This window comes from Chinchilla lanigera, unplaced genomic scaffold (assembly GCF_000276665.1).
Source record: "Chinchilla lanigera isolate Chin_1 unplaced genomic scaffold, ChiLan1.0 scaffold00075, whole genome shotgun sequence".
In the NCBI taxonomy this organism is placed as follows: Eukaryota; Metazoa; Chordata; class Mammalia; order Rodentia; family Chinchillidae; genus Chinchilla; species Chinchilla lanigera.
The window spans coordinates 2,811,553-2,883,641 of NW_004955476.1; the positions used below are offsets into that span (position 1 = coordinate 2,811,553).

Genomic DNA, 72,089 nt, shown 5'->3' on the forward strand with positions numbered 1-72,089 from the left:
TAAATTTAATCAACTGAGTCACTAAAATTTGAAAAACCCCCACATGAGTCAAATTCTGAGTAACTTGAGTGTGTATTTATTGATTATTTTCAAGGAGGTAGATTACAAAGCTTTCTTTCTTTCTCTCCATGATTGACTTCCCTGTGGAAGTAATTAGTATTTTGAAAAATTCCAGACTTTTTAAAAATTGGATTTACTGATTTATTACAGACATATATGTTATACATATTTATACAAATAAGAGAAATATACCTCTAATATCTTATTTTTTACCACACTTTACAGTGCTGTGTGATTTGACAATTAACATACTTAGAAGTAGCAAATGGTTTTACCTACTTGTGAAATGTTTCTCAGCTATCTGTTCAGCAAATCATATCCATTCTATCATGTGAACTAGTCAGGCAATAGTCTTACATGATTCTGTATTTAGACCTGAGATTTAGTCCTATGGTTTCTAAGTAAAATCTACTCCCCCTGTTAGCTTAAATAACAGCCACACTTTTGACCTTGAGAATGTGGTTCAAGGCCAGTCTGTTTTATAAGCATTTGCTTGAATTTTACGTCAGAGGTCTGTGATTCATATGCACAGTATTAATAATTCACATTGATTTAGCACAAATATCTTGCTTTGCTAAATTAAATGAATTCATTGATCTTGCATCTCTCTATGTATATAAAATAAAAAATCTGACATGACCATCTTTCAAAAATTCTTAGGAATGCCTTAGGAGAAAGCAGAAAGGAAAAAATAAAATTTCAGTGGAAAAAAATGTTAAAGTAAATCTTGAAAACATCATCAATTAATACTTTGTTGACAAGCACAAGCTGTAGCCACAAATTTCATCAGTATATCGATATTTTGGTAGAGCTGTAAATTAGTTAAGTAAAATTCTAAAGAATTTACTTTGAATTTACATTGCATTTAAGTGAGAGTTCTGTGCTTGTGTGCTTTCTCTCCTCTCCCTTTCTTCCATCTTTCTTCCTTTCTCTTTCTAACTACCTGCCTGCCTTCTTTCTCTTAGCAGGAGTTGAAATAAACAAATATGCGATTTAATTATGCATGGTGTGTACCTATAGTTTCTGTTCTAGGGAGTCCCTGGAGTTCAGAAATACCACATGCACAAGTGAAACACCTTGTCATCTTCGTTCCCCGCAATACTGTGCTCTGAGCGTAAGGTAGCAAACTGGAAGAAACTTGTCAATTTTTAATAAAGTCCTCCTCCCCAGCAGAGCCCAGTACAGCCTTCTTCCAGCAAACTCGGGAGATGATGACATCTTCTCACTTGGTCTCCATAGCATCCGTTCCTGAAGAGCCCCGCAATAGTCCTCGGTCGGGGCGGTCAGCCCAGCTCCCTTCGAAAGCTGGCCACCTGGCCAGCGGTGAGAAGCCTCCCCTCATCCTGAAACGTGCTCTGTCCGTGGTGCTGAACCCTTCTGCTGAGACCCGCCCAGGCGGGCGTTGCCAGCCATTCTGAAAAATTTCTCCCTGATGCTCCCCAAATCAGAACTGTGCATCCGTTATTTACTCACGTCCTCAAAGAGCAGCAGCGCTTCTCCATCTTAATTCGACTCTCCCGCAGAGCAGAGTTACGCCGGCGCGATGGGAGGAGACCATGGGAAGGGAGGAAAAACTAACAGCGGCGTTGCTCACCTGAGACCTCAGATGCTCCCGTGAGTTCTGAGAGTGCTCTCAGCTCCTTGCGGCAAAGGCACCATTTTACGAAGTAGTATTCTTTTGATACTGACCTTCCACAAGTGTTCTGTCATATTTCTGCCCCCTCCTTTGAAAGCCAGCAAATTTGATTGCAGTGAACCCTGGAAATCGGGAATTAACATCTTTTTCAGTGAACTGACTACCAGGACAAGAACTCATCTGCACCCGCCCAAATACCATGGCACTGCGTGCGCCCTTTGCCACCAGATCCTCCCCTTCCAATGAGACTTTCTGATTGTGTCTACCAACTCTCCTATTAGGAAACCCGTGGGCTGCGTGCAGCTATTCTGTTGTATTCTCCTTCTCACGCGCCCTCGCTCTCTCACTCGCGCTCTCGCTGGAGGCACACCAGTACCAGTCCGCTGAGAAGAAAAAACCCACAACTACGTTAAGCGAGCAGGAAAATATGCGCAGCCCTCGCCTTTCATAGCAATCACTACTTAAATCTGGCAAGACAAGACATCAGTCTTCCCGAGAATGGAGTCCGTAAAACAAAGGATTTTGGCCCCAGGAAAAGAGGGGCTAAAGAATTTTGCTGGAAAATCCCTCGGCCAGATCTACAGGTAAGAGAAGGCAAACCCTGTGTACCTGGGTCTTGCCGTGAAAACCGTCTGCAGGAATATTTCCGTAAACCTTGGTTGCTTAGAGAGACTGTAATATGATCGGGAAGTCTTTTTGTTGCTCATTGCTGAAGCCAAGCTGCTCAGGGAAACCTGCTTATTAATGCAGGAATGTTGCACTAAATAAACCTGTCTGCTCTCTCTCTCTCTCTCTCTCTCTCTCTGTGTGTGTGTGTGTGTGTGTGTGTGTGTGTGTTTGATTTGGTACCTGTAAATTCTCATCCTCTCTTACCCAAGATTTATCCTCTTTGTAATTCAGAAATGAGTAGCACCTGCCTTGAAAAGCCTTTCTTTTGGTGCCTTGAAAACCTCAAATTAAATTCCTTTGATGCAGGAGAATAACAAAATATAACCCTCTAAAATTAATCAGGATATTCCAAATGGTAGAAAGGTTTTTAGATCTCAGCTTCAAAACCATAGTAGAGAAACTCTCAGGGGATCTCTTTCTGTACCGAATGAAATCAAAATATATCAATAATTGATACCTGAAGTAGTTCTTTTCTCTGAACCTGAAGCAATGTATATTATATATTTTTAATTATTAGCTTTCTTCTAGCCCTCTAGTTCTTGCATGTGAAATCAGTGTGCTTGAAAGAACAACCATAGTGACAACAAGAAAATTGACTTTGAAAGTCCTAGAAAAGACTTAACATTTTTTATCTCCTTTGTAGTCATTGCACTTATGCTATGAACTAAAACATATTCAATCCTTCTAGGTATGTGTTATATATACATTTTTTGGTTAACTGTACCAGCAGAATCAACCAGGAAGGACAGACACAAAGGACAAACGATTCCATGAGAGGACTAATTTTCACATTTGGGAGACTGAAGTCTTTGTAAATTATAAAGGACATAAAGAAAGTCACCAGTGTGCCTTCTCCTTTCCCAACCTATTCAGCTCTGGAGGGCTTCGGGTAGGAGAAGCTCCTTCTTCCACCTATGCGGCAGTGAATACCGCAAGGGCCCTGCAGTCCCTCAACCACCCCGGAAAGCTGCTCTTTCCCAGCCCAGCTTAGATCAGGTGGGGATATCAGGTGCAGAGTTCAACTTTGCGTACGTAGGCATGTGAAGCCCACATAAATATACCTCCTTGGATAATTATGTTCCTCTAGAAAAAATTACAGTGTTTCCTGACACTGGGATCGGACTTCAGCAGTAGCATTCACCTCTCCTTCAACACCTTCAGGACCCGTTCTAGAGGTGACATTCCTAGATTTTGGAAATGTGATATTCTTTTTCTATTCACCTGAAATGTCTTGGCGGCAATATCTCAAGCCATTCATTCTTGAAATTGATTTGAAATTTTCCTTTACTCCACTGGTGTCTGTGAATGGAAGAAAAAAATGTGTTTGTTCATGGGTTGAAAGAATGCAGATTCAAAATAATTATGTGGAGGATTTGGAAAATATTTTGAAATTGTAAATGGAGACATGCTTTGTTTAAAGGTGGAGCCTATCCATCTCAAAGGGTGACGGAGCTGTTGTCTTGCACATTCTTCCTTTGACAAAAAAGAAATTCCACAGATAGCTTAGGGACTAGAACAACAACACCTTCAATGAAATAATTCCATCACTCCTCTTTGCCGGTCTCTTTCCCCCTTCCCCCAAGGACGAAAGCTCGAAAGGAATTGATTCAGACGGGCGAAATCTTATGCAATGCTATGCCAAAAAACCATTTTTAAGTGAGATCTCCCGCCTTGGTGTGGGAATCTTACAAAAGTTGATATGGGGGAGTTTTAACTGGTAGTCGCATTTTACATCTTTAGAAATGGGCCCGGTGATATTTTTTGGTGCTTGTAACCGATAGTAATGACGCAAGATTGTGAATAATTAATTATTCATGTTCGAGCTGTAGGAAGCTTAGGTGTCGGCCATATGCTGCCGAGGCCTTTGTTTCCCGCTCCAAGAAACAGAAAAAGGGAAATGTGTAGCAGTGCAGTAAGCAGCGAGCGGGCACCCTTGGCTCCATCGAAGGGAAGGACAGTGCTTGACAATCGCGGCTTTCTGGGTCTTTTCTCTGAGCCACACGCTGGGAGAGGCCGAGGCCTGGGGCTGGGGCTGAGCAAGGAGGAGAGGCGGGTCTCGACTTCCCCAACCCGGGTGATTGAGGAGGGGTCGCAACTGGCTGGGTCTCGGCGGGCCGGCCTGCGGAGCGCGATGTTGGATCAGAATCGTGGCCCGCCGGGATAGAGAGGGGTGCGGGCGGGATGCGGCTGGCGCCAGGGCCCGCGCAGGTGCCTAGGGCGCACCGCTCTGCTTGCCTTTCCCACCGAGCGCAGACCCGGCCGGCGATCAGGTCCCAGAGCCCCCGGGCTGGGTCCCAGGCGTGGAGTGGGTGGATCCTGAGCCCCAGATTTGACTTCTGAGACATTTAGGTGTTAGGTAGCAGCACCGCCCGCAGCTGCGGGCAAGCGTAGGGAATGCTGAAAAGGAGCCCACAGGTTCTGAGGCTCCGCGTCGCCCCATCACCCTGATCCCTAGGGAGGGGCAAGGCCAGGATGGTCCAGCCAGCCCCGAGGGGTCCGGGACAATGAGCCGGGCCTGCCCCCCAGGTGTCTAACCTGGGGCTTCCTTGCCTCTCCCGCCCTCTGACCGCAGGGTGCTGGAGAAGAAGCAGGACACCGGCGGGGAGACCATCGAGCTGACAGAGGACGGGAAGCCCCTGGAGGTGCCGGAGAGGAAGGCGCCGCTGTGCGACTGCACGTGCTTCGGCCTGCCGCGCCGCTACATCATCGCCGTCATGAGCGGCCTGGGCTTCTGCATCTCCTTCGGCATCCGCTGCAACCTGGGCGTGGCCATCGTGGACATGGTCAACAACAGCACCATCCACCGCGGCGGCAAGGTCATCAAGGAGGTGGGCAACGGCCGCCCCAGCCCAAGGGCCCGCGTTCCCACTGCAGCCTGAGCCCCCAGCCGCAGAGCAAGGCCCGGGAGGCCCAGCCCCTCACCCGCGGGCAGAGTGGGCCGCAGTCACCTCTGCGAACAGAGTGCAAAGCACAACCTCGCTCTCTACCCTTTAAGCGCGACTTAATACAAATTGAACGCTCCCTTCAAACTAACACTGCTTTCCTTTCACTTTATTTTTACGGAGAAAGAGAGTAGGATATTCGTTATTATGCCCCCATTGCCTTCAGATCCCAACCCAAACATTTTTAATAATCAAAATTAAACCAAACAGAGAACAAATCAATTAGCTGCGTGCTGAGACGCCCTAGGGAGGTTTATCTCGAGGGCTGCGTGGGAAGCTGCAGCGCAGGACCCTCGTGGGTTCAGGGGCTTCCAGTTGCTAAGCTTTACTCTGTGTGTGCTGCACAGCGACACCTACAGAAGGGAGGTCACTTCAAGGACACAGAAATCAACTGTGGCTCCTTTTGTTTAGGGTCCTGGATGGCCAGGCTGTAAACGAGGCTGAGGAGACACTGCGGGAACACTCGGGGTGTGGGGAGCTTGGGCGTCATCCCCTGGCCTCTGAGGAATCCAGGAGACCCTGCAAAAAGCGTTTGGTTTCAACATTTTATTCGCAGGGAGCAAGAGGGTGGGTACTTAGCTCCTTGGACAAGCAATCTCTTAAACTTGGGGCGCAGATATTGAGACTTCCTTGGAGTAGCACCTTGTGGGCCCGTAGCCCTGGGGAATAATGCCTTGACCGTGAGACACACCCGTCACACCCACTCCTGCGCAATCAGTGGTCCTCTCTCCACCAATTCCCCCCAGTTCAAGGGCCACTGACTCGGAAACTTTCCAGACCCATCCAGTTTGGGGAAGAAACCCTTTCCCCTAGCCGTCCAAGCTGTGCGCCTTTCTTCCCCATAATTTCCCTGTGTGGGCCAAGCGGATTGCATCCCACCCTGGAAGTCACTGCACCACTGCGTCCTCTCTGCTCGCCGCTGGCCAAAGGGATGCGGGATAACAGCCCCAACCCGGAGGCGCTGGCTAAGAGGTCTGTTCTGGAGTGGGCTAAATGTCCCAGACTGGGCTCCTAAAGATTTTTCTTTCTTTAAGGCGATCAGACCGCCTCATGGGGACCTGGCCACAAAGCCTGGGTCAGCAAGCTCGCTGTCAGTCACTTCCTGAGCGCCCTTAATTTTAGCTACAAGAGGCAATTTTGTTAGGAAACGAAAAGCAAGGCTCCGGACCCGGGGAACGCAGGAAGTGCCCGGCGTGGGGAGGGCCCTCTGGCCTGGAAGCCCCTGGAAGTGATTCTTCACCACTGACTCCACTCTTCCCTCTCATCTCTCTTCCTTCCCTCCACCCCTGTAGAAAGCGAAATTCAACTGGGACCCGGAAACGGTGGGGATGATCCACGGTTCGTTCTTTTGGGGCTACATCATCACCCAGATCCCCGGTGGATACATCGCGTCGCGCCTGGCAGCCAACAGGTAAAGCACCGGAGAGGGCCGGGACTTGGGGCTCGGGTTTGTGCCCAGGAAGGCAGCTCCGAGGGGGTGGGGAGCCCCGGACCTTTTCTGGTCCCGTGACACACCCTGTAGGGGCTGGGGCTGCTGGCATCTCCTTCCAGAGCCAGAGGGTTGAAGTTGGCCCCGGCGGGCGGACGGGCGAGATCTCGTCCCTCTGGAGTCTGAATCCTTTTCCGCGCAGAGGTCGAAGCGCCTTGTGATGGGGCGGGAGTGGAGGCCAGGCCCGACGGGAGCAGGGGTCCGGTGCGCAGAGGGCTTGAGGGCCTGTGCGCGCTTCTCATGCGTCCTGGGGCTCAGGGTTGTCCTCGGAGCTGAGCCTTGCAGGGAGAATTGAAGGTCTGCCCCCGCCCCCAGTCTTCCCAGATGGTCCTGTGGGGAGGAAGGATTTGCTTCTATGGAGACCGGGGGATTCCGAGCCCTCGGGGCGCGGCTCCACCTGTTAATGAGCTAGGCTGCTCAGGGGCGGGGTGAGCGGTGGCGCCCAGCTGCGTCCGTGGCCGGGTGGCCAGAGCCACCAGCGAGGTCCCCGCGCCAGCCCCCAGGAGCCCCCGCCACCCAGCCCCACCTGCTGAGACAGCGCAGAGCCGGTGGCTGGAGAGGAGGGGTGGGAATGTCCAGGAACGAGCCTGGCACCTGAGGCTGAGGCGCAGCCCCTTTTGTTTCACTGTGCATTTGATGAAAACAAATCACCTTAAATGCTCGGGTAGCCTGTACTGTTGAATTCCGGGAACAGACAACTCCCCCCCACCCCCCGGCCCCTCGGCCCTGCCTGCTGGAGCTGCTTAGAGACCCGAAATAAAGACCTCAGGTCTGTCTTTGGTTAGAGTCCGTATCTGTGTCGCCGCCCAACCTCCACTACCCTAGAGTTCCCTTGAAGGAGGAAGACTAGACCCGCCCCGCCCTGGTCACGCGGGCGCCTTTCTCTGTAGGCTGGCCCGTTCCTCCCTCTGCTCCCCGAGGTCTCCAGGCCCCAGCCCCTGGCTTTGTCTCCTTCAATTCCTTTCGCTACCATCTTCCCACCCTCGGTCTCCAGGCCCCGAGCAAGAATTCTTGGAGATTTATTTTAGGCTTTCTGAGCCTCCAGTGAGGCTCTTTGGCCAGTTCCACGAGATGTGGGGAGGAGCGCGGGATGAACCCGCTCGGAATCCTGCCTTTGGGGTGTCGCTGCTCCCTAACAGGGCGTAATTAGCATTCAGACCAAGCAGGAGACAAATATTCTTTTTTTTAAATGAATCAATTTCAGATGAAAATGATTAGCTATGAAGATCCCAATTGAGGGGATGTGATCAACTGCAGGAAAAAAATCGATTTTAGGCAGAATCCTTCAAAGGCAATCCTCATTCCATTTAGTAACACTGACTGAACATGTTACAGTTTGGGTTCTCAAATCTGTAATGTATCGTTTCTTCAATCTTCCTTAAATTTATTTTCTAAGACAAAACAGAGTCCTGAAATATATATATAATTAATACATAAATAGTATATATAGTAATTCAGGAGACAAAGTCTAACACACAACATAGCAAAAAGTAAAAAATAATGATACGAAAAACTCGGTATGTTGTCAAATGAAAATATAATAGCAGTGCCTTTAAGAGTTATTTCAGAGTTGAAATATTCAGCTTACCAAATGTTGAAATTGTCCTTCTGGGAAAAAATGGCAGGAATGCTCCAGGTTTCCCTCTTTGGAACACTGGGAGGCCAGGAAACAGGTTTTCCAGATTAAAATAATAATAATAATAATAATAATAATAATAATAATAATAATAATGCAGACTCATTACTTTCATTTGTTTCCTGTGCAGGAGTGAAATGGTTAATGCTGACGCAGGTGCTGGTTTGTTGGGTTTGCTTTCTTCACAGGAAAGTTTTCTGAATGTTAGAATTCTTACAGGATCCAAATTCATCTTAACTTTAAGTGCATATTCAAGAGAGAGAAACTCAGTATTTTCATATAGGACATACTGTGTTCTGTAAAAGGAGAAAATTTAATTTGTTGCCAAATATAAAAGTCTAGGATATTATATGCATATACCAGTGATAGTTTGGAAATATTTGCTTCGTTTAAAAAAATGAAACATTTCAAACATAGTTAAAACCTGTGAAAATAGGTTTTAAACACATTTGACATTTTCTTCTGTAATTATAAAAGTCTCATGAAATAAAAATTATATCAAGAAAGGATAATAAAAATCACAAATAATTTAATCGTGCAGGTACATCTACTGTTAAATATACTGAGAGATGACCACCTAATCCTACAAATGCCGCATACAATTTTATTTTGGAGAGTTTTTCATAAAAAAAATATGATGGATTTGTAAAATTGGATTGAAAAAAAAGGAATATTTCTTATTATGATTTTTTTCAAAACACAACAGCACAGCAAAACCAGTCTTCTGCCTACAAGCTCTGCTTGTCCATTTGTGTAAGCTTCTCCATTTGGCTCACTGAATAGGAGGATGAGATTTCTCTCAGGTGGAAGGCTGGGGACAGCTTATTTTTCCTCTAGGTATAAAAGCAGCTCAATCTGGAAAGTGTGTGCTCTCATAGTTCCGGGCAGAACTGGAGCAGAGGAACCATGGTGTGTGGAGCCAGCTCCCGGGGGAACAGGGTGCCTGGTTACACTGCCTGGCAAATTTCTCAATGAAAAATAAGCACAATAATTTGGCTTCTCCATTTTATTGATTAAGCAAAGGCAGACACATTCTTGCTCAGAATACAGCCTCTTGGTTTTGTATTGATCCTATTCTAAGGTTTTTGGCTTTTGAGCTTATTGGGAGGAAAAGCTAAGGGTCAAGAGGGAAGACATTCGGTCTCAGAGGAGGGTTCCTACATCACTTTTTCCATTGTCTTTCCTTAAAGAACTACACCTCATTATGAGAAAGACAATTTCATCCTCTGTGGAGGGCCTCTGTGGAAAATCAGAGGAAGATTCTCTTAAGAACTATAAGGTTTGAAGATGAGAACATAGCATCACGATAAAAACACGTTAGAGCAAATAATTTTTTTCTTTCAATAATACAGGAAATGGGACTAATTGTAATTCAGACATTTACAAATGTAAAATTGCTAAGGACTATTTTTACCCTGCATTGCTGTAAGGAATATGGGCAAGTATTTAATTAGATAAAATAAAATAAAATATAAAATAACAGATTTTTTGGGGGGGGAAAGGGGATTAACAAAGACAGCCAGTTACACCAGAAGAAGTTTTCTCAATGTTTTCTTTTTAATGTGCAACAAAGACATTATCTTTTTAATATGTCCACAAAGTTTATTCTTGCCTTTGTCTGCATAATAATATACTTAAATCCTGTTGTAAAAATGTCCCCACCAGCTCCTGTGCTCCTGATTTCTTCATGCAGCTTAAATTTTTATCACACAGCATGGGCCATTCCTTATCCTACCTCTAGTCCACTCGTTCATCCCCTTGTCTGACGTGTGCCTTGCATCAGTAACTGTGAGCTGCACGAAAGCAAGGAATTTGGTACATATTTTCCATTACTATATTGATAACACCTTCAATGAAGATTGCCTGGTCCAGCATAGATATGTATTGAATAAATGACATGAACATCACATCAAGACATTTTGGGTCAAAGCAATAAAGCACTGAGATGTAGACTCTTAGAAAAAACTGTATATGTTTGGACATCTGAATGTGTCATTTAGTTACTAGTGTTGAATCCCCATGAGCCTTAATTTTTATTTCTGTAGAAGAAGACTAAACACATTATCTATCTCATAGACATCATCAGTTAGATAAGGAAGTACTGTATCTGTAAAGTTTTTGAGGTGTTTGAAGCTGGGAAATTTTTGGATGCTCTCATTTATGACTAACTTTAATTTAAGAAAACAATTAGAGGCTCTGTTTCCATTCAGGTTATTTATGTTTATATTTGCTTTAAGTATTATAATACAAGGGGGTTGTTTCTCTTTGTGACATCAGTGCCTGCTGTTATGTTATCATGTTATGTTGCTTCTGAAAATTATTCTCCATTATGTATTATTTAGAGTTGAAATTACTGTCCACTGAAACTTCCATGAATCTTACTCCAAAGATTTAAGCAGCTAGGCAAAGTGTATCTTCAATCAAGAATTTAGAGAATGATAGTAATTTAGTGAACACAACCTTTAAATTTATGCCAGCCATAATTATGCTTATAGAAATCCTTTCATCTTAAAGTGAGGCTTCTCTGTTGTGTTTCACTTTATTCCCCCCTACTCTTACACTTTATTTGTGAAGGCTTAGCGTATAGTGCAATATTTTGTCTGTTGGGTGCTTTTTACGTTTCTAAACAAATCATGCTAAAGAAAGAACAGCTCTTTATTTAAATAAGAGCGTGAAGATGACACCTTAGCTGTAGCACACAGTGACCTGCTATGTCAGGAACCCATGTCAAAACCAGGCAAGGATTGCCTAAACCAATTCTCCCATTTCCAAACTAGGAAATAAATAGGGAATCGGGGAGGTGGTGAGTTACCTAAGGTCACAAAGAGACTGCAACTAGAATTCAGGTGTTTTGTGCTGCATGGCTGTGTGCTACTCCTAAGCTGAAATTTACCATCTCTGCCTAATCCTGTGTGCTTCCTTGAAAAGTTTGCTTTCAGCTGCACACTGAGCCATCTCCTATCTGAATGAAAAGCTCCAATCTATCATGCCCCAAATCCAACAGGAGAAAACAGGAAGTAGAGCTGGAAGCCTTTAGCAAGCCCAAGGGACCTTTAGTTTCTTTTATTTTTGGTCAGGAGAAACATTCTGGAGTTTGTGTGTGTGTGTGTGTGTGTGTGTGTGCGTGTGTACTTGCTCCAAAACTATTTGGGTACAACACGGTGTTTCTGTTCCCTTCAATGCAAAAGGCCTACTGTGCCCTTCATAATGGGTTCAACAAACAGTTTAATATTGTGCACGAGAAAATATGGATTTATAACCTTATTTCCCCAGTCAGTTTTTTGCTAGTGTGAACTCCTGGTTTCTAGCTGAGAAATCTGAGCATGATTGGATGCATTTTGGACCTTTGTCTGCAAAAGAGAAGGGGTTCCTCCTTGGCATTTTGATTAATAAAATACAACTTGTATCCTTGATATAGAAGAGATTAGTGTATGTTTAAAAATGAAGAAATAAAAAGGCATGATCTTAAAACTCTTTACTAATGGAGATTTCATTTCTAAAAATGAATTGTTTTATACTTTAAATAATCCAACTCCCCTGGTAGTGCACAAAACTCTTATTAGATTGCTTTTCATGTAGGGAGGAAGAATGGCATGTTAAGCACAGCATCTTCGCATTTTAATCCTGAAATGGAGAGCTTCTACTGGTACCTTCCTGTTTTCCTTTTCAGAAATCAAACAATAAAGACATACTTCAATTTTTCTTCAGCGTTTTCATGTAAGAAAATAATTCAGACTCTGAGCATAAAGCCTGCTGCAAGGGACCACCAACTCTCCGTGGCAGAAATGGTTCATAGGCACCCAGACTTTGAGGGCTAGAGGTCCCTCTTTGTCTCACTCACCCACTCGTCTATCAAACATGTCGCTGTCTTGCATTGTGCAGCCCATAGGCTGCAGGTTAATGTAGCTTCCTCTCTTTGGTTTTCTTTTTCCTGACAAAAGAAAATAACCTTCCCTGCAAAATGAAAAGCTGGAGTGTGCTTTGCTGACACGAGCTGGTCCCTCCCTCCACCCTCCAGTCCCTTCTTCTCCTTTGCTGCTCTGGCTTCTGCTTCTGCAGCATCTTGCTACCGCACTGCAGAGGCAGCCTCGAGGGGAAGGACATAATTTTGCAGCGGAGAACCAGGTGGGCAGCTGGTTGAGCTTTCCCCTGTTGCCGTACGCCACCACGGGGGCTGTCTAATTTCTCTGTCGTGAGTGATGAAGTCATTTTTACAACTTAATGATGTACCCAGGGACCCGGAGGGCTGGCCTGCGCTTGTGTACTTCTTTTTTTAATATGAGAATGAGGGCATCAGTTGTGACAAAGGGAGGCACCGGGCCCTGATTTGATTAGATTAAATGGATTAAACAGACTGAATTAGTCCACTCCTGCAGACCCTCCAGGAGAGGATTAGTCTCACACCTGGGGCGAGGAACACTAGTCTCCTGTTAAGCGACAAGCCACCGCCCAAATGGAAGTTGATTGATTGACTTGGGAAAAATGAATATCATCTGGAGAGGTGACAAGTCACTAGTGCTTCTGTTGGCCGCACCCCAAAATCTTTTGGGGTGCTCATGGTCCTCCAGGCTGTTTGCTGTTGTGTGTCATAGAGAGAAATGTAACGGGAGGCTTCACAGCTAACTCCGTATGAGCCTAGTTAGATACTAATCAGCAGGCAGCATGGGTGCAGGTCTTCAGCAGCTTCTCTTGCTTTTCCTAACTCTTTCATCCTCTTTGGTGATACAGAGTCTTTCACCACACATACTAGTTCTCCTAAATGGTTGCATAGAATGTGGTCATTTCATGCATTAAGAGAAAGGCGAGGGAAAGGTGTGTGTGTGTAACAAATACAGGGAAAACAAAAATTAGGCCTTAACCTGAAAATAGTCAAAGAAGAATTCATTTTTAGTATGTTATCTGAGCAGAGGAAATCAGGAGGAGGACAATTATTATAAATGGTTTTCAATGGTTTATCCTTTTGAAATCAACTTCAATCTGCAAATGGCCCTCTGCTTATTCCATAAAGATAATAATACTGTCCCTTGGAAAATTAAGATCACCAGTAAGGTTTCTAATACTTTTCTTAGGGAAAGGCCAGTAAAATTTTTCCACATTAATTTGCACTTTTTGTTCCATATTCCCTCCCAGCTAGTAACTGATGCCTACCTCTGACATATTTATAACATAAGTGCATTTTCAGCTAGTGCTTTAGGAGCACTAGTGCTTTGTAAGCACTATCAAAATGGTATATCAGTGTGGCTGAGAGTATGCGACATCTCATTCATAGCAATGCAGCTTATTTGTTTAGTGAAAGTGATTGTGTTGTTAGCTCATTGCTGAAAAAAATTGTAACTTGCTACAGTTTCTCATTGATGTTATTTACACATAGGGCAGTGATATAAATATACTGCCTGATAGTATACAAAAAGTTACTTTACAATTAAAAATCAAAACATCTAAAAATCAGAAAATTAACTATTTATTTGGGGAAATGTACCTATTTTAGAAAACGTTCCGTGTTTCCCTTCCTGTTCATTCTTCACCCCGATGTAGAAACATGGTGAGAAGAGCTGGAGTTTCTCCATTGAAGTGGATTTTAAAGCAAAACAAAAGTCACAAGAACCAGAACATAAACTCCAATTCAAAGATGAGTTTTACAAACACACCAGTGGTTAATCATCTTGAAGAATTTCCTTTGTGACCACAAATTCATTAAGACATGCTCAGGTCAACTGCATTATTATTTCGTATGTTACCACACAGAACACATAATCTGTGTAATCTGGGGAGAAATGCTGAAAGTGCGCGTGAAAGAAAAAGACCAACAATAGAACATTAGCGGACAAAGGGATTGAGAAGTCAGCCTCAAAACAGCACAAATGTTTTCTTTAGGCCCACTGAAGTAAGATGACCAGGAAGTAAGATGACTGATTAATTTATAGAATGTGTTAGTGAAGAGAATTGTCTTTTTGCACAGTTAAAAAATAAAAGTGTGTGGAAAGATAGAAAGCCAGCTCATCTGATTTGAAGCATGGAAGTGATTCTCTGTACGAAGTGAAAAGGAGCGGCTATAAAAGGAGCTTTCAGTGGGGAGTGGATTATTCAGCAATAAATTTTCTACCTCTTTCTAAAGAGTAGAGATTTGCATTAAGGGTAGGAAAAGAGAAGATGTGAATTGTAAATCATCTTCCTAATTGCTGCATTTGTTCACTGCAGATGACACCTAGAATTGGAATTGAATAGAATAATAAGCGTGGGTATCACCTAACATTTTGTGTGCAGAATCTTTCTTCCTCACAGTGATCTTATAAGACAAGCATCCTGATGCATGTTTCTTCTTCTGACAGAATTGAAAGAATTATCAAAATTACTTCTCCAACTTTCACTAGGTAGTAGGAGGTAGAACTGGGTATGAAACCCAGGATATCTTACTTTAAATAATATTCTTTACTCAACACATTTCTCCTATTAAACAACTTCATGTGTTATTTTAAAACTGATTTTAAATCCCTTGTTCACTATTACTTAATTCTGAGAGGCGCAAATCACAGAAGAGAGCATGGTTATGGAATATTTTAAGCTTTGATTTTTGAGAAGTCCTTTGACCAGAGGACAAGCTTGAAGTGTCTGCAGTGGTAGATTTTATTTTCAGGGAAGTAGTGGTGTGAAACCCAATTATATGTGTCAGAGCTAAGCTCTTACTAGGGTAAGCTCTTCCTAAAACACATACATGTTTAGTGTTTCCTGGTGTAATCTATCCCTCTCTACTGCAATATCACACACGTTCAATGCATATTTTTATTTTCAGCATCAGACCAAACAAACATGATGACTGTCAAGCAAGTAGAATACAATATACATAACTGAATTAAGTAATATAAATAGTGAAGTTTTCTAAGAGGGTGCTGCATTACCTCACTTACTCTGAGAACAAGCACTTCAAGACAGTGGTGTTAGGGATGCAGAGGATGCAAAGACGAACAGGCAGTATGAGAACAGTTGGTCTCAGGAGATTCCAGCATTGTTTGGAAGATTTAAAGATGGACCAGACTGGGTCATGTACTTGAACTCAGCAAATATCCCACGTAAGGATTTATCCACAAGAGACCCTAAATTCTAACCCATGGTTGCTAACCTACAGTTACTCTCTGAAGTCACTCAACTTCTTAGAATTGATAGGTTACCAGAAGAGCAGTTTGTCCCCATTAAAAGAACAAATAAGAACAATCAAGAACAACTAAGTGATCAAAAAGGATCAAAAAGGATATTGAGATGAAGAAGATTACAAGAAGAACAATTTGTTATCAACCATGAATGCCTCAGGAAGGGAAGTTACTATTGCTATTTATTTAATATCTTTACACTACAACAATTGGATGGGCATTTCCTAAGAGCATGCCCTAAATACAAAACTTTCTATTAGCACTATGGGAATCAAGAAAGGAAGACATTGGCTCCATTCTCCAAGAGAAACAATAGGAGGTGAGAAGAGCACATGACATCTTGGATTGAGCCTTATGACAGTGGTCTACAGAGCTTTTGGAACATCTCACAGAGGAAACCAGTTGGAAAATATATGAATAAGATGGAGAAGGAGGAGTAAGAAAGGGGAAATGTAGAAATCAAGGGAGATACTAAGACAAGTAGAAATGTAGAGAAAACTGTCAGGTGTCTCCTTACTATTATTAGTTTCCCATCAGATATTTTAGATGGTCCACGCAGGACACATTAATAGGCAAATGCATCTCAATCATTCCTGCAGAACTTTAGAATGAGAGGGAGAGAATTCTTCATGCATTTCTTTACACATTTTATGCAGCTAGAATTTCAGCATGGCATGGAACAGCACCTGCATTTGTGCACATAGAGGTAGCATCAGATACAACCACTCTGAAAGGAAATGATGAGGAATATTACTCCTCTGAAATGTCTATCAGGGGACAGGAAATTACTACGTAATGGTTGCAAATACCTATGGATCATTTACTACAAAACAGACTCTGACCCTTTCATAATTGAGCATTGAATCATCATAGTATTCCTTTGAAGTGTGGAGCCATATCATCTTAATTTTATGAATGGAGAAAGCGTGGTTTAGAAAATTTAAGTGATAACAATTTTCTCGAGCTCATATTGAGTAAGAAATAAGAGTTACAATTTAAATTCTTACAGTGTAAGTGTATAACTTGTGGTCCCACATCAGGCTGTATAAATGTCCTAAAAATATGACAGCTGTTCTGTCCATCTGGTCAGAGAAGACCGTCTACACCAGCCCAGTCTAAAAACTTTAGTTATTTTCTTTTTGTGGTATTAGTTATTGAGTCCAGGGCCTTTACACTGACCCACATTCCAAGCCTATTTGTGTGTCTGTTTATATTTTGAGACAGGGTCTTGCTAAGTCATAAGTTACCCCATCTCTCTAACTTGCCTTCATTTTGCTTCCGCCTCCTAGAGTGCTGGGGTTACAGGTGTGCATTGGCTTCATTTTGGTTCTTTAATATCAATTGGTACTTTTTAGAAACAGACATCTTACTATGCAGCAGGTGTTTCCACTCTAACTTTGCATCTCCAATGGATAGCACATGGTGGGTCTCTCATTTTACAACAGCCAGGTCTATGTATTCTATATGTCCGCCCCATGTCTGCTTCTTTCGTGATGACCTGAGAGGATACCTAGTGTAGCTAAGCCAGTGATTCTCAAAGTGGAACAAGAAAAGTCAGCTCTTCCTGGGAACTTATCATAAGTGTAATTCTGAGGCTCAGAAAAAGCTATCAAATCCAAAACTCTGATATCCAGCAACCTGGATCCTTTTTTTGTTTTGTTTTGTTTTGTTTTTGTTTTTGTTTTTGTTTTTGTTTTTGTTTTTGTTTGTTTCTGGTGCGGGGAATCAAAAGCACAAACTTGAGCTTAGCCAGGCAGGCACTATATCCCAGGGCCAGCAACCTGGATCCTATTAAGCCTCTACATTAGAATACATACTAAAGTCTAGAAACCACGTGGTAAACAATTGTGGTTTTCAGTGCTTTTCTGCAGTTGATTTTATTTCTTCCTTCATTCTTTTTCTTCTTTCATTTCTTTATTGAAATCCAGATTTTATTTATAAAAGGAGAAATCCTTTCACAAATGAGCCTTTCTGTTCAACTATGTGAGAGAAAAGTTATAGAAATCTACTCACACTCCTCTCTGCTGCGATCATCCATCTTTTAATAAGGTTTTCAGTTCTCAAAGCTTTTCATATTTACCCTCTGCTTCTGATGCTCTTTTTATTAGTATTTGTTCTGCTGCTGTTACAGTACAGGTGAGCTTAGTGGTTAGATTATACATCTAGAATCTATACTGAATAAGTATAAAGCTATAGTTCCAAGTTACTATTTCTTTGACCTGGACAGTTATTTAAATTCACTGGACTTGGTTGTGCCACTTGTGAAATAAGGATAGTGGGAGTAGTTTTGTAATGTTGCTGTTGTTAGGCTGAACTGAAAATCTAGAAGCGACTTTCACACTTTATTTAATAACTATTGACTAGTCCTGTTTCTACCTATCTAGTTCATATTTGTGGATTTTTTTTTATGTATCAGGCGCCACTCCTTCATTTAGCTTCACAGCAGTCTTAGGAGCTATGATACATTAATACTGTCATCATACTAGTTCTAGCATCCCTTAAATGCTCCGAATGTGCCAAATACTCTCTTATGTGCTTTATGTGTAATAACCCCGAGGTTCTTTTAACTTTCTCACTTTGGAGATTAGGAATGGAGCACAGAAAATTAAACCCACCGCTCAAGGTCACTTTGGTAATCAGGGACAGAAATGATCTTTGAACCCAGCCAATCTGACTCTAAGTTGAAATAACTGATTTTAATCAACACACAGTACTGCCCTTTTTGCTGGTAAGGAATCAGAAGCCTAAAGATGCTCAGTAGATTGCTGTTCACATAGTTATTGCGTGACAAAGAAAGTGTCATAGAAAAATTTCTGCCTCATGTTTATGTCAGCAGCCCTCCCAGCCACTATCAGCAACTTTATCTATTTGCTTCTCTGAAATCCAGTGAATATCTTGGTCACCTTTTACTTTATGGCTTCATAAATCATCTCCTATCCATTCCACTAAGGTTTTATACTTCCTTTGCTTTAGGGACAAAATGATCACATTGGTCAGCCTTGATAAACAACCCAAACTGCATCCTTTGCTCAAGGTTGCAAACTTGTGGGCTCTCTTCCACTTACTTGTCTTATCCAAGTTTCTTCAAACTCATTGCAGCCCCCATCCTTCCCTGGACCCTCTTCTTCTACTCACCAGAAGCACCATGTCCACCCATGTTCGTTACTGCCCTGGTTTCTGGTGCAGTCACGTGCTGCATAATGATATTTTAGTCAATGAGAGCCGCATATATCATGATGACTTTATAAGATTGTACTGCCTAGTAGTTTTGCCATCGTAATTGGGGTAAATATACTATATGATGTTTGCACAATGGTGATATCACCAAGCAATGTCTTGCTTGGAAAATATCCCCATAGTTAAGTAATCCACCACTCTACAGAAAATAGCTTTCCCCGTTTTGAGAACTTTGTTGATCCATTCCTTATTTTTAAGATTTCTTTCTTGTTGTTCATCTTCCGTGCCCCAGCCAGAAGACTCCCTGTGAAAGGTTTGCCTCTTATTTAACATCTCTGGAATGGATCTTCCCTCCTTTATTATTTTATTTGTACTTCTGTTATGGCCTTTGGCATATGTTGTTTCTTGTTTCCTAGTTTTTGTTTTTTTTCTTTCCTTCTACTACACTGAGGTAATCTCGTCTGTCTTCTTGTCTGATAGCATCACACCAATGAAAAAGCACAGTTTTATACTACGGAGCTCTGTATTCAAATTTAAGTTCTGCCTACAACTCATTTTATTCCTACCAGTCTTTCTATTTCAGTTTCCTTACTTGCAAAATGTGAAGGAAGTCTAACTCAGGAGGCTTATGTATCAGATGAGTTAACACAGATGTAGAAAGCAGAGTGAATTTCTGTAAATCTCAGACCCTTCCCCTGCTCAGTATTCTGTTCTAAATACAGTATCGCAGATGTTCAAAGTGTGGATGTGTAAATGAATGTTAAGTGGGGAGGCTGCTTCAGTTGTGGCTGTGTGGCAAGAGAACGTGCAAAACTTCCTTCGTAGGGCAAGAATTTTGTTAATTAGAATTTTAATTACTCGGATATCAATTTGGATAGCAGTTATATAAAATAAGGTCATACAAAGTTCGATTTTTGTCTTGACTAGGTGGAATAAATTCAATGAATTTTCCTAAGAAGTGGTCTCTTAGCCACTTTCTTCCTTGCTGGGACAAACACCCGACACCCACAGCTTAAAGAAAGGAGATTTGCTTTGGTTCACAGATACTCTCAGTGGTCAGCGGGCTCCAAGGCAGAAACAGCACAGCAGGGCCTGCGCAGAAGAGAGCTGCCCATGTCCCATGGCGAGGAAGCAGAGAGAGGTAGGGGAACCAGGAGGGGAGCTGCTGTATACCCTCACAGCTCTTGTCCCCGGGGTCCCCAATCTAACCATACCCTATCTTCTATCAGTGACACAGCTGCAGGAGCAGCACCCCCATAATCCATTGAGGAGCACATGAGACATCTAGATCTACAATATAACAATATGTGGAGTACTAATAAAAAAGGAGAGAGGGATTAATGAACTTGAAAACATTTAGATAACATCATGGATTCTATCATTAGAGCCACTATTCAAGGCACTTGTGTAAGGTAAACAAGGAAAGTGATCTGTTGTCATGTTATCGGAGGAATGGTAGTATGATTTCAAATGAGTTTGTTTTATGAACTTGCCATAGTATAGACATTACCAGAGGAAATTCTTAGTGACGAAACCCACTGAATTTGAAATAAGATTGAATCGTTTCTGACATAGGTCTCTCTTATTTAGACCAAGGTAAGCAACCAAATAAGTAACTTCATTTATGCAAAAATTTGTTTCTTTTTGCAAAATAAGAATATATTATTAGGACATGTGTCACTGGGTTGTAAAATGGTTGTGTGTTTATGGCATGTAGAGTATTAGCATCTTGCCTGTCCATCCAGTCAATCAAATTTCATTAAATTCAGCTCCGACCATCGTGTACATTCATCAAATAGTTCATATTGATTCAGTTCTACTGGAGACTGAATTTTGTCCCCCAGAGGACACTTGGAAATTTCTAGGGATGTTTTTAGTTGTCATATCCTGGAGATGGGAGGGAGCATGCTACTGGCACCTATTGGGTAAAGTACAGAGATGCCACTGAACATCATAACTACACCCGTTAGAACTACCCAGCCCAGAAGGAAGACTCACCCCGCCCATCATATCAGTAATGCAGAGATGGAGAGATTCTAAGATAATGAGTGAGTAAAATTCATCTCTTACCACCTTATCTCATAACAGCTCTACTGAAAATGTTTCTAAAAGGAAGAAAATTCTAACAGTGATATTCATGGAAAATAAAATTTATACATCACAGCTCTAAAAGAATTATAAAAAGGCACAGATGTTACATAAACTTAGACTAAAAAAACTTTTTCCTTAAATCTTAGTATGAAGTGTCATATTTGATTTAAAACCAAAGGTATCCATTCAGTACACATGACCGAGGGAAAAAGAAGCAGAATATTTAGGTGATGAGTGACCACCTCAGTGGAGAAAGCCCCAAAGGAAGGTGGACAGAGCCTGCACATATTTTTACACAAAAGTATTTGACTACATCTATGATTGATTTTAGAAAAAAAGAGCTGTCTTTCACAAAAACTTTTATCAAATTTCAGTATCAAATTAACACTAACCAAAGCCCATCTCAGAAGCCCAGGTCTAGAATAAAGGTATGTCATATATAGGATCCTAATAACCCCAGTGAATATAAATATTACATGAGGTCAACATGAGCTAAGGTTAATAATATCAACAAGAAAGAAAATGACAAATGGGGAATTAAAGGAGGAGAGAGGTAGGGGAAAGGGAAGAAAGAAAGAAACAAATGATAATATGTACATGTACAATACTCACTCCCCAAGACAATTGTAAACCGCTTGTTCTGCAAACATGTACCAATGGAAAAAAAATAATAACAAGGTTACCACGGAAAAAAGAATCTCAGGTTTTTAATAGTTAGATTGAAATGAGTCTGTAGGTAAACTAGAGCTTGTGTGAAGCAGTCAACTTTGAATTCACAGATCAGTTTATGATTCAATGAAACTTTATCAAAACAGATTGGTTCATTAGAGACAGTATCTCCCCAAAACATATCTTCAGGAGAGTAGTTCTAAAATTCTCACATTGAGAGGGCATTTTTTTCTTCCTTAATGGGAAAACTCTAGGAGACCTTTTAAAAAGAAAATCATGGAATGGAATAGAAAACTTACTCACTACAATTATTTCTGGAGTTGCACATGCTCACGATGTCGGAGGTGTGTCTCAAGGTACACCCCTACTCTTCTACTTCTGAAAAAGGGAAGAAAGAAAGGGGAAAGGAAAGGCAGAAACAAGAAGAAATAAAACTGAGAGAGATACGTTAAGTATAGTAATTTGTATTATGAAAACATGTTATGAGATCTAATCATGAGTTTTTCCTGGGGACATTTAGGATACAATTGTCTTTATAAAATTTCCAAGTGCATGTAGCTTGTAGAGAAGTTGCCACATTGTATAATATGACTCAGAACTCTGTTTATGCATTCATTATTTTTTTTCAACAACTCTTCAAAGAGTTCCAGCTGTGTAGTGAGCACTGCACTAAGTGCTGAGGCTACAATTAATGTGAAGAGCAGGATTTTGTCCTTAAAAAGCTTACACTGTAGTCAGAAATCTGGACAAAGCACATATATGATGATTCATTAAGTATTTTCAAACTGTAATTAGGTCTATGAAAAAAGTAAGTATGACCAGATTTGTCAGGTCCTTCCTTTACTTTTTATGTATCAGGTAATATATATAACTTTTAGATGCTTAAAATATGCATTTATAATGGCCAGCCAGTCAAGTCCAGAATATATTTTATTATTTCATAAAAGCACTACCTTAAATAGCTAGTTATTGTTGATTCCCTTACATGTTACTCTTGACACGTGAAATTTAGATCCGTGTCTATAAAATGCTGAGACAAAACAGCGTTCAATCTTTTCTATTTCAGGGTGTTTGGAGCTGCCATCCTTCTCACCTCCACCCTAAACATGCTAATCCCATCAGCAGCCAGAGTGCACTATGGATGTGTCATCTTCGTTAGGATACTGCAGGGACTCGTTGAGGTATGGAACTATAGGATGATGTCATTTCAAATTTGTGTGTTACCAAAAGCCAACAATTTATCTCTGTCTTCTATAAATAAACATCTCTAAATTATACCATTTACTGTTAGAGTAAAAAATGAAACATTGGAAGTGTTAGGCAATCATATGTTTGAGAATTGAACCCAGGACTTCATGCATGCTAGGGAAGTACTCTACACTGGTCCACAGTCTGTGGGAGTCGTATACCAAGTCCCCGATGTCCTTTAGCCATCATATGCTCCCATTGAAATATCCCACTGGGTATACTCTTTGGGCATCTATATCTACTGATTGGCTTCTGTTTGCATCATCTTGTGGATTTTGAAAGAATATCATCTGAAAAATAAGTTTGAAGTAACTATTGCCACTTTCTTTCTATGGATTATGGTGGAAATGGAAATATATATTAAGGCACTGGAAAAAACCTTCAAGAAAGAAAAAAATGATATGATCAAACTAATAGAAACCAGGGAGTTATTTTAAATGTCATAAGTTCCAGACTCTTCTTCTAAGAAATGTAAGTGCCTAAAATCTCATCCTCATCTAACCTCTGTTTTTGGAGGAAAATCACTGTTTAGTGCCTCACAGAAAGGTCTTCCAAATTTTCCAATCTACTGAGAATTTCAGACAACTTGAGAAATAAGTTCTGCCTTTCTGCGTTAACCTGAAGGAATGTAGGGTGGAAGGAAGACCTGAAGGGTGGGGAGAATTTGAACTGGTCACTAAACAGACCATGTCACACATGGTTTGGACTGAAAGTTCTCACAATGGAACTTCAGGAAGTCATTGAGGGCCCATGAGGAGGAGCTGTGTCTAACACCCTGTGACCATCCTATGGACAGAGCCACTTGGAAGGTAGCAGTGGTCTTATTTTCCTTTGACCTTGCATTTTAAAAGGTGATGTTTACCTTCCCCGGCACAGGGTGTCACCTACCCAGCATGCCACGGGATTTGGAGCAAATGGGCCCCTCCGCTGGAGAGGAGCAGGCTGGCCACCACCTCCTTCTGTGGTGAGTGTTGGGTGCCCATGTGATTATGCTGGATGAAAGCTCAGCAAAAACTTGGTAAGAACTGAAATTTTGGTGAACTCACCTTTAAAACTATTGGAGTTTGACGTAGGGTAAGTTTTTCAAGCACCATTGCAATTTCTTTAGCAATTTGTGATCTCCTACATGTTGTGCGCTTTATATTTTTCTAGGAGTTGATTCATTTCATCTAAATTTTCAAATAGATTTATGGGAGGTTTCTATAACTTTTTGAGAATCTCAGTTCTATTCCTTTTTGTTAGACGAAAACAAATTACATAAAACAAATAATATAAGTTTTAGCTCATTCACAAAGATAAAAATATGAAGAAATGAAGACTGTTGACTTATGGTAATGTTAAAACACTGATTTTTCTTTCAGTCCTATTGGGTATTATATCTAACAATTTATTAGAATTTATACTTGATACAACATATATTATAATTATAGTGGGCAAATGGAGGATATCCAAATCATAGCCCATACAAAATAGCTATTATAACTAAAATCAACATGCTCTTAAACTATTCTTGTAAGTATTATTACCTTAGTTTCTGTTTATTAAAACTTTAACTTATAGAAATAAAACTGATCTTGCTGCTACTTAGGAAACAAAATTAATATACATTTATTAAACTTCAGTCTAAAAATGTGAAGTGCATAGCTCTTTTGGTTAATATGACACTGTGGTTCACTGCTAACTTTTAAATGTTTTAAGAAAATCATTTAAGAAGTGATTTAAGGTCATGTTCTTTTTTGTCTGCAGAGTGTTTTCCATTTCTGTACCTGAGCTGTAAGGCAAGAAGGCCACTTCTTTCCAGAGTAGAACAAGACTGAATATAAACCTATTTTAACACCCAGGGACTAGAACTACAGCAAATAATCTTACCAACAGAAAATTAGGCTATTTTTCCTTTATATCCAAACCATAATAATGATTGGTATTAGCATTATCTTTAGATGTTCGATTTGAAATCATCTGGGCTTAAGGTATGGGGCACAAAGATGACCATTTTTCGGTTTATATACCTAAGACATTGTTTTCACAATAGCCTTTAATAAGTTTTAAAATGAGCTATAAAACACCACACAAATCTAAAATGCGTGGCTCTGCTATAAAGAGATACACACTTGAGTTTCAAGAATGACTTTTGAGTGCCTGGCTGGTATTAAAAGTGTCCCCAGCCTAGCACGTAGCCATGCAGGGTACACAGCAGCCAGTATGACTCGTTCATACTGTTATAATCTCTGTTCTGTCTTGGCTTGGTGGTGCTAGTCACCGTGGGGTCACTGTGCCCCTTGTAAGTCAGTAAGCACATACATGTTTGGTCAGGGTGGATGTGTGGATGTGGCATACATGCACCAGAGAGCTCATTTGTGGGAACAAACCCCCAAATATGACATGAAATCAAAATTTCTATTGATTTCACGCACTTTCATCCCATTGTCCCTTGTGCCCTAGGTTCCTATGCTGGAGCTGTGATTGCCATGCCTCTGGCTGGCATTCTTGTACAGTACACTGGGTGGTCTTCAGTGTTCTACGTCTACGGTACGTTGTATTTCCTTCTGTCAGGGTTAAAGGCGATGTGCACAGGCTAAAAGACACAAAGTTACAGACAGTGAAATAGATTGCTGAATAGATTTCTGTGTTTCCTCATTTATTTTCACATCTTACGAATCCTTTTCTTATTTGAAAAAAAAGAGAAAATATGAGGTGGAAAGAGGTAAACAGCAGCCCACCCGCCTCTTTTGCTCTTCTTCTGGGTCATTTCCCTGGCTCTGCCACCTTAAGGGTGAACGGGGTGGAAAACAGAAAGGGGGAGCAGTGTGATGTTATGATTCCATTTTGTGATGAAATATCCATAATCAGGTGTCACAGCAGCATATCTTTCTTAGTCTTTGCCTCCCTCAAATTGAAGGCAATTAAGCCCTGATTTAGAAATAAAAAATGAAACCCTAAATCTAAATGTACTGGCAAGAGCTGCAATCGTAGCACTTAAAAGTTCCCCTAAAGTCTGTCTTTGCAAGACTGACTTGGTGATAATGCAGAAAGAAGAAATATTGGAACTGGATTCAAACATATTGTCAATGATTAACATGATTTTGGGATATGGGCCTGAGAGGATGGAATATTATTGAAGTCCTAGAAGAGTACAGTCATAGGAGAGTGTCTGTATGCCTCCAGTGTTACCTTAACTCATCCCCATTTTGAAATGTTCTCAGAACAAATGCTGCTTGTACAGAAGCTCATTAAATATTACTTTGTAATGTGGCTCTTTGGAAGCTCACAGGCCATTGATGGGTGTTGGATTCACGAATGTCCTAAATATTAAACCATGTGTGTATTTACACACAATTTTCTAAAGGTACCTTTGCTTTGAGGTTTTAATTCACACTTTTCATTAGATTTTCCTAAGGATCCATAATTCAACAAAGTTAAAGGCACTTACTTGTAAGGAAAATAAAAATTAGTTTATCTGTCATCAAGTCCTCTGGTTTGTGCTGTAGTTCATTACTTAATTGAAGTTGTAATATGACTTTAAATACTAAATATATCCTTCAAAGCTTGATCATTCTTAAGGGGGAAAAGTATGTTAATTTTAAAAAGGTATTGATTTAAAATTAGTATCAGTATTTCAAGTTATTTCTCATTGAATATTTATCAGCAATTGATATAAAGTCAAGATGTAAATATTAGTTCATGTAAAAAATCATAGTACTTGCTCACTTGCTCTCTGTAACAAAAATGGCTCTTGAGCTATAGCTTGAATATTTAAGTTTTAAAAATTAATGAGCTAAAACTTGTATAGTAGTATAAATTGAAAATGATAATGCACACAAAGCAATTAGCAGAGGGCATGGCACCTCAGATAAATTTTGTTAATGGTAATGATGATTACGACTGAATTACCAGAACTCGTGCTTATTAGGTGCTTAATTTATGCCATCCAGTGTGCTGGTTTATTTATACATTATCTCTTTTAACTTTTCTTTGCCACAATTCCATCAAATGATTTATTATGCCATTGCATAGTGAGAGTTTAGAGAGGGTGTGTTACAGATTGGATCGTATTGCTCAGGAGAGAAAGCTAGAATATAAATGCGGGTAGAGTCCCATTTTATAACCACTACATTATACCACGTTTTCACACACTGGATCCAAATCATGTTTGCTTGCAGGTTCAGTAATTCAAAGGAGTGCAGGACATTGCAAGCTGTGTACAGTATTAAGAACATTTCCTAGAGATTCAGAAGGCAAAAAAAAAAAAAAAGTCTAGATGTGCCCCCAAAGCCTCAGGTGGTCACAGAGGTTTTTCCACTGGTGGCTGAATCTGGAGTGTGTGACTGGCTCCTAGTGCAATGCTGGGATTAAGGCTGGGTGATTGCTGGATACAGTGTAAGGGACAGAAAGGGGCTTGGTGTCTTTCTCTTCCTTATTGCTTTTGCTGTCTTCCACTGCCATGAACTGTGGCTCCTCTGCCATGTGCCACCCTGCCTTGAAACCAGCCAGTTATGGACTGAAACCTCTAGACTGTGTGCTAAATACACCTTTCCTCACTTTAATTTCGGGTGTTGGGCATTTTGTCTCAGCAACAAGAGAAAAGTAACTAAGACATTTGTATTAATACTCACTGATTTATATTGTGTAATAAGTACATGTTTTAATATTTACAGTGCTAAATAAAGAGAAGCATGAACAGAAATTGTGCAGTTTGAATTTCTAACTTTCATCTGCCCAAAGACTATGCAATAGGCAATGGTATATGCACAAAATTACATATTATACAGATACATATAGTATAAAATATTACAACACTAATTACAGAGCCTCCTTTTTCACAGAATACAGTGATTAAGGATAAAATAATCTTCTGTGTTTTATTTAGTATTCTGCTTAGTAGGTTGGTGTACAAAGAAATGGAATGAACATTATTTTCCTTTGGGAATGATGACCATTTTAATATATTCTAGGAGAAAAAAAATAAGTAAAGGAATCATCCTAAAATATTCTTTTGAGGACAAGACTTTCCTTGTTCATTATATTTCACCCACTTAGCCAGGCATCTGGAATAGGAGCTTCTCAGTGTTTGTTGGACCTGAGAAAATCTTCCTAAATCTTCCATAGTTAGTTACTGTGAGTTTCGTGTGTACCAGTGTTGTTCAACGGAGACAGAGATAAACCCACAGGACTAGCCTTCAGGTAGCTTGACGTCTTGTGCAAAGGAGAAGGCAAAAAGGCCAAAATCAGTTGGATAAACATAAAACCAAATTCTCTTTCATGCAGACTGTGTTTGTCATGAGGCTCTTACAGCTTTATTTCAGCATGTAACTCCTAGGTGCAAATATGTCTGATAGCTTTCGTTCACTTCCTCTTTTGCTCTGTTTCTTGCAGGAAGTTTTGGGATGGTCTGGTACATGTTTTGGCTTTTGGTGTCTTACGAGAGCCCTGCAAAGCACCCCACTATTACAGATGAAGAACGTAGGTACATAGAAGAAAGCATTGGAGAGAGTGCAAATCTATTAGGTGCAATGGAAGTAAGAACTTTATTATGGTGTATATTTCTCGTTTTTCCCATCTCATGCTCCTTGATGAACCAAGCTATTTGATAAGTTCTTATGTACTCAAACTAATTTGGTATCACTCATTTTTTTCTTTTTTGTCTATCCATATTCCTCACTTACTTAGGAATGACTGCTACTTCCTTCATCTGTAATTTTTTTCTCTATTTTTTCTTAAGCATCCTAAAATCTGCCTTAGCTTTTAAAGTTTGACTACAAAGCTAAGCAAGTTTTCAAAAATAGCTTTCTATGGTACACATTTTAAGCAAATTGAACCAATATGTTAATTGTAAGTAATAGGAAGACTCCAATTGGTCATGACAATGGCTATTTTTGCTTAATATATATTCTAACTTCAGACTTGTTATACGTGATTCAGGAAACATTGAAGAATTAGAAGGCTGTAATACCTTACATGGGTAATATTATTAACATATTTTTATTTTTTTAATTGATGAAATATCATCATTTTTAAAAATGGGGAGATGGGAAAGAAATATCCAAATGAGAAGGGGAACAAAGGAGGGAATAGAAAGAAAACAAAAGAGAATAGAAAGAAAAACCGGAAACAAAGCTTTTGCAAATAATGAGAGGGAGAGGGGATGAAGGGAGGGGGGGTGGGAAAAAAGAATGAGCAAAATGTATCACATACAGGTACAAATTCCCTATGATCAATGTTATCATTATGCATCTCAAAATATGCCACTATAAAAGTGTAAGAAATTATTATTATGAATGCTGTGGCTTCTAAATATAATATTGTAAAGTGTTTTTCTTTGGATTTGGTTTCTTTGGGAGGATGGCCTATGGAGAACAAAAATACCATTCTCTTTCAATAATACAAATATTTTATTCCATGTGTCATTAATATGCAATACATAAAAATTAATTAAGTCACTTAATATAATTTCTAAATACTCTTTAGCAAAAGCAGTGTTCTGTATTCTATTTTTTTTTTTTTTTTTGTTTCCTTCCCATATTCCCTCAATCCTTGTGTATGCGCACATGCACAACACACGCACACTCACATTTTTGGTTTTTCTCCGGTACCGGGAACCAAACTCACGACCTTGCGCTTGCCAGGCAGGCGCTTTTGCCGCTGAGCTAAATCCCCAGCCCCAGTGTTCTGTATTCTAATAGCTGTATTTCCTTATACTAAGGGTTGGAAAGTATAATTCCCGGGTTGAGGTGCCAAGATCCTTTATACTTTCTACCTCTCCTGTTTATTTTTAAATGCTCCCTTACTCATTCTGACTATGTTTGATTTCAACTGTGATTTTCTAATTTATTTGTTAGAAAATGTTTGCCTTTTTCATGTCATCTAGACAGAAAAGTCTGCCATTCATCATTACTGAGCTTACTTTGATTTGTAATGAATAAGAAATGTCCCATATTGGAAATCATTCGGAAGTGAAGTCTTCAGTTTTTTTAAGTCCTTACATGGTAGCTGTTGCATGGATGAGATAGATTGGCAATAAACTTCCACTTTGTGTTTCCTTCTTTGGCTGGCTTGATAATTACTTTCTAATGGTGTCTAGCCAAGCAGCAAGTAAGAATGTGAAGGTAGAATAGGACTGGTAAAGTGTACCCTTGTGTCTACCACCTGCAGTTACTGTAAGCAGAAGCTAAACATAGGCTGTCCTATGACTAGTTCTCAACGTAGCCTTTATTTCTACAGCCCTGCCCCCAAAGAAAATGTGGATCAGCCTTTGTCCTCTCAGTAATATGTTACTTTTCTTCATTTTTCAGTTCTTGAGCGATCACATGTCTAGATCAAGCATAGATTTTTAAAAAAATCAGAACTTTATTCTATGACTCCAAGTTCCCAGAAATAAACCCTAAAAGAATAAGAAGTAGGTTGATAAAGCAGCATAAAATCCAACTCTCCATTTCCTATACCTATGTTTTTTTTCAAATGCAATATATTCCTTCTTCTGCTTTTTCCTAAGATCTTACAGCTTTACAGTGAACCCAAGTTTGGGCTTGGCTTCAGACTCTTTTGAAAACTATGCAAGTGGCTAGGTCCACAAGGGGTAACTATTTCTCAAACAAGATACAGAAATCTGGAAAAAAAGGGGACCCTACTCGGAATAACTTCATAGCATACAGGTGCAAAAATCGGGAGCATCTTGTCATTTATTTCACTTTTGTTTGCTGAGCTATCTCAAAATAAAACGCTTTACCCATACATAAATAATTCACATGTATCTCTAGAAAAATAGTATTCTGCTTTGTAATATCAGTAGTTTAAAAGATCTGATACAAGTAGAGCAATTACCTAACGTCACCTAATGTCTAGATGACATTCAGATTTCTAATATCTACTCCATATTCTAATACCTCATCTATTTTCATATTCTTTTGTAGCCATGTGTTTTTCATCTGGATCCATTTTAGACTCACAGGTTGTAACTGACAATGGCTTTTAAATCTTTTTTGTTGTTTTCATTTATTTATTTATTTATTTGGGTACCAAGAATCAAACTCAGGATCTTGTCTTTGTCAGGCAGGTGCTGTGCTGCTGAACTATATCCCCAGACCTGTTGTTTTTAACTTTTAAAGTGCATTGAAATGTAACATGAGTACAGAAAAATGCACAGCTTTGTCTTTTTTTTTTTTTTTCTTTTGGTTGTTTTGAAACGGGGTCTCACTATGCAGTTCAGCCTGGCCTCGAGCTCACTGTGTAGCCGAGGATGGTCTCCAACTCACAAAGTCCTCCTGCCTCAGCCTCCCAAGTGCTGGGATTACAGGCGTGCATCATCATTCCTGGCTCTGTTTTAAATAGACAGCTGAACTTAAATAAACATATCTGTGAAGTGCACAACCAATTCAATAAATAATATGGTGTCAATCTACCGTATACGCCCACCTCCAGCTCTCCCCATTTTTTATAGTATAAAATCAGATACTTTTACACTTAATGAAATGCTGTATCAACTGAAGAGAAAGGTTTTCTCCTCTGTGATGTCATCTTTTGGGAAGATGATCCTGTTATGCTTAAAGGAACACTTTCCCAGCTGGGAAACATTATTTACGTCTAATATTTTTTCTGGTCATTTCTTATCGGTGGCATAAGTATTTTCATTTGGCACCATTTTGCTGAACATATTTAATTATTTTACAAACTATCTGTTTTGAACCTGCCTATCATATTGTTACTAGAAATTTTACCCAATACCACAATACTCATTGTGTACTACTAGGGTGTTTTCTTTTGCTTCTTTTTGTTTTCCATATATATGTAGCCAGCACAATATAACTTGTTACTGTATTGCTTTTAAAGTGATCTTTGAAAAGCTGAGTGGAGCTGGATGTGGTAGTGCATGCCCATTATCCCAGCATTCATGAAACTGAAGTGGGAGGGTCCTGAGCGGGAGGTCAGCCTGAGCTGCATAGCTAGTAAAGTGGTACCTTGGTTCATGAACTTGATTCTTTCCATAACACTGGTCGCAAACAGAGGTGGAAGAGAACTGAATCAGATTGAACAGTTAGGTTCAGTGTTGACTTTATGCGGAAATTTGATTCTGTTCTCATCCAGTGTGGTTTGTGACCAGGACCGTGGAGAGAATTGAGTTCACGTACTGAGGTACCACTGTAGTGGTCTCAAACAAAGAAATTAATTACAGCCACAATAATGTTGGCAATATGAGGTCACACATCCAGCAATAATTACTAAATCTGCATTTGAAAAAAGGGGATGAGGAAGAGAGAGGAAAGGGAGCAGAGGTGATATAATATTAAATGATCAAGGTATGTTAAGGATAAGTACCTAATTCCCAAGATGAATTCTCTTTTACTCATGTACACTAATTAAATTTTTTAAAAAAATTCTTCAGTAGAAATATGGCTACCTCCTCTTTTGGTATTTGGTCATGTCAAGATCTTAAGGAAAGAGTAAATAAAATTATTTTAAGCTATGCTTATTTTACCAAATTATATTGTGGTATTCAAAACAATTGTGCAAGTATTTGGGCATGTGAAGGGTATTTTCAGTTCTGAAGTACGTATGTATACTAGGTTTAATTTTCATAGGTAACAATAAGCAAAGTCAGCCATATTTATGTTGCTAATTTTGAATGTCTTGAAGATTATAAGTAAAACACTTTATCTTGGGGCTGAGGGTTTAGCTCAGCGGTACAGCACCTGCCTGGCAAGCATGAGGTCCTAACTTTGATTCCCAATACCCACTGCCAGAAAAAGAACAACAAAGAAAAGAAATCGCTTTACCCATGATGCATCAAAGGTGTAATGGGCATGAGTGCTTTAACCGGACTGCACACAGCGTGACTTTTGTAGGACCTTCTACCCCACTATCGTAGAACATTTTAGTATCATTACTTGTCAAGAGAACTTATAGGTAGGTATTGGCATAAATCATGCCAAGAGGATCTTGGGGCATTTATTCTTTGTATTTCTTATCTTCTTCCTACCAAATATATTGAATTTTCAATATTTTAAATGAAATATTTTGGTTATAAGAACTCACGTGACAGTGGGTACCTGAAAAATACTAAAGTAACTTAGAAACTGTAATTTATACTTTTGGAATTTTCTGTATATTTGGAATTTTGCATATTCTTAATGCTGGAATGATTTAATCAGGAGAGACTGGTATTTTATTTTTCTTATTCAGCAGTTATTCAGATAGTGAAAGTGAACTGGGTGGTTATAATTATCAACTCATTATCATTTGCCTACCACCAACTCATCCCCCTCATCTACATCTTGAAAATATAAAGTATTTGTTTCCATTTAAAATAGAAAATACTAAAAATGATTAGACTGACTCTCTTTCTGGAATTTCAGAAATTCAAGACTCCATGGAGGAAATTTTTCACATCTATGCCAGTCTATGCAATAATTGTTGCGAACTTCTGCAGAAGCTGGACTTTTTATTTATTGCTTATTAGTCAGCCGGCATATTTTGAGGAAGTCTTTGGATTTGAAATCAGTAAGGTATGTAAAACTGACCTTATTCAAATAGTGGGTGATTTTTAAATATTTAAATAGACATTTTGTTCTTACACCATAAGTTTGTTTTCCAAGCTTCATGAGTTATTTCTTCATTCAACGTATAACTGCTGGGAGTGTCCTACTGTATCCTATTGTCTGCTGTAAATTGCCTTGCAGAGTGGGGAATACATACAAAATAAATTTAGTCTCTGCATTTTTGGAATTTACATCTCAATCAGTGAGCAATAGTGTAGACCTTTTCCTCTAAATAAACATAATTTAATTTAGATGTCAAGTCAGCTATTACATAACAATGAAAAAAAGGTATTCTATTCAAGTGGAGATGCACTTAGATAATTATCAATTGAACTCTTATTCAAAGTTCTCACATACAGCTTTACAACCAACAATTAGAATAATCTGCACAAAATGTTGTTGTATTTTTTTCCCCATTTTTTAATTTAGAAGGCATTTGTTGAGCATAGTAGGTGAAACTTTGTGATAGATTCAGAGGTAAAAGCATGGTTTCTATCCCAAAATCTTCACAGTTTGGTGGTATACACAAAAAACTGTTACCCATCACAGAATGCTAAGTGCCACTGACATTGGTTCCTTGTTATGGAAATATAATCATCTCACATTTTCTATAAGAAGAAAATTAACTTAAAAATATAACTTTATATAGATATTTGGAATTTAGATGGTCCTTTCATATTCATGGACAACTTTGGCTGACCAGCGAGATGACTGTCATCATTTCTGTCCAACAGATAGGGCAAACAGAAATAATGGAAATGATTTAAATTACCTACAGGCGTGACAGTAATAAGTGATAGAATCAAGAGTATGCCTTGATCTTTTGAATTCCATTTAAATTCCCTTTAGGTTGCCATTCAAATGCAGGTAAACCTGAGACCCATCCAAGCACTTAGTGTGTATTTATTGAATGCTCTGTCTGTGCCAAGCTGTTTGCTGAGAGAATACACTTGTCTGGGGCTGGCGATGGTCTTGGCCATTCTCTTCATGTTGTTACCTAAGTCCGGCTGGGCTCCTGCTCTTCATATTGTGTCTCTATTAAAAAGAGTATCTGAGGGCTGGGACTGAGAAAACCTGGATTTAGGAGTAGCTATTCTAAGAGCTCTTTTGTGATCCTTGTTTCTAAGGGAACTGTTTCCTCTCTAAGAAGAATGAATGCTTTAGTCAGGGCTGTTCTCGCTGGACCTGATCAAACATTACAGGGTGGCCTTTGGGAGCGCTGAGAGGTGTTACACTTCTGCACAAAGGCTGCTGCTGGATGTGTGAGTCCGTGTTCATAACCTAGGACAAATCTGACACCAAGAGGCTGTTAGTGAAGCCAGGTCTTACAGGGGGAGAGTGAAGGAGCCAGTGTATATTTTTTCTTTTTTTTTTTTATTTTAATAGTAAAAGGAGGGAAACATTAACAGACATACAACATTTTACAACATATCACAAGCACAATAAATACAATACAGAGTTACAAACAAAGTGGTAGGGAATTAACAATGGTGGTTGTATTACATATTGATATCTTCAAAGTGGAGCCAGTGTATATTAATGAAAGTGTGTGCTCATGTTGGCCGTGCCCCTCCAATTAATAGAAAATGCTTGAGGAAAATCAGTGATATTTTGCAAAATCTAAATCGAATAGATTTGTTGATTTGAATCTCCTGTTACATTTTAAACTAAGGTTCTGGGTAAATTCTATACTCATAGGTTGATCTTGAGATTTTGATTAGATTGGTATAAATAGAAATAGTCTGATTTCACTGAAGAGGGTGGGAAGGGAGAGGTGGAGAACACAGCAGGAGCTGTGGATCTGGGCTGGCGTGGTTCCGATCCAGGCTCTACAGTGAACACTGGGAAGCAACTTCAGGCTACTTTTGGGATCATTCTCAGCCTCGGGTTTTGTATTTTAGAATAATGATATTAATATCATCTTTCATGAGTGTAGCACATTTTAAATGAAATGGAATACTTACACTGAAGATTGTTTTCCAGCGTTACCATTAAATTGGACATCCTACAACTGGAAAGCATATATATGTATGTTTATGTATATAAATGATATAATATATATTTTTATATATACTATGTTAGCTATTTTTAGTTAAGTATATATAAATTAGCTATGTAAATGAACTGTATTAGCTAACACGTATGTATAATATATTTTCCTATGCTAAAATGTGAAACTGTTCAGCCCCTTTGAGAGTGGTATATCAGGGTAAGGTCAATCCGATGATGAATAAGCACTTTGAATGATCAGAACATAGGAACCAGCCAGAGGAGCGGGAGCTTCATATCTTTTCAATTGCATATGTAGGGGAAGAGGAGAACAGCGCTCACTAGCTGCTCTTTATTGCTATGCAGCCTGCAAATTTTTGAGCAGAATGTATATAAAATAGTGAGATACACAGTCCAAACCATGATCCAGAGGAAAAGGAAGGCGTAGGCAAGGTATAGTGACCTGGAGTGTCTATAAGGAATCAGTGATGGACTTGAAATATGTAGCTTATTCTTGCAAAACCTTCAAATAATGAGGCAATTGGTGTGTGATTATCATAAATAATGAGGCTGACAGAAAGGTTTGATAATTCTCATCATGTGGCAAGTGATGGTTTATGTCCCTGAAAGCTAAGGAGACATTTGATCACCTTCCACGAGACTGTGGAACTTCAGCAGCCCTGTCAAGGTCACGCACAGCTGATATCTACTATTGTCTAAGAAACTAGGAGTTTCTAGACCTTGCAGTGTGAATTTTATGGGTAAAAGTATTCCAAAACTTCTGTCTCTTTTAGCTTCCAATTTGTCATTTCCTTGCATTTCCTGGTATGTTTTGTAACATATTTTGTAGAAAACAATAAATGAATGATAATCATATTTTTGTTCTTAGTATATTGCAAGAATAAAATACTTATTTAAGTAGATAATAAATAGCGGGATGTTCAAGTTAAGAATTTTTCAGATGTGTCAAATACTGAGTCAAATGCAAGTTAATCATGTGAGCTTGGAAAATGCAGCCTCTCTCAAGCTTTTAGCCTGCTTTTATGATTATTAAAAACACAATGCAGTTGGTCATATTGGTGCACTCCTATAACCCCAGCACTCAAGAGGCTGAGGCAGGAGGATCATCACAAGTTCGAGGCCAGCTTGGGTTATGTAATGAGTTCAAGACCAGCCTGAACTATAGAATGAGACTTTGTCTCAAAACAACAACAATAACAAACATTCCATGGCACACTGCATTGTAGAATGTTTTTTCCAGTGTTTTTAAAAACATATTAATTCCATGAAACATATCCTTTGCAATTAAGAAAAGTAACCTATATTTGCAGCATAATTCATAATGCCTAAATTGTGGAAATGGCCAATATGTTCATCTACAGATGAATGGATAAAGAAAATGTGGTATTTATACACCATGGAGTACTGCTCAACTATCGAGAAGGATAAATTTGAGTCCTTTGTATGATATTGGATGCACCTTGAGATAATAATGCTAAGCAAAATAAACCAGGCACAGGAGGTTAAATATTCCATAATTTCTTTTATATGAAAAAACCAAAATGTAAATCATTTAAAGAGCAAAATAAAACTCTAAGAATAGGGAGATGGACCTTTGCTGCGTGGGAAGAGAATCCGTAGGTGGCAGGAGAAGAGAGAGGAGATGAAGGAGGAGTAACAGGATGAGGACGTGCATTTGTGTGTCCAATGGTGGGTGATAAATGTTGATGATAGTCGTTATGCTTCGCAAGCGTGTACTAACAGAAAAATGGAGAAGCAATGTATTTTTTCAAGGTGTTTATCTCAAAAGCAATAATGTTTGCCCTAAGGTCAAATTATATTATATCTTTATTTGTCTCACATTTGTTCAGCCCTTATTAAATACCAGATTTGAACTTAACTGAGCACATTCACATGTATTGTCTGTTTATATTAATTTTTCTTCGTTTTGCTGCTGGCACCGATGTTTAGAACCCAAGGTCTGAGCTCAGTCTTTGCACACAGGTAGAACTAGCTTAAAACTTGCCTCTGACAACTGTGCATCCAGTCCAAATCCCTAGTTCTTCATCTAATAATAATATTTTGACAATTCCCTCTGTGGTGGAAGAATTCAATAGCCTACACATCAAAGTCATTCATATCTTAGTCATTCTCTGTCTCAGTCATTACAAAAATCCAGCTGCATGATTGCGACACTACACTCTATACACCCCCGTAAAAGAAAATAGAATCTTTTGGTAATCTTTTTGGAAATGTAACAGAAAATGCCCCCGCCAGTATACTTCTTTTTCTTAGTTAACCCAGGTAATGGTTCTTGTTCCAGTTCTGGTTGCTCCTGTCTCTTAGAAATGACTGATCACTGTGATGTGCACTGTATAAACCAGTCCCCAACTGACAAGCCATTCTGCCTCTGTACTTCCTGCTTGCTTATCCCACAGAAGTCCTAGACCACCAGAGATCAGGGCCTGATATTCTGGGAATGATCCTGTCGATATAAATAGATCTGCTTCCAAATCCTGGGTGTTGTTGTGGTGTTTCTGCTTACAGCTGCAGAAAGACATACTTAATCACAAAAAACACCTGACTAGTACTTGTCATATGCCAAAGATTGGACTTCAAAGTACACTTCATGAAAAACTTCCCTGTTATATGTTTGCACGTAGAGTTGGCTAGGTCCGTAGAGGTGATAATACTCTATTTAAATGAAGTTTATTCACACTTCCTGCTCCTCCTGCATCTAGAACTATGGTCTCTACATAATTAATGGTGAGAAATGTGTGCCACATTGATGCTTGCTGGGTAGATTTTAGATTGGGCTAAGTCCCAGGACATTGGTTCAGAGTCTGTACACCACTGCATGACAACATGACTACATATTAACATTTGACAAGAAATATGTAAAATTTAATAACTGATCTGCATTATGTGAACCTTTACTCTGGTGCAATTAAATACATGCAATGTTTATTATATATATATATATATAAGTATATATAAAAATGCAAGTGTGCAGTTCTTAGTCTTATGAATTAAAAATGAGTTTTAAAATACAACCTTTAAAGGCATATCAAATGGACTTTTCCTCCTCATAGCTCTTCTTCCCCCATTTCCTTGGTTTCCTGAATGATGGTTTATGGGAATACACTGATGAATATAAAATGAACACGTAAGTGTTGAATGACTCAGTGATAGACTCAGGATAGTTAATTCATGAGCTCAAAATTTGCTGACTCATAAGAGCAGTAAAAATTTTCCTTCATCAAGAAGGCAAAAAGGAGTCAAAGCAAACTGACTTAGCTTTTATCACTCTATGGAAGTTGCTGGTTGTTCTAGGAATGAGAACAGAGTCATGTGGAGACAATCTTTGCCTTCCTCTGCTCATAAGGAGTGGATGATGGATTTAGAAAACCAAGCTGATTAAGTTCCCGACTTATCCCCCTTGGGGTACATCTCCCCGCTCTTATTTTTCGTCAGGTCGGTATGCTGTCTGCTGTGCCCCATTTAGTCATGACAATCATTGTGCCTATTGGAGGACAAATTGCAGATTTTCTAAGAAGCAAGCAAATCCTTTCGACAACTACGGTGAGGAAGATCATGAACTGCGGTGGTAAGTGTGCACATGACAGGCAGGACATGCTTCCAGTTCAGTAAGTTCAAATACACAAGGGTGAATAAGTTTTACAGCGTGTCGAAATGCTTAGTTACATCTACGCCCTCATTGTTGATTTCAAATCATTTTCTCATCTTGGTTCAAATTTTCCACAACTCTTTGTTTTAAATCACTGCATAATACCATTTCTATTTATTGTAATTAACAACTTTCCTACCATTGAAAATGTAGGTTGATTCCAACATTTTCATAACAATATATTGAGCAAGTTTCAGTAAACTCCAGCATAGAAAATTAGTGTTAATTTTTGTACTTTAGTATAGGTTTTCTTAGGATTGTGTAGGCCCATAAGTATGAGAACTGTTAGCAGTGTTAGCTCATTGGTGAGAATTGCAAAATTTTGCAAAGTGTTTCCATCTGCTTGCTCCTGAAGGTTTTGGAATGGAAGCCACGCTGCTGCTGGTGGTTGGTTACTCTCATACTAGAGGGGTAGCCATCTCATTCTTGGTACTCGCAGTGGGATTCAGTGGATTTGCTATATCTGGTAAGATACTTTAATTCCTATATGTGCAACATCCTAATTGTGACTGGTGATTGTATTCATATATAATAACTGAATAACAATGAAAACACTTAGAAAAATTGCTTACATTTGTTGCTGCTCGCTGCTCCCCCAAGGTAACTCTTTTGCTCTTTATTGTTGGGGATTGCTTGTTGTGTTAAGAGAGTATCTCCCCCACTACATCCAGCAGGCATCACATCACTATTGGACAAAAAATTGTACCTCATTCCATTCTCACTGTATCCCTGAGCTAAATTATCAAAATGTAGTCATTAAGCACATGCTATGTCCCCAGTATCTTCTAAGAAGTGCTATGTAATACTCTAAGTGCCTACCCTGAAGCGGTTTAAGATTCCCTGAGTCAGTGTTTATGTGTGTATTCCAGGCTTCAATGTGAACCACTTGGATATTGCTCCAAGATATGCCAGTATCCTAATGGGCATTTCAAATGGTGTTGGCACACTGTCGGGAATGGTTTGCCCTATCATTGTTGGTGCAATGACGAAAAATAAGGTAAGACGGGGAAGACGAGTATCCCAATGTAAAAGATTCTCTGTCAGGATTGAAAAAGTTACTATGATCTCTTTGGCATGCTCTTTCTGGTTCAATCATGACACTTCAGAGTAGGAAAGATAATTGAGATTCAAAAGAAAATATCTCTCTGTGAATCCCGAAAAGATTCACTTGTCCGATCAATAAGCAAGATTTTTCTCAACACCACTTAACAGCTATTTACTTATTTATTACTTTGCTGGGTATCAAAGTCAGAACAGTGCACTACACTCCTATTTCTGATATCCCCAATGTGGAAAAAGTAATTTTTAAAATAGCACCTTATTGAGGTACGCAAGCAGTGGTCGCCTCAGGTTTATTTATAAATTTCAATCCCAAATCCTTTACGTTTGTCCACGGGGAAATATTAGTGTCAACTATTTGTCAACATACGTGTGCATAATGCTCCAAAATTGTGTTTTAATAGAAGAAAAGGAGTGAAATAAAACTATACGTAAATCAATGGAAATGAAAAGGGAATATTAATATTTTTAAATTGAACAGGTAGTGATAGATTTGGAATTTCATTTTGGAACTTTTATGTTAAACATTGCTCAAAGAAAGAGTTTTATAGAATGTTTTTATGAAAGTGTTTGCTTTACATAACTGGAACCTAGACATTCCCAAAGACAGTATTTCATGAAAGGCATGATGGTAGAGTACTCAGTGGGGATGTTGTGTTTTTAATCATGGCGCGTTTCCACTGACAGTACCATTTTTTCACTGCAGTCACGTGAAGAGTGGCAGTATGTCTTCCTGATAGCAGCTCTCGTCCACTATGGTGGAGTTATATTTTATGCAATATTTGCCTCAGGAGAGAAGCAACCCTGGGCAGACCCTGAGGAAACAAGTGAAGAGAAGTGTGGATTTATCCATGAAGATGAACTGGATCAAGAAACAGGGGACATTACTCAGAATTATATAAATTATGGTACCACTAAATCTTATGGTGCCACAACACAAGCCAATGGAGGTTGGCCTAACGGTTGGGAAAAGAAAGAGGAATTTGTACAAGAAGGAGTACCAGACTCATATCCGTATAAGGACAGAGATGATTATTCATAACAAAATTAATTGCTGGATTTATTTTTAGTGTTTGTGATTAAATTAAGTGTGATTGCACAAAAAAATTTAAAAAACGTGGTGTAAATGTATCAACCAGGCAAGTCTTGCTGTAAAAACGAAGTCAAACTCATGAAATCACCACTAAGTGCAATCTGTAGAAGTTGTGAAATTACATCATTTCCATCCGGGTCATCCATTCTTGCCTTTGTGATTTAAAGGTTCACTGTAGAAATAAGTAGTTACCCATTGGATTCGCAGGAGCTAAAACTCACCACCATTTAACAAAGCACAAACATTTGGCACATGTCATCCTACAGAAGTTAGGAAGCCAAAGCTACTTGATCATGCAAAATGCACTTATACATTTGTTACATTGTACTGCAAGATATCACACAGAAATCCTGTTTCCAAAAAAAGTGATACGATCCTATTGGCTGCACCAGATGTTAACAATATTTAGTGAGTGTAAGTAATGGAGCTGAGATCTCTCAGTGGAAGAAGTATATTGAGCACTAGCCACTCGAAAGTTGTACTAGGTAATTATTTGGATTGCATCATGTGGGATATTTTGTGATCCAAAGGAATATCTTGCAGGGTTTTATATAAAATGCTTGGGCACAAACACTTATTTTTGTGAAAGAGAACTTGTAAAGTGAGGGGTATGCTTCATGTTCTTCCATTCGTTACCTAACAGTATGAAACACTACACATTTCAATAAATTCAATTTTTCATGTAGCATATCACATAACTTTTTTGCAAAAAACAATATAAAAAAAGAAATAGACTTTAATGTATTTTTTATTACAACTTTGTACTGGTTGTAACTTGCATTAGGGGAAAAAAAAGATATATACACCATAAAGAATCTAATAAGAAATTTATTACGAAGATATAACCCTTAACATGCAATATTGAAAATAAAAGAAATAGAAAGTGGTTTAGATATCCTTCTTCCTTAATAATTAAATACTATATGACTCTTGTGCCACAGAACTATATATAATATGAAAAGTAAACTTAAGAGATATTGTAAGTAGACAATTTTATTATTTAAAGTCCCATTTAAGAGATATTTGTCTTAAATATATAGGACAGTAACTTATATTAAAATTGTATCTATGTATATCTGTATATCTTATACATATCCATACACACAGAAACATAATAAACAATCTTCACACAAACCAAAAATAGCATACACCTAATGTTGGGTTAGGGGACTGTAATTTCTACTTTCATAGAGTCGTAGACTTTTAGATGGGGAGGAGGTATTTTGCTTGTCATTTCTTAACCTAATTCAACAGGAATTGTGACATTTGTGTACCAAGCAATAAGTGTAATGCAGACAATTTCCTGTCTATATATTGCCTTCATTTTGCTTGTGGTAGCTGTTTGGGTGGTCGGAATGATTTCTGTTAACATCAGACCGCTTTATATTGTTCTCCAATGTAATAATGCACTTTCCAGTTCAGCTCAAAATATTACTGGTGTGTTTGTCTGTTCTGAATATTTGATCAGCTCATTGTGTTGTGCTAGTGACTGGACGCCCTGCTACTGCAACACAAACCATGAAGTTTGTTTCAAATGCAAACCATTCTTGACCTTAAGAAAATAAAAATACCTTTTGCTTTGTGTCTCAAAGTGATGTAATGTGACCATAGCTTTTATTGTGAATAAAACAATGTGGACTGTCATTTTGTTGCAGCAAAAAGGTTAATAAAATGCTCTATTTATGCTTTTGTAAAAGCAGCGCATTAATTTGGGTTTGTTTGATTTAGTTTGAGGCTTTAATGTGAACTTTGCTTGTAGATGCCCCAGTGAAGTCAAACATAGACTCCAGAGTAGTAGCACTGTTTAGCCCTCTGGGATTTAATGGAAGAGTCTGGCTTTCTTTAGATTGTGTGTGATGTGATTCTCTAGTAAGAATTTGAAACTAAGAAGCAGATCTAAGAGGAAAGATTTATGAAGCTCAGACTCTGTATATTCTTCATGTTCAGATTCCATAACAAGAACCTTCCCTTTCCACATTTCTCTAAGATGAAGAATTAAATGACCACCCTTCTATGACCAAGACATCCTGCTGGCTGCCTTGCTTGCTGTTAGTTGGTTTGGTTGAAATATTACAGTATAATACCACTAATCTATTTTACCACGGGAAAGCTGTTTAAATTTTGCCTATTGGTAATATTGTCATAGCTGCTGTTAAATTTAAATCAAAATTTGGAAACAAACGTACAACTTATCCGTTCACTACCACCTCTTAATTCTCATCACACGCAGAGCCTGTGCAAGGTTCTGCCAGTCACGTTTTGGTTATTGTAGTACGTAACTCTGCAGTGACCCTTTAGAGTAGGTATTAATCTGTTCTAAGTTTACAAATGAAAATAAAAAGGAAGTGTGCAAAATTTAAACAGCTTTCCTGTGGTAAAATAGATTAGTGGTATTAAACTATAATGTTTCAACCAAACCAACTAAGAGCAAGCAAGGCAGCCAGCAGGATGTCTTGGTCATAGAAGGGTGGTCATTTAATTCTTCATCTTAGAGAAATGTGGAAAGGGAAGGCTCTTGTTATGGAATCTGAACATGAAGAATATACAGAGTCTGAGCTTCATAAATCTTTCCTGCTGGAGGGGCTTATGAGATGGTTTAGTTGATGCCACTTATTTAACAAATGAGAACATGGAAATTCCATGAGCAGAACCCATTTGATCAAGGAGGGGATGCAGAGATTGTTAAGGGTTTTGAATAAATTTGTTAGCTATCAGTTAGCTAACTATTAGCATAGTTAGCTATGCTCCTTCTCCCCTCCCCCTCTTTCTCCTCCTCTCTCTCCCTCTGCTTCTCCTTCTCCTCCTCCTCCTTCTCCTTCTCCTTCTGATTCTCCTTCTCCTCCTCCTTCTCCTTCTCCTCCTCCTTCTCCTTCTCCTCCTCCTTCTCTTTCTCCTCATCCTCCTCATCCTCCTCCCTCCCTCCTTCCTTCCTTTTTCAGACATGGTTCTCCTGTATCGCCTAGGGAGGCTTTAAACGCTCCATCCTCCTGCCTTAGCCTCCTGGGTGCTAGGATTATAGGTTTATGCCACAACATTTAGTTTTTTAAATGTTTTATTTCTGATTTTTAGATGATTAATTAATGAAATCAGTATTCATTGCTTTAGTCGCTACCCCGTATCCATCACTCAAATAACCTCGGAGTGTGTGCAGAGGAAGCGCCGGGGTGTATTTTATCTCATTCTTCCTTCCACCCTCCGCTTGAAGAAACAAGCACACCTCCTCCCTCCTCCTCCAGGAGGCTGGCAAGGTCTCCCTTCACAATTTGGTGTGCAGAACAGTGCAAACTATACTTAATTCCCCCAACTCCATAACACAAGATTTATATTTCCCACAGGAAAATTGTTCTAATAATGCCTTCAGATATTACCACTTGTCACATTAATTGTTCGTAATCATACAATCATTGTTCTCTGGTCCTTTTATTCCTGCTTTTTCCTCAGTTTACTTATCATTTTATACCTCTATTCTTTTTCAATTTGTAATATGCTCTCTTATATATTTACCCATTTTATCTTCATATCTGACTTATAAAATCAAAAGGCCACCTTCCATTATATTTCTATTTTCTAGGTGTGGAGACCAAGCCTCTGAGAGTGTATATAACATCCTGAGGATTCCCCGGGACAGGGATGGAGTTAGAATGCAGACTACTTGGCCCCAGCAAAAAGTTTTTGTCTTTTCTTTTTAATTTTAAGTCAGTCTATTACCCTCCTGATTATAAACATAGTACTTGGGTAGAGCTTCATTAGGTAAATATCAGTATTAAAAACAATAAATGCAATCCATAATTCTGCTGTCTAGAGATGCGACGTTAACTTCCCAGAATGTTTCCTATGAAAAACACATATACTTTAGACTTTGCAAATTTGAAATCATATTTCATTCACTTTGGCAAGTTACTTTTTTCATTTAACAGTATGATGTGTGTCCTATCTGAACAGACTCCTACAGTTCAACACCGTATCACAAAACATGACCCACAGTCACGTGTGACATAAAGATGTTTCGGCTAATGACTGGTCACATATATATACACCGTGGTCCCATAAGATCACAGAAGCTGAAAGATTCCTTTTGCCTGGTGACAGTGCAGTATCAGAGCACAACGCATTCATTATTCATGTCTTTGTGTGAGCTGATGTAAACAAGACTACTATGCTAGGGGCTGGGGATTTAGCTCAGCGGCAAAAGGGCCTGCAAAAAAAAAAAAAAGACTACTGTGCTGCCACGCTCATAAAAGTATATGACATACAGTTTAGGTATGGTACATAATATTTGATAATGACAATTAATTACTATATTACTGGCTTATGCATTTACTGTATTCTGCAATTTATGGCTTAGAGTTTACTCTCTCTGGTTACCAAAAGGTTTACTGTTAAAATATGCCCAGTCACTCCAGCAGCCGTGTCATGCCTCATTCACCACAATATTGCACTAGGAGCCCAGGAGGAGCGATGGACCGATATGGTCTAAGTTTGTGTAAGCACACTACACTGTTCACACAGTGACACCACCACTTAATGATTCATTTTTCAGAGCATTTCCCCAGGCAGCACACGACTTTAAATTTAACCTATTTATTTTGTACTTTATTTATGAATGTTTTAATTATTTCCAATTTTGGCTACTGTAACCAGTGGTGTTATGAATATCTTCATGTGTTCACGTTTGTACACGTTTTTCTCTATCTCTGTACGTGTGTACACCTTACTGGCAAAATATAAAGTCACATATGCATAGCTATAATTTCTGTAGCCATGATGGATAGTGAAGTTACCATCCATGGTTTATTATTCTTAAATTGGTCTACGGTAAGTGCTACTGGCAACCAGCTTTTCTGGGGTTCAATTACTAATTTCACGGTTTCCCTTAACAATATTTTTAAGCACAAGCATTACGTGAGGCATGCAGGACACCATGGTGAGAAGACAGACCCAGTTTGCAAGGTGTTTGCCTGGATTCCAGCTATGGAGAGAGGCCACACAGATGTGGCCAGGTGAAGAAGCTCCTGAACAGACAGCTGTTACCATCCTGAGAAAGGACTTTTCATATTCCTCGAAATTCCCAAAGGGAGGCTGCATTCAGGATGTTTCCCATACAGTTTTTAAACATTTTCAGTGAGGAAATTTCCTTTAGCCTCATACACTGCCCCCATGCTACAAGAAGTTAGGTCACTGGAGAAATCAGAATCTACCAAAGTCCGGTGCAGGACCATCTAAATGTTTAAATGCGTTTTCCACTTCTCTTTCTAATTTCTCTGCTGTTCTCCTCCTACGTGTTTCTTATAACCTGTGTAATGTGGACTCAAGTTTTAACCACAAATAGTGGCTAGTGAGGTTTAATCTTTTGATAGTCATGCAGTTGTAAGAATGTTTCATTTATGTCTCCATCCTAGTCCAGTGTCTCACACCTGATTTTTTTATTCAGCTGCTGTCCAGGACACTTTTCATGATGCTTGGTCTAGTACATCATTAGAGTTTGGTCCCATAAAATGCCCAAACTTCCCCAAGGTTTCCCATGAGTATATTCGGTCACCTAACAACTACATACCCTGAACATATATGATCCTGTAGTGGGCTTGTATTTTATTGAATAAAACCCTTGTCTTTCATCAAAAGCAGACAAAAAAGAACTCTAGTTTTGTGAAATCCCATTTGACAACATGTTTTATTAACGTACGCAGTCTGTCCTGGATAAGCCTGGTGTTTCCCAGAGTGGGAGGAATGCTCTTCCAGATACCTTAGTACACAGGCAACCGTTCCATATGAAAAAACACAGACCCCTTCCGGTTTCCTTCTGGTTTCCTTCCGGTTTCCTTCCCGTTTCCTTCGTTAGGAAAGTGAACTATGTGCTTTTTGGTTCCTTTGCTATTTTTATGTCACTTATTCATTTACATTTGGCTACTGTCTTTTATTGTTCATTTCTTTTTTATTATTTGAAAGAGAGTAGTAAATGAGAAAAAGAAACAAACAAAGAAATAGAACAGTAGCACCATACCAGTATCACAAACATAAACAAATCAAAGCAAGAATATTCAAAGTGATACAGGGTCTCAAGACAAAATAATATGAATCAACAGTGGTTGTTACATTACATATCTCTATCCTCAACTACAATGCTCAGATTGCAAGATGTAAGAATGAAAGATTACTCAAACCATTATAGGGAATAAGAAAATAATTCTTCGATAAAAACAGTAGAGAAAACACAGAGTTTCACTAGAGAAGATGGTAGGAGTTCACCAGTGTAATTCCATTGTATATTGTTACCTTCAAATGAGCTGCTCAGACCACCAGACACAAGTATGTAGAATTGATCAGAACATAAAAAGTTGTGAGCATTAACTATTCATTTCAATACACCATCACACATCAGCAATACAATCATCGCAGCTATTCATGTTCGTTTCTTTGTTTGTTTAGATGGTGTTTACCTTGGATTTGATTTTAAAAGAGGGTGTAAGTGAAGGGCTCAGGAATAATAATTGAGATATTAATTGAGTTTTCACCATCACTTTCTGTGGCAGGTACTAATGTAAGCCCATTTTTATAAATGAGGGAACGGAGGTGCAGGGAAGGTTAGTAACTTCCCTGAATTCCCAAAGGCACAATGTGAGGTTAGGGTCTGAGCCCAGGGGGTTCTTCTTATCCAATAGGTTTCCTGAGTGCAGCCCACTGGCAATAAATATTTGTGTGGCTTTGGGAAGTTACTTAATTCTCTGAGCCTCCACATTTTCTCCCTACAGCACTCCAGTACCCAGTTTTTAGGTGATTTTATGATTAAATCTATAATATACTGGCCTAGCACATCACCCTGAATTTTAGTAAGTGTTTAATAGGTGCCATTGCCCTAACTTCTTTAACCCATGACAACAAATAAATATAATAAATTAACTTTTGAAATATGATGTCAGTGTAGGATTCTGCATAACAGGCTATTTTGGAAACCATCTAAAGGTATTTTTACCACTATTCCACTACTCAAATTGATTGCTTGCAATATTTTTCTATTTATACTTTATAAACTATATATGATTTAAATCATGTGGAGAATAAGAAGGACACTATAAAATACTAATTATGTAACTATAATACATGTATATAGCAATGTGCTATATAATCTATAGAAAATCAATGAAGATATGAGTTGGAAAGACAGATGGAAATACTGTACTCATAGTTGCATCTGGCGAGGAAGGAAGAGATGATCTAGTAAAGCACAAAAAACTTCAAATTTGGTCATTTTTAAAACTTGAATGAAGATCTAAAGCAAATAAGGTAAAGTGGCACTAGTTGTTTAGTTTTGGAGATTTTTATTACATTTTTTCATGGAATAATCTATATTTTAAAGCACAAAAGTAAGCAAACGAGATATGACATTTGCCCACAGAAAACACACATCTTATAGCACTCAAGTCTTTTTATTTATTCATTTTTTAAACTCTGAGCTGCCAATGAAGATATTGTGGTGATGTCCAAGGACATTTGACAGTTGTTGAATTCAAAAGTTAACTCGGTAGCCTTGGGGAAATGTTTTTATTTTATAAAGTCAAGGTAAAGGAGGAACTGTGCATGTTTGTGAACAGGTTTATGAATCCAAATGAAGTTCTCCTGCTCAAAGCCAACAAAAGTACGAGAGAGTAAATGTCACAGATAAAAGCCATCTCTCTAGGAGATCTCAGCAGAGTCTGTGAGACTGCTTTCCACAGGTGAATAAAAGGGAATACGAAGGAAGGCAGGTCTATTTCCACAAGTGTAGAGTGGAAATTACCACATCACTCATCTCAAGGCTCATTAACTCTCAGTTCCAGTTGCAGTGGGATAGCAGAACAAGTAGAACTTCTATGGTTGGACCCTAAACCTTGTGCTTCTCTTTAAATTCAAGGCAAATTATGTCAGTGCTCTGGGCCTCAGCTTCCCTATTTGGAACATAAAAGAATTGGATGGTCTCAGTGGCTTGTAAAAACACACTGACAAGATGAATTATAAAACTGCAGCTCTAAAATTTTCTGACGTTATTTTCTCTGATAAATTCCTGAGTTCTTCAAGTAAATTTGAATGTTATGATTGTTTTTAGAATCTCATTAAATAGACTGTATATACCTTCTTTTCTATTGACATGTCAAAAAATAGTCACCCCTTTAAATCATTAACAAAAGACGGACCTTATAGGAGCAACTTCTTTCTTCCTGATGAGCTTGTTCGTTGATTCTCCTTTGTCTCTAACTCTCTTGGGAGCATGTCACATACTTTTACAGAATTTTGAATTTTAGAATCTCATAAAATTCTTTATTAACTAAATATCTTGCAGTGAGTTAGAAAGTACGTGTGAAAAATCATGGATCTAAATTCTAATAACACATCCTACCTAACATTTACTAGTTTGGTGAAATAGAGTCCTAGAATTCTGGAAAGAAAGAGGGTAGATGTCCAACCTCCTCCAGTTTGTAGGTGAGACAGTTAAAGCTATAAGATGAAGTGAATGTTTTGTACATACCAAGCTAACCAGTGTCAGATGGGAAATTTAATTCTACATCATTGGATTCATAACAGTCTTTTTGAGATAACAAAAAGATAATTTTTCATTCCATAAGGAATTGTCTCAATGAACAATAAATATTCATTGAGAATCAGTTGTGACAGGTACAAGGAACACAATAGGTAAGAAAGGAAAACTAAACGGATTCTGGGTGCATAGAAAACTTAATGCTAAATGGGTAACAGACAGTAAAGAAGTGAACAGAAAAATCAACTTTAATTGCTGTAGATGCTATGAAAAAGAAGCTAGGTCCTGTAAAAAGTTCAACAAGAGCCCTTGGTGCAGTGTATGGGTCAAAAAATTTCCCCGTGGATGTGATTTGCAGCATGAGAGATCAAGGATGGGTATTAACCTCACTGAGCATGACATGAAGAGAGTCTCAGAACAAGGAAATGGCATCAGAAAGAGTCTCAAGGTGGAAAAGATTATATGCACTTTTGTATTTTAGTGTTATAATCACACAAATACTAGTGACCAAGAAGAATTTATTGAATAGGTACAACTACTAATCAACTGAATAGGTACAACTACTAATCAACTTGAGTGTAAAGTACTAAAACATTTTTTCAAGGGTTACTCCACTCATCTATCCATTTCTTTATTCAGCATTTTTTGAGCTCTTCTTGCCTGTAGTTACACTCTGGAAATACACAACTGAATGAGCTATGATTTGAGTTTTTGAGAAGCTCACAGTACACAGTGGAGAAGAAGAATTAAACACAGGTGGTACTAGAATGTCATTGGAATACATAAAAAGGAAATTCATGCATCCAGAATCTTCTATTTGGATAGCAAATCCACTAGCAAGAGACAAATGCAAACATTTCTTACACAAATAAACAGTTTAAAAAGTTTTCGGAGCACTTTTAAAATACCGTTTGTCACAATTTGCATTTGGGAATTTGTCTAGGAGTTTTAATTTTTATTGTTTTTTATTTTTTATTTTTTCCCCGGTACTGGGAACCGAACTCACGACCTTGCGCTTGCCAGGCAGGCGCTTTGCCGCTGAGCTAAATCCCCAGCCCCTGTCTAGGAGTTTTAAAATTTTTATTTGTTAGTACTCATTTGTTGTACATGAGGATTACGTTCCTTATAGGGAGCTGCTGCACGTATGCAAAGCATCTTCATTCCCTTGTTCATCCTTTCCCCTCCCCTCTCTCTGTTTCCTACTCTCCTTCCCTTTTGTACAAGCTCTAGCTCCCTCTTTCCTGTTATTAATATTTATTTTGCTCTTTAATTATTTATGATTTCAGGTGTTTTCCTCAAAAAATTAAAGACATCATCGTATAGTGACACGTGCGCACCCGTTTCTGTAGCCATAAAATTCATAATAGCTAAATCTCAGAAGCAGCCTGTGGGCCCATCAGCAGATGAATGTACTAAAAATATGCCCTTTGTACACAACAGTTTTCTACTCTGCTGCAGGGAGGATAAAATTATGTCTTTTCTTCAGGACTTTAACATGTATTAACAGAGAATAATTGGTGAGGAGTGATGTACAACTGTACTTGAAAGCAGATATGGAGTGGATAAAATGAATAAGCTGCTCAACCAGTGCCTTAGAGGTTTTATACTAAAGTGATTCCAATTTTGTCTTATAGTTGAAATAACTCTAAGTATGGCCTGAGATGATTGCATTTGTCTTCCAGAATGATGCACAAGAGTGGGAAGAGAACGGAAGCAGCTTCTGTACAGTAGTACCAAGCAAGACAAAAGAGGGAGATAGCAGTGTGTCCCTGGATTTTTCTAGATGTCAAGAGAAAAGCTTGGTTGTTAACTCCACTCACTTACAGCTCAAACACCACAGAAAGAAGGGGGTTATCAAAATATGTGGACAAAAGCATGAATGATCCTTTCTGAACCTTGCAAAATGATTCCAAGGCTGAGTGATATACTTGTCCCTGACTTCCACATCTGGATGGAAAGAACTGCATACAGTATTTATCAGGAAAATACTCTTCTCATTTAGTATCCAGTCTGAAGGACCAGTGTTACACACAAGTAGAAGATAAAATGCAAACATTGACTTTGTCTTGTCTCTCATATGCAGGGCCGGGTTTGTTCTAGCAGCATCCTCAGTTTAATGACTTTCTTCAAAAATGCAGTGCACCAAATCAGGGAACAGTAGGCTTACCTTAATGATAGGTGTTATTTAAGCCTCTGACTCGCCTCTCGTCATTTTTTGAACTTGTTTCCCACACAATTTCTTTCTTTTTTTCCTTTTGACAGTGCATATGTCTTTATGGCATGACTAGAAACATACAGGAAAACTTGATGGGTCACCAGAGGACTTTTAAGATCAAAATCCACCCTTTATTAGTTTCCTGTACTATTTTTTAAGTATCAGACTTGTGTTTTTTTTTGTTGTTGTTGTTGTTTTTTTGTTTTTCTTCCGGTACCAGGAATTGAACTCACGACCTTACACTTGCCAGGCAGGCAATCCATCCTAAATCCCCAGCCCTCCATCCTTTATTAGTAATGGGGAACACTACAGGTATCTGCATTAAAGTTTAAGTCTAAAATTTTTTTTTTCAGTACCAGGAATTGAACTCATGACCTCTGGCTTGCCAAGCAAGCGCTTGTGCCTCTGAGCTACATGCCCCACCCAGGTCTAAAATCTTTAGAACTAACTGGGTGACCCAAAATGCTACAGTCAGTAAATGTACTACAGTAAGTAAAGGTGGTGAGATGGTGTTCACTTGACTTCACATCCCACCCCTGACCACTCACAAGCAAAGCTCCTGATTTAAGTGCCCTCAGCTGCAAGACAGGCATAGCAGTGCACAATCTACTGAACTGTGGACAAACAAGACTGTTTGATTTTTAAGCTCTGTAAATCTGTAGGAGGTGCCAAACAAATGCAAAGCTGCCAAGTTTCTCTCTTTGGTCGAAGGTATCTGTTTGGTTGAAGTGACCTCTGAGTAGGTCGCTCAGAGAGGCTGCATGTGAAAGGAAAAGGTTACTTAGACCGCCTCTGACTAGTCATCACTTCTTCATGTTTTATATGTTACAGACTTACAGAAATGCCTCCAGTTATTCTCTACTGTTTGATGTTCACACTGATGTTTTGCAAGAAAGAGAATGGGGACTGGCCAATGCTCTGATTTATTCCAAATTAGAAAAAGACAAGATCCAGTGAAATTTATTTTTTTTTTTGATGTGCCTAATAGAGTCCAGAAATAGTGTTAACTCAGGTATGACCAATAGTTACTATTCAGTGCAAAATGCCCAAGTTAAATAAATCCCAAGAGGATTGACAATGGAAAGAACTCCTTTTCCCAAAAGTGAAGACTCCATAACACACCCTTGGAGATGCGTGCTGTCAGGGAAAGCCTCTGGGACTGCAGAGAAATGCAGCTCTGAGGAGGAGAGTTGGTCTTGGATTCTGGTATAGCACACCTTTCCCTCCTCACCGGTGTGTGTTACTCCTTTTGTTTCTTTGTATCTCTTATTTATTAATGCCTTCTTACTTACACTTAAATTTGTCCTCCCTTGCAAATAAACTGCAGGTCGTATTCATAACTCATGTCTCATCATATGTCAACACAGTGCTCAACACCACACCTCTCACCTAGTAAACTCACAACTAAGTGGGAAGATACAGTGACTGATCCAAAATCTGTAAACTCAGAATATGTCTGTGCTGGTCCCCTAGGGATGGCTGAACAAACTATCACAAACCAGGTGCTTTAGAATAACAGAGATTTGCCTCTTCAACTTCCGAGGTCAGAAGTTTGAAATGAATGTGTCAGCAGGGTGGGTTGTGTCCCTCTGAAGGTGCCGGATCTGCTGAAGACTCTGTCCTAGATTCAGTTAATCCTCTGTTATGGCACCATAGTTCTAGTGTTGACCCAGCTCTCTCCCTGTGCCATGTGTTGGTCTTTTTTGTGTGGTTTCTTTCCTTGTAAAGGTACAAGTCACACTGGGTTAGAGTCCCACCGAACTCTAGTATGATCTCATATTAACCAGTTACATCCTATAATGGCTCTGTTTGTAGACAAGATCATACTCTCAGGTAGTAGGGTCAAGACTTCAACATATGAAATTTTGCAACACTGTGCAACACATTAAACCTCCCCCTGATCTTAAGAGAGTCTCTTCGGTGCTCAGCTTTTACAATCTTGTTCTATTCCTAACCACAAAGCAGCTGCTCTTAAGTCTCTCCACCTCTCCCCTTCCTGTAGGTAATGAGAGATTCCCCATTTATGCTGTTGTACTTGGCTTAGGGTTCAAATTGGTTTCCCAGCATCATCTCCAAGATGCTAAAGAATGGGATCAACAGACCCCATGGTTACGAGGGATGCTGGGGTATGGAAGGCTGGCCTGCAATGGGAGAGTGAACACAAATTCCAGATAGTAAGAAAGATATCACAGGGCCACCGCACTGCCGTTCTGCTGACAAGGAGTCTTCTGACAAGACAAGTTGTCAAATCCCTCAAGGATCAGGTGGCAGAAGTCTTATATCAAAGGGCAAGACGTAATATAAGCACTGGAGACAAGGGCAGAAAACAAGTGTACTTGGCTGTGTGACTGGTTTCCCAAATCATTTAAGAGGATGATTCCTCCACTAGGTGATTTTTATCTTTCTCTATGCTTAACGTCACTCAGAACGTTCAGTGAAGGTATTCAATGCATAAGAATTCTAAGGTCTGCAGAAGGCATAGTTATTACTTGGAATCACGTTATCTATTTAAGATTCTACTTGATGTGAAATCAGCAAAATATGTTAAACTGAAAAGTTGCCTGAAAATCAAGTAAAGCAGAATCTTTCTAGGTCACTCTGCTTCTGGGTTCTAACATCCTTTGAACATTAAACCTGAGAGTCCACTTCTGCCTCTAGGTCCTGCATTCCTGTCAGGGAGCTTCTCTTGGGTTTCTAAGTCTATCAGAGTGTCTGACCAGGCTGCTGTCATGTTAGGTGCTGGAGAGTCAATTCACTCTTGGGCCACTCTCAGGGCTACAATTGAGGAGGAGCCTCATCCTGCAGGAGGAGCCTGATGGGGCAGCCCATGCCTCTAACCCCAGCTATGCAGGAGGCTGAGACAGAAGAATTCTAAGCTTAAGGTGAGCCTCAAGAACCTGAGTCAAAATAAAGAAGGATAAAAAAGACTGGAGATGTAGCTGAGTGGTAGAACATAACTGGTTCCATCCCTAGCACCACAAAAAAGAAAATAAAAGATTTCTAGCAGGGGCTCTTCCTAATATACCATGATGGTTTGATGGGTGTTTTTCTCCCGTGGCTGTAACTTCCACATATGGCCACTAGACAGTCAATTACAAAGATGCAGGTGAGAGTTGAAAGGGACACTCTTCCTTCTGGTTCCCTTTTCATCCTAGCATATGTTGCTTGGCACACAGAACTCTGGATGGATTTAGGTTCCCAGTAGAAATCTTAGCCTTGCCTGTTTGTGCATAATGGTATGGGATGGTTCATTCTAATCTTTCCTTTGAGGAAAGTATGGGGTGGTGTTCTCTAACTATCTTTAGTTAAAGCTGAAGACAAGCTACTTCTTTAATTAAAGCTACTTTTTAAGCAAGGGAGCACAGGGTTACACTTTGGAAATAATGACATCTGTGGCAGCTATGGTTATCGAAACACCTGACAGTTAGGAATGGAGGCACTGCCAAAATGAAGGAGCTATGAGTGGAAATCTACCTCATCCACGAAAGACAGTGCATGACTTGGCATCTGAAAGTAAGGAAGAGTCAGCCGTGAAAATAGCTGGAAAAAGGTCACTTCAAGTAGTAGGACTGGCAGGTGCTCCCTCTTCAGCACGGGCATGAGCTTAGTCAACATTTGGAGCTCAGGAGAAGTGGTAGTGTATGGGATAAAATGGATTAGTAGGGTAGATAGGAGGTGGAAAAGTTAATGTGGGGAAATGAATAGTTATTTGGACAGACTAAATAAAGTTGCTTATTAGATATTCAAGTACAAATGTTATTTGAACAGTTGGGAAGGTGAATCTAAAGTTCAGTGGTACAGCATGAATTTGAACATCATTTACCAGCAAGAAATACTTAACTTCATGGGAAATGGGGAGGTGAATCAGAGTGGAGACAAATAGATGGAAGAAAAAGCACATTCAAACGCTGGACATCCATTATTTACATCTTTGACATATGAAGGAAACTAGCAATGCATACTGAGAAATGGTGTCCAGTTTTGCCAAATTTGCTATAAATCTTAAATTTGACCAAGCGTCTTCCGTTTCACCGCTTCCTGGGTGGTGGCTGTGACATCTGTGTGACAGCGATCAGATCCATCTCCAAAAGTGTTCCGTGAAGAGGTGGGGACTGGTCAGGATAGCTTCATCCTTCTTCCCTCGGGAACTGGCTTTGGTAACTGTGACTTAAATCAAACAGAGCACTGCATTATTTTGACTATAGGACTCCGTGCTAGTCTATATCAATGAATATGAAACCTAGTGTTTTATTTTTCTGTTGCTAAAGAAAGTATATTTTACCTTTCTGGTGGTCAATAAAGAGGCAGTTGTCCCTGGATCTGCTCATAAGCATCTTGAAACCATATCAAAATATATATGGATAAAGTTAACAGTCATAGATGAGAGGAGCTAAAATAACTACATATAAATGAAACAAGAGTCCAGACCAAACTCTACATGGATCCATTTTCCTCTACTCCTGAACTTCTCCTGTTTATGCACCAATACACCCTCTTTATTTTCTGCATTTGATTTTTAGTGTTTAACGACATGCAATCCAGGCTTCCTAGTTGATTCATGAAGGAATATTTCTGGAAGTGATGCCAAGAAATATCCTGAGGCCGAGAAGAGCCAGCCTTTCACTTTCTTGGGTTCTTTGCGCCCTTAATGAAAAAAATTCAGTCAAGCCGCACTGGGTGCAAAGTATAGGTAGGATTTATTGTTTTTTGTGTTTTGTTTTGTTTTTTTTTTTGGTTTTTCTCTGGTACGGGGAACCAAACTCACGACCTTGCACTTGCCAGGCAGGCGCTTTTGCTGCTAAGCTAAATCCCCAGCCCCTAGGTAGGATTTATTGTAAAGTGAATAAAGAGTTACACTTTCAAGTGTAACTAACAGTGCCTGTGGGTGAGTGGGGTAATGTGGAGACATTCTTATGCATGCAAGAGTTACTCTTGGGACCTAGGGACCTGGGGTAGTTATGATGCTTTTCATCATTTCATTTAGAAATCACTTAGGAATTCCAAAATACATTCTATCCATTTCAGATGGTCACTGTTTCCTCAGAGGCTTTAATCATATAAAAAACTTACAAAAGATACATTTAAAAAAAATTTAAAGCAGATCCCAGTCCAAGGCAGGAGGATCTTTAAAGAATATTTCCATTGCTAAAATCACTGGGCTACAGACTAACGCATTCAGGAATGCTGGGTGCCTTGTCCTGGAGCGAGATGGGCTGGTGACCAGATGTTAGAAGGACTATGCACAACGAATAACCTTACAGTGTCATTGTGGTCTGTGACATCATTCCACTTCTGAAACCTAATGAATGATTATAAACATACTGTACAGCAAACCCTTCCTTTAGTTTACTGCTAATGCATCTATTTTATACCCCCCTTAGTTTTTCTCTTGACGCTGCTAATGTCTAGCTATCCACCTAACAGAAGGAAGCTAAATATTAGTGGAAGTCATTTCAAAGGGGACAGAAGTTCTACAATATGAGTATTGTCAGAAACATCAATTAACTTTGTTCCCCATGGGACAGAGCCATCCAGAGAAAGCTTGTATAATTCCGCAAAATACTTGGTATTTTGTAGGTACATTACTTTAAATCCAGACTCAGGAAATAAACCTCCCTTGCAGGAAGCAGCATTCAGACAAGCAGCCTTGACCAACATCAATGAGAATTCATGTTAGCACATCAGCCAGTTTAGCTCCTGAATTCCACAGCTTCTCCCTTTCTTTTCTGTTTATGACCCCTGTCAAACACTTGTAAAAGTACACAGCCTACTTGTGTGGTTTTCTAAGAATCAAGATAGTTTCTGTCACAGGGATGTAACAGCGAATTAGTTGTGAAATCATCTCAACCTTTGTCAATTCTCTCAATGCTTAAGCAATCTAATGGATAGCAGGTGCTAGATCTTAAGAGCAGGCTGCTTGTTTTTCATCTAGAGATCTGTGCAAGAAGGAAACCTCTCTTACACTCTGGACGCCCAAATGCATTTAAACACTGAGGTGATGGCATTGGAGAATCCATTTTGCTCTATCAAATCTTTATCTGGGGAATCCCTGCCTTTAGCCTGGGTATTTGGTAGCTGAGTCTATATCCGATTTCTGTTCAGACTGAATTAACACTGGATCTTACACAAGTGGTTTTTGGTATTCCAAAATTTTAAGCCTACTCTTTATAAAAAATATATCCAAAATGGTTCCAGGAAATGCCCATTTCCACTGGGTGGGCTTGCCCAGTCATGCTTAAAAGGATACCAGGATAAATACTCCATATTATTACAATCAATTAATGGATAAGCTTTGAAACTTTATCTTCTTTAAAATGAACTTATTTTGAGTTTTTTTTCACTATTTATTCTTCTTTTGCTTTACTCTTCCAGTTTTAATGATTTGCTCAGTGAAAATGCTTTTTAAAAATTTTTCTCTTTTGATGTATTCTATTGTTTCTAAGATATCACTGTTTTCCTTGAGTGTCATCTCATTGAATTAATACACCCTGAATTATTTTTCATGTAATATTAATGACATGAAATTATATCAATATTAGTAATAAAAATACTGTTTCCATACTTAATATTAATTAAGACTCTCTTGAAAGAAAACATGTCTTGTGAAAATTATAATATATTAGCTTGTACAAAACTGAAAAATATATCTGTCTGTGTGCAGATTTCAGGGATACATGTTTTCAGGTTCCCAAAGTTTGAAGCTAAGGATCGATCTATTCTGCTTCACTATCAATTCAAGCCATTCTCAAGCAGATGCTGCTCTTCTTGGAATAACTAATTAGGGAAAAAAGGTAATCATGCTCTAATCAATCAAATATGTGTTAAATTCACATCTCCAGAACTGGTGGTGGGGTCAGTGTCATTAGACCTCCTGTTTGGTAAGCAATGGACAGATGATATTCAAGAAGAAAATCTGGGGCTGTTGCAATCAAGAAATGATGAATTGTTGGCAGTTCCCAAATATTCCTTTTGCTCCTTATTAGTCCACATACATATCAGCTTTTGGAGCTAATTAGTTCTTTGCAGGCTCAGGTTTAGAGCAGAAAATTTGTCACAAATATTGTGATAGTAAGCTGAAGAAGAGGGAGCGAAAACAAGAATCAGAAAGACACAGAGACATTTAATGAGACACGTTCAAGAATAGAAACAGATCTTTGGTATACAGTCAGGAATCTCAGAGCCAGAGATATGAATAACAGAGTAGGCAGGGGTCATCTAAAGTTACATTTTCAAAGATATGTACTCTGTTGATCCAAGAAAATACAATGTTAGGAAATAGATGTTCAACATAACCATTCCATTTCCTCACTGAGCATCTAGCTTCATTATCCTTACCATTCTTTTACACTTAAGTGTTCCCACATGAACTTTCAGTAAATAGAATGGAGGCAGATGTCAGAGAGACCACGTTTAATCTTGACCCCTGACATCTCCTGTTAAATCCTGCAGGCCTCTACTCAATTTCATGTTTTGTCTGTCAGCTAGATCCAGAGAATCCAGCGTAGGAGTTTAAAGCAAACAGAAGATGTCATGGCCACTAGGTGGAAGGATTCTGAGATTTTGACTGGATGCAGTAAAAGCCTCTACACACAATGAACTATGGTTTAAGTGAGAGATACACTTTGCTATGTTTGCATTTCAGCTGGAGATGTTTGTCACAGTAGTTACTATTCCCTGACTATTACATTACATGAAATACAAAGCTGAGGAGAGAGAGAGAGAGAGAGAGAGAGAGAGAGAGAGAGAGAGAGAGAGAATGTCTGTGTGTGTTGTACTGGTAATTGAATTCAGAGCCTTCAAACTGAACTACACTCCAAGTCCTATTCATTTAGTTTGTATTTATTTATTTATTTAGAGACAGGCTCACAGTGAATAACTAAGGTGCCCAAGCTGGGGTGCAACTCACAATCATCCTGCATCAGATTCCCGGAGTGCTAAGATTATGGTGTGTGCACCACCATGCCCAGCTTAGAGCCAAGATATTTTTGAACATGACACTTATTATTATAACATTTATTTTAAAAGGCAGAAATAAAACAAGAGCACATGAATATTATTATGAGTGATTAACCCTGGATGTTGAGTTTATTGGCAATTTTAACGATTTTTTTTCCTAGATTTAAAAGCATTGTCAAAGAAAAATAAATCAGTGTTACACACTGTAAACACAAGCTTACTGTAAGAAAAGTTGAATGGGCAGGCTGTCAGCAGATGGTTTTTATACCTTGTAACTCTTCTTTACTGCTTTGAGTTTTTGTTGTCACTATCTAGAACACAGAACATGAGCAGAGAGACTGAGTTTCAGAAGGCTAGTACAGAAAAAGCCTCCCAAGTATCTCCATTTGAACATTCAGGAAACTTGCGTACTTTCAAGCTACTGTCCCAGGGGGTCTACAATAACAAAGATTGTTTCCTTTATATGAGACAGACTGTAGCCTGTGCATTGGAATGAAGAAAATTCTGCACCAGTGTGGTTGCTAACAACCGTAAAACACAAATTTGATTACAAATCAAGAGATTAATTAGTGCAGAAAGTCTCCAGTACACAGACTGGCCGATCCAGTGGACAAGACTGCAGCACCGCACTTAGAGCACAGGCTTGCTGTATGAAGAATAAGGCTGCCAAACACATAGCTCTCATGCTTAACAATATCTAAGTTTATCCCTTCTCATCCTAGAAGGACACACAAGTCTGGCAGGATGACTTGGCAGAACTAAAGAGGGAATCTCATCCACTCTTCCTTCCTGGGATTGTTGACTTGGTCCACAGATGGCTGTCCCCCACATCCATGTTCTGGGCTGTAGGAAGAGGCAAGATCCCAATGTTTCTCTCACATCCCATTGGCCTAAACTTAAACATGGTCGTACATATCTTCACAGGAGTCTGGAAAATGTAGTAGTTGCCTGGATAATCACATGTACAGTCAAAATTTCTCAGTACAAAAAGGAAAAACGGGTGTTAAGAGTTAACTAGAATTACATCATATGCATAGAAGGATCATGAGTAATTAGAGGAAACAGCCCTAAAACATTTATGAGACCAGAATTAATGATAGTGAACAAAGAAAAAGTGAAACTACATCACCACTGTGTATTATTCATAGTTTATTGTATATAGTTGTGTTTAAATTCTTTTTTTTTTTTCCAGAACAAACAACTAAAAAAAACTTCACATAACCCACAGGGTGCATTTTGTAATTTTCCAAATCATAGACGACTGGAGGATTTTGCTATGTACTGACAGATGGAGAGGGCTGGGCTGCACTGACTCCTATTGTGAATTTACACATTTTATTTATCATACAAGCAGAGCTTTGGGCAGACACAGGAGCTGACATGGCTGTGGTCAGAATGTCTGAGTGAAGTGTCATTAGGAGATCTGAGGCAAGAAACAAGCGAAAATAATTAAAAAGGCCGCAAAAGTAAGGGGAAAACTGAGAAACCGAGAAGGCTGTGTTCTTCTCTTTGCGATATTCACTCCAGTTCTTGTCATAGTCAAATGCCGTTCCTATCAGACTATGCCTTTCCTGCTCAAGGGAAACAGCACTTGGGAGCAGGATCCAGCTTTGAGACAGGGTCTTCCCTAGACTCTAGGCTTTCCTTGGATGGATGAGGTGTTGGGCCTTCCATTCACTCCTGAAAATAGGGGCATTTATAGGAATTAGATTACTTTCCCCTTTCCATTCATCAACCCTGGATACTGCCCACTGATCCAAGTCATTTGAATAGCAGGATGTGTTATTTCCCTGTTGCAAATCTCCACGCCTTTCTCATGCCATTTCTCTTCCTTTTCACTCATAATTTATCTTAGTGTGACCTTTTGATAAGCTTAAGGACCACAGAGCTATGTGCTTTTTAAATACCTGCAGGGAGTGTACACTTAAATGATAGGTTTGATTAAGACAGTTTAAAGTTCAGCTGTTTTTCAAACTCACTTGATAAGAATAATTTTGCCAGTAAAATAACAAGCAAGAGAAATTTCACAGTGAGTCACAAGGTGTTTTGTCTCTTTTTAGAAGGACAACTAGGATGAAAAGGAGAAAGCCAGGCCTCACTGACCCATTATTTTTTAAGCTAAGAATTTTCACTGATTTCTCCTGAGGAATAACTGATAATTGATGCATTTGAATTTATTTATTAAACTGACCTGCACTGAACAGCTTCTAAGGAACACAAGACAGCGCAGGACTTCAGCGTATAATCTCTCATGTTAAGTAACCCATGTTCCCTGATGAAGTCAGCAACTTAAAAGACACAGAATGAATCTTTCTGATGCTCCAAACATTTCAACCCCAAAGCTGATAGAGTTAAGCATACCTACATTATAGGAGCTGTGATGTATAAATATAAGAATGTGGATAAATAATTTAGGACAGCACAAGACATACAGTAGGTACTCCATAAGTGAAGGCTGTTACTATAGAGTAGTGGTATGCCTTGGGGATTTGGCGATGAATGACACGTTTCTTGGCCTTGAAGATCTTTGATAGGCCAGCAAAAAGTAGATCCAAGGACTTAGAGGAGAAAGTTGGAACAAATTGCTTCAAATGGAATTTCAAGTTTTATCAACCAGTGAAAGCTGAATGAGGGTATGAGACCCAAGATCTGGTTTAGTTTAAAGACAGAGAAAAATCAGGAGACACAAAATAGCAGAACGGGCAAGTCTATGCTAAGACCTTGCCAAAATAACAGTGCTGCTTAGAGCCAGACCCAAGCATGGGTGTTACCATGAACTTCCTCATTTTCGTATGTTTTCATTTCTCTGTTTTTCTGTAAGATTCTGCATCCACAGCACTATCAGAAATAATGCAGTTCAGGGGCTGGGAATTTAGTTTAGTGGCACAGCGCCTGCCTGGCAAGTGTGACGTCGTGAGTTTGATTACTGGCACAAGAAGAAAAACAAACAAAACAAAACAACAAAGAAATAATGCAGTTCAATAAGACATCTATACTTTAAAGTTGAGAAGAGTGTTTAGCAAAAATTAGAAATACTATCAATCAGATATTTTGCACATGATAATATTCTGACAGAAAAGAAGTATTTGAGCATGTTTAGTGTCCTGAACAGTGTTCTTGGTTAACCCATGATACCTACTTTGTATTCTAGGATTTAGCCCTTTATGATTTCAGGGTTACCCATGGAGATTGTCAACAAGCACACCCCAGGAATTTATCATACAGCTATAGCAATTATGATGTGTGACACTTACACCAGGTGTCAATGAAAATAGCACATGGTTTACTGAAAATATGCCTCTTGCATTTCAGTGGAGTAAAGACTGTCTTATCAATAAGGAAAACAGCAAGTTTGCTATCAGTGCAAAATGCAAAAGTTTAAATCAATGTTTTTAGAAGCAAACAGATGAATGAAGCAAAAATATCTTAAAAGGAATTTTTAGACAGCACTTGCAAATTGTACTTTATTAAGGTTCAACATTTTTTGAAGAACTTAAAGGAATGTGTGGTGATAAAGTTGTGTGCAAAAAGTTTCCTTCATGCAAGATGATCTAATATCAGGAGAACTAATAAATAGCATGAAGACAGCAGTGAAAAATCTTCCATAATTAGCTTGAAATTTGCTAAAACAATAGGTCTGATATCTTCTTATCATACCTACATGGTAACTATGTAAGGGTAATGCGTATGTCAATTAGGTGGAAATTGGAGACTGTTTTATAATGTATATAAAATATTAAATTCTATACCTTCAACATTTACAACATGAACATATTCAAGACAAAGCTGTCAAGAGTTTGCTTTCTCAGTTTAAACTCATTTGAACTGAGACATAAAAACATAACCTTATAAAAGGTTATACCTGAGTTTCTAGCACAAGCAACTCTTTGGATGGGAAGTCCATTTTCTGAGGTGGGAACACATAAAACAGCATATTTGGTAAGAAGCTGAGGATTGCTTCTGATTTTCTGTATTCTTTTTGTTTTCCTACCTGTGAATTAAATATATAGTAGAGAGATTTAAAAAATTTTTTTCTATTCTGTTTTGCTTTTAGAAATGGTCTATTTAGGTAAATATTTAGAGAGTTTATCCATATTCTCTGAGCAGACATCCTGCAGCCAAAATACCCTAGCAGCCACAGACCAAAAAGGGCATCAAAGTTCTTGCCTGAGCATGGATATCTTGGTTCCTTGTGTGTAGGGCGCAGGCAGAGAAAGCAAATGTTACCAGCTGAAATCACTGAAGACAAACATCAGCACTGAAGTGCCTTTTGTCTTCATAACAGTCCCTCTTCCATAAGGTGAGCTGTAATTCTGGGTTTGGAAAGGACTATGTATCATATTTTACCTGGAGAATTAATACTGGATTCACCTCAATGCATTTTCCATCTTTCCAAGATCTTGGCACCCAAAATTCTGGCCTCATCAACAGCTCATGTCAGCTTCAAGACAAATGTGTTTTTGTATTTTATTTAGTTGTTGTGGAAGAAGACAGAAATGGAGTGCTCTCTCCTCTGTTCTCTTAATAATATCACAATAGGTGAGGAGCGAGTCTGAAAAGAATCAACTATGAGAAGGTGAAATTTCTATGAAATGGGCGAGGAAGTGGTTAATGATCATAGGGTGTCCTTGTCACAGCTCATACCCTGGCTTTGTTTAGAACTCTCTAGAAGAAGCCAAATGGTTGTGGATCAGTTCTCCCAAATCCCAAAGATGTAATCAGACCTTTCAAGGGTTCATCTTCAAATCTAATCATAATTCTGTCACCCATGTGCAATTATTTTGAGTCCTCCATGAAAAAAGGTGCAAAATGCACTTTTGAGTGTCAGATACATTGGTTCACACACTTGATTTGTGCCATTTGGCTTTAAAGGTGACTGACTTGAACCAATCTATTAACTTACATGGCAACTTTTGTATGTGTCCTATGAAAATTCCTTATCAATAAAACACATCGTATTTATTACTGGCTTATAATAGTCATTTATTTGTTTATTACCTATGTCTTTTTCCTGACACTAGCTCTAGGAGAAGCTAATTTGGTTTACTAATTTGTCCCTATCGCTTAGAACAATAACTAAAGCACAGTTGGTACTCAGAAAGCATTTATGGAAAGAAGGATCTCTCTGTCTCTCTTTAGTCATGTATCTGACACTCTGGACCTCATTCAGTGTATGACAGATAAGTTGCTTGTGTGGTGAATGTGTACAGTACACTGTGATACGTATGGAATCACTGCGTCCTTGGTTGATCTAATCTCTTGCCCTCGGTGATCAATGTTCATATAATCATCCCCTAAATAAGATGTGATGCAGCAGTTTCCTGACAATTCCTTAATCTATTGATGGTACCACAATATTCTCCCCCTGCACAGTCCCTTTAATATAACTTATCCTAACCATAGGACCTATGGGAAGAGTTCATCCGAGTGGCTATATTTGATGAATAACAAGATCTTAAACATCTTGTTTGTGAGAAATCCAAGTTTAGGATTAATTTTCTCTCTTTGTCTCAGTCTGTGCCTCTTTGTTTTGCTTCCTTTTCTTTCTCTGACTGCCGAATTTGCAGATAGATATTTAATCATTTATGTGGTGATGAGAGGCCTTAAAAGTGTAAAGTCATCAAAAGTTTAGACTATCATTTTTGCCATACTTACATATCCCGAAGAGATTACACAGACAGCAATTGATTTTACAGGAGAAGCCATTTCTCAAAAAGTTAATGAAAAATTTGTGCTCAGAGAGTCTGAAATCATCAAGTGTTTGGACCCCAAGAGAGAGGAGTATAAAGAGTCTGGGCATGGTTTTGAGGAGTAGCTGGTGATAGCTTTCGTGCCCCACTTTCCACCCCTTTTCTCTTCTACCCTACATCTTAGTTAGCTAAAAGGAAAGCCCAGGTGATCACACCCTTGACATCGGTGGGAAGTTCAAAGCATGCACGTCCCCACCTAAAAATCCACACCTCAGCCCTCTTCACCTTGATAAACCCCCAACCAATTAACCTTCTCTGCTCTCTCAAGTCATTTTGAAACTGCTTGAGAGCGTACTGGGTTCTGTCCACACAATGTCTTATTTTGTCAATAAAAATCTTGCTGTAGCTTCATAAATTCTTAGTATGTCTTAGTATGTCCCTGGGGTTCTCTGTGTCTATGTCTAAGACCAATTATGGATGGGGGTCCATGTTCTTTCAGTAAGATGAGAAGGGGAGCAGAGGGGGGAGAGGGTGGGAGGAAGGGAAAGAGAAAGAGAGAGGGAGGGAGGGAGAGGAGTGTATGTATCTGCTCTATTTCTTGCCTACAGATGCTTATTTTTTAACCTTGAATATCTTTAAGGTATTTTTGCTCTTGGCAAAAAGAAACAGTTCTTAACTGTGACACTTGATATCAGATCTTTCTTCTAATAGAGACCTGATACAATATCGATGCTTCCTCCCATAGCTCATAATTGGTCTTTGCTATTTTGACTGCACTAAATTTTGCTGCTGATATATCCAAAGAATGACTTCTTTTTGCAAACAGAAGCCACCTATTAGTTATATAAAAATAATAGTTACCCAGAATATAGTTTGAGTGAAGTCACAGGAAATATCTGACTCATTAGTTCCCGGAGCTAAGAGTGTGAAAAGTGTGTCTATGTCATTGGGACAGGAATGGTGCTACCTTCCCCCAGGGATAACATGGTAAAGTCATTCTTTTTGGCTGACAAGATTGCTGTTAATTTTGTCTCCAACTGCCAGCAAAGTCCAGGAAGATATATGAGGGTGAATTATTGATTTCCACTTGCATTCTGATTGCAGCAGGGTTTCAGATTATTTCCAAGTAACTATTTTCACCTTTGTGGCAATAAATACAAGTATCAGTTTATCTCTGAGTTGGTGCTTTCACAACAAATTGTACTTGTAAAACAACTGACCATTTCCTGATCCGAATCAGCAAATAAACAGCTACCACTGAGAAAATTACTCTAATCTATAAAAATTTAGAAACAGCAACTTTCAGCTTAAAAAAAAGCTTTGTGGGCAGTGAAAACAGATTCTGGAAAGTTTTAAGTATAATAAACCTTGTAAGCTTGAGACAATTTCTTCCTGTGCAAGAAAAAATTCTTCCTGTGGAAAATATTGTTGACAGTGGTTGAGGAATATGTCCAGTCCCTTCAACTGGATTTCCTACATTATAAGAGCTTCAGTTTAATTGTGTTCCTCTCTGTGCTTCTGTGATTCCCCACCCCCACCACATCGCACAGGGAGAAAAGCAGCATCTCACAGTGCTCCCCAGCTAAGCTGCCTACTCCAAAGCACTTACCCTACATACTATTTTGTTTGCTGTGTCCTCTGGGGAGCTGAAGGGCTCTTGTCCCTTTCTTCCATTTGCTTAAGAGACAATGCTTTCAAAGAACAACTTGGGTAGCTATTGCCCAGGGAGTAGGCCGCCACAGTTTAGCAGCTGTTTGAAAGCTTCTAATCCCAACCTGCATAAGGGTTTGATCTCTCAGGATTTTATTTGACAGACTCACAGGTTCAGAACTGTGCACTCTCTAAAATAGGCACATTTTACCGGAAGTCTCAATAATTAAAAAGCCATTTCAATATAGTCTTCATACAAAAGCCTGTGCTTTCTCTCCTATCAAGCTGAGAAGTGGAGCTCACCGACTTTAACACCTACATGCAAAATGTCTGATATCTGATAGCTCATTTTTAACATCGATTCTAATGGCTGTTTCTTTGCCTGTGAAATTTCTGCAGAGAAAATTTCATTAGGTGCAAACCATGCTCATTAAAAATTTATCATCCTAAAACCTAAAACTCACTGATAAATAATTATGCAGTCATATTCACAGTATTCTCATGCTGGTGTGTAAATTATTCTTATCTTTTGTATCATGCTAAAAAGCAAAACTTTTCAAAATACTGTTACATTAACTTCTTAAGTGATATATAGAATCAAAAAGGTGTAATTGCGACTGACATCAAAAGCATAAAAGTGAAGATCATGAAGTAAATGTCATTATTTATGTATGTATCATTTATGTGTGTGATTACAGCTAAGTTATTATCAGGTTAAGTAGACTTGCATAACTGTAAGGTGTTTTATGTAAGCTTCATGATAACCTCAGAGCAAAAGAAAAAAATCCCTCGGTAATAGATTTACAAATGATACAAAAGTAAGGGGTCAGACGCACTATTAAAATTGTCTGCACCAGAAAGGAAGATAGCAAGCAATGAAGAAAGGAACAGAGAATCTCCAAACCACCAGAAAAAACAAAATAGCTGTACTAAGTCCTCATTTAACAATTACGTGTGGATGTAAATATATTGAATTTCCCAATTTAAAGGCATAGATGGCTGAATGTGTTAGGAAAAAAAAAAAAAAGACTCAACTAGATGCTGCATACAATAGACTCATTTCATCTTTAAAGACAAACATGAATGGAAAGTTAAAGAATGGAGAACTATATTCCATGTGTATTACCACGTTTTGCATCCCTGAGACACAATATTGAAATCTACAACTTAAAGGAGAGAAAGCTTAACTTGGCTCACAAATTGAAAATGAGTATGGAGATTGAATCAGTAATAAAATGTTTTCCATAAAGAAAAACCTAGGTTCAGGTGTCTTGGCTGATGAATTATATCAGATAGTTTAAAAACTATTACTGATGTTTCCAAAGTCTTCCAAAATTTAAAAAAGAGCTAGTACACATAAAGGTGTTTTATGAAGGTGACCTTACTCTGATACCAAAGCCAGATACAAACAGCACAAGGGAAGAGCATGCCAATATCACATATACAAAAATTCTCAACAAAATAGAAAGAAACAGAATTCAGCAGCACTTGAAAAGAATTATTCACCATGATCAGGAGAAACTTATCTCTGAGATGCGAGACTGGTTCAACATAGGTAAATCAATAAACATGATATGCCTCATTCACAGAGAGACAAAAATCGTATTCTCATTTCAACAGATGTAGAAAAGGTATATAAAATACTGAACATTTGTTTGGATAAAAAACTCAACTAAGTGGATATAGACAGAATGTAACCCCATGCAGTGAAGATTACATACTGTGTGGCCATAATTAACATCATACTCAATGGTGAAGAAGCAAAAGCTTTTCTTCTAAGATCTGTAACAGGACAAATATGTCCATTCTTGGCATCTTATGTATCATGTACTAGAAGTAATATGATGAAAGCAATTTCATAAGAGAAAGAAATAAAGGCGTCTGAATAGGAGAGGAAAGAATTAAAACGTCCCTGTTTGCAAATGACATACTCTTCTATGCAAGAAAACCTAAAAACTCTGTGACAAATGTTGTTAAACTAATGAATTAATTAAATAAAGTTCCAAAATACAGAACCAACACACAAAAGTCAGTAGTATTTTTATACAAAAAAGAACCTAAGAAAAAAACATCCAATTTACAATAGACATCTCATCTTCCCAGATTGGAACAATTAATATTGTCAAGGTGTTCACATTACTCAAGGGGTTCTACAAAAATAACTCAACCAGTATCATAAGAACTAAAAAAATACAAATATTCTTGCAAACACAAAAGGTCCCAAATATCCAGAGCAATCTTCAGCAAAAAGGATAAAGCTGAAGACATCACATGATCTGCCTTCCAAGTCTGTTGTAAAATCATACTAATCAAACTAAGATGAGACCAGCATTGAAAAGCAACATAAATCCAATGGAAGAGAATGAAGAGCTCAGAAATAAACTCAACCCTTCATGAGTAATTCATTTTCAGCAAACATGCCAAGAACACAAAATAGAAGACGATGGTCTCTTTGATAATGTTGCTGAGAAAACAGAGTATCAATATACAATATATATATATATATATATTCGGTACTGGGAATTGAACTCAGGACCTTGTGCTTGCTTGGCAGGCGCTTGTGCTGCTGAAATGTATCCCCAGCCCAATATGCAGAATATAAATATATTCTGTCCTACAGTCCTACATCATATACAAAACTCACCACAAAATCCAGTAAAGACCTAAAATAAGACCTGAACATATAAAACTGCTAGAGGAAAAAAAAAGATGAGCATTCCATGACATTAGCCTGGGCTGTGATTTTTTTAATATGACCTCAAAATCTCTCTCTCTTTCTCTCTCTCCCTCTCTTTCTCTCTCTCTCTCTCTCTCTCTCTCTCTCTCTCTCACACACACACACATACACACAGCAAAAAACAAACCAAAAAATCAACAGAAGGAAAAGACAATCTATGGAATGAGAAAAATATTTTTCAAACTATACATCTATACATCTGACAAGAAGTTAACATTCAAAATTTATAAGGAATTTGTAATTTTAGGCAACTCAAACAACTCAATAGTGGAGAGAGAGAGAGAGAGAGAGACAGAGAGAGAGACAGAGAGAGAGACAGAGATACTGGAATACTATGCAGTTATAAAAAGGAAGGTAATCTTGTCACTTATGGCAATGTAGACTACACTGGAGAGCATTATATTAAATAAAATGAACCAAGTACAGAAAGACAAATACCTCAATACCTTACTTACACATAGATTCTCAAATCATGAATCTTAGAAGTAGAGTAAAATGGTAGTTATCTAAGCCTGGTGCAACTCTGGTGTGTGTGTGTGTGTGTGTGTGTGTGTGTGTGTGTGTGTGTGTGTACTAGGGGAATGTTAGTTAAATGACACAAAATTTAAATCAGATAGTAGGAATAAGTTTAAGATATCTATTGTAAAGCTTGATGATTATAGCTAATAACAATGTGTTATATCCTTTTAAAAAGATTAATGGATAGTAGTTATACAGATTAGTGGGTTTTGCTGGGGCAAAGTTTTATATGTATATCACATACTTTGAGTACTTTCACCTCTCATTGCTCTTTCTCTTCTCCTCTGATTCCTTACCTTTTATATTCTCCCTTCCATTGCATTATATTCTTAAAAATCACTAAGAAAGTAGAGTTGTCACTATCAAAAAATAAATGTGAGATAAAGCTTGTGTTTTTTAGCTTAACTGATCCATTGAAATGTATGTACATATCTTAAAACTTCATGTGGTGCACAAAAAAATGCATGTAACTTTGTCCATTTAAAAATAATTAAAAATATAACTCTTAAATGTTATCCATTCACCTTCCTCCCTTATAATTTATTTAATTTTGAAGAATGGTTAATAATATTGCCATTATTTTAATTCTTTGATTTAAAATACACAGCAGTGCAAGTGCCGCTGCCGTGGCCATCCAATGGAAAGGCAGGAATGTGATAGGACCAACAGTTGAAACCTTAGGAGCCCTTTTGATGAGTTTTAACTCATTCAGAGGGATCAGATGGTTTTGCACTATGGTTGAGAGAAGACATGTTTTAAAGTGGCTGTAAATCACGGGTCAGGAGCAATGCCTTAACAAGAAATTCTGGCAATTTTATTGAAGTTGCAAGATTGAACTGCTTCAATTTCCTAGCTTTTTAAGAAGCATCATCACGTACGAACATTGAGGCTGCTGTTATGATCCTGAGATGAAGAGTAGGTGTTCTCACTGGAAACCGTCCAGCTCTCATGCAAACAAACATGTTGCCTGGTGCACAGCCACACACCTGTGAGCCCGGAGCTCAGCGGGCTGAGGCAGGAAGATCAGTGAGAGTTCAAGGCCAGCCTGGGCTACATGATGAGTTCAGTGACAGCCTAAACTACAGAGGGAGACTTTATGTCAAAAAGGGACAACCCTACCCACAAAAAAACCATGTCAATTAAGAACCAACATCAAAACGAGGTCAGTTGTGTTTTTTTGATGTTAGTGGCATTGAGTGAGCTGAGCTTGTACCCAGGGAACACTGTGGTGAATTTGGAATATTATAACAGCTTATGACAACATTTCACAAGCCTGTGTAGGCCACGGCCTGAGAAGCAGCAGATGGCTTCCTTCTCCACTGTGCACAATGCTCCAAGTCACGTATCACTTCTGGAGTGGTGGTTTTGTCAAATAAAGCATCCCTGTGTGTCTTCGGCTATTTCATTCACTGGATCTGGGACCCTAAGCATCCTGTCTCTTCCCCAAAGTCAAAATGCTCATGAAAAGTAAATGGTTAGAATTGATTTAGAAGGTCCAGGTAGCATGATAGCTCAATCAAAGACAACAAAAAGGACTTGTACGGCTGCTTTGGAAAGTGGCAAGAATGCGGGATAAGTGTGTTCAAAACAGAGGGTGGGCATTTCAGGGGGATTAATGCAAGCTGTCTTTTACTATAATAAGTTATTTTAATTTAAACAGACTGTATTTTTTAGCACGTCCCATATATACTCT

General features: G+C 38.8%; 1 protein-coding gene across 1 annotated transcript; it reads left to right on the top strand.

The window, feature by feature from the left end:
• The first annotated feature begins 1,815 nt into the window (after window positions 1-1,815).
• Slc17a6 (solute carrier family 17 (vesicular glutamate transporter), member 6) lies at window positions 1,816-42,819 on the top strand. The gene is made up of 12 exons (XM_005401732.2): window positions 1,816-2,280; window positions 4,938-5,193; window positions 6,600-6,718; window positions 22,581-22,695; window positions 23,639-23,726; window positions 25,205-25,291; window positions 28,136-28,278; window positions 33,109-33,258; window positions 38,755-38,887; window positions 39,324-39,434; window positions 39,838-39,965; window positions 40,734-42,819. The coding sequence occupies exons 1-12, from the start codon at window positions 2,195-2,197 to the stop codon at window positions 41,067-41,069; spliced, it is 1,752 nt and encodes a 583-aa protein (XP_005401789.1). The 5' UTR covers window positions 1,816-2,194; the 3' UTR covers window positions 41,070-42,819.
• The last annotated feature ends 29,270 nt before the right edge of the window (window positions 42,820-72,089 follow it).

Bases quoted from the DNA above. Each gene is read 5' to 3' on its own strand.
- Slc17a6 (XM_005401732.2), top strand. From the start codon at position 2,195: ATGGAGTCCGTAAAACAAAGGATTTTGGCCCCAGGAAAAGAGGGGCTA. The intron at 5,194-6,599 runs GTGGGCAACGGC...CCACCCCTGTAG, and splicing joins GCGGCAAGGTCATCAAGGAG to AAAGCGAAATTCAACTGGGA. The intron at 39,966-40,733 runs GTAAGACGGGGA...TTTTCACTGCAG, and splicing joins GTGCAATGACGAAAAATAAG to TCACGTGAAGAGTGGCAGTA.